We start from the raw sequence: 72,089 nt of genomic DNA, 5'->3' as shown, positions 1-72,089 counted from the left end.
CGATATATATTCAGGAAATAAAGACATTGACATGTGCAGCAGATGATCATCCTACTCAAAGGATGATAATTTCAGCAGAGAATTATCAGTCTACCATCAGACGATTGTCTGTTCTATGTACAGAAAAATGTATTTATAAAGCTGAGCATGGGAATGCCCGCCTCAGCTAGATCATGAAAGCAGTATGAAAAATAATGTATTGTATTGTATCTTATTACAGGTCACCTCTCAGCGATTGAATGAACTTCGGATCCTCCTGATAAAGCATTTCACCCGATAAACGACCTCATACTTTAGGGGGCAACTGTTATAGACATTTTTGTGCCTTACAGCATGAAGCATGAAATGTCCATAATCTAAGGGATCCAAAGTCCCTAAACATGTTGTTCCTACCCCTAGGGGAACAAGGTCAGCAAACCACAGCAATCCAAACAAGTTCTCCACTGAAAATTACTCAAAAACAAGGCAATTCTGGATCATGTCAACTGCTCCACTGAGCATCTGCGCTGAATGTCAACTGCTCCATGGACCACCTGCATTGAATGTCAACTCCAACAAAGGCTACCTGCGCTGAGCGAGTTTTGACATGTGGAAGTCTCATTCCTCAATGAGTCAATGCCCAGGAAGCTTCCAAAATGACACTTGGATCAAGGAATTCGACTGGTGATGAGTAAGAGGTTCTAGATCTCCAAGTGGAAGCAAGAACCTCCAAGTGGACTCAAGAACTGAAGAAGAACTGGAGTGGGAGAGGACACTAGTCACATCCCAGGCTAACTCATCCTCTCTCCAAACTCCTATATATGGATCTCTCTCCCATGAGATCCAGAGGCTGGAATCTTGTGAATGTAAAGAATTGCTGTTGGTTTGAGTTTAGAACTATTGGGTGATTTGCTTTGAAGGAGGTGAAGAGGAGATTTCTTTCTGCTGGGAAGGTGATGCTGGATTGGGCCTCTTATGGTTGTATCACTTCCTGAACCTTACTTCTTCCATTAATAAAGCATTTGAGGTTCTTCTATATGCATGTGTCTCAATGATGTATTGTTATACTTGTGTATTTGATTTATTCTAATCCTTGAATCAATTATGAATGTATGCTTCTTGTAGTTTCCCTCTCTTGCCATTTTGCAGGATCTTGGTGTAGCTGGGCCAGTGAAAGAGCAAGGAGCTGGGGGCAAGCAGCAAAGAGAGAAGATTGGATCAACCATTAGCGAAAGACATCGGTTAGTGGATCTCTTTCTCCCCTCTTTTACATCTCATAAAGAAGTAATCTTAGATAGCTTTGCTTTGATTGTTGCTAAGGAACTATCACCCTTAGAGTGGGATAGGGTCATTCTGTATTGGATACGTTTCCCAACAACACCTTCCAAGCCTCCACACACTCAGCTGCAGAGCCTTTCCTTCACTTACTGATAGGAATAGACCTTCCTGTCTATCAAAACCCCTTACACATCATTCATTCATCTATCTATTCCTATCTATCAAAGTTATATCTAAGACTCACTATGACTCAACTATTCATAGCTTTTCTAATATAATACCATGGCCCCTGGCTCATGGGTGAATCTTCAAAACCACCTATCACTTACCCAAACAAGGGGTGAAGACCCCTGTGACTCTTGACTAGCTACACGCTTTGCATCCATATTTTGTGGAGACTTTACATTATTTACAAAATTCTTTATAAAAATGACTAAATCAATTCAATTCTACCCTTGGGGACACCATCCCAACAGGCCCCCAACAAATATCGTGACTCGCCCTCGAGTCACCCAGCTAGTTATTCCACTTTCTGGTGGAGTTCCCTTAATGCCTTGGTCAATGTTTGAAGCTCTACAGTACTCTGTTCTGCTGCTTATTGTACCTTCTGGACCAATTTCTCTGTGGTTGGCATGTTACAGATCCATTTGGGCACATCAACCTTGACCTATAGATTAGTACTATTAGGGCCCATCAAACCCTAATTCAGTTGTTACATGCCCTAATGAAGTCAACCATCAGAATGCCTCCTTCCCAAGAGATTCCATGATTGGAATCATCCAAAAACTGCCTCTAAGAAGATCACTGCAGGAAAGCCTTTATCAGGGTGCATTACAGTGCAGCCAAGTACACTGCCAGGGTGCATTGCAGTGCACTTGAGCCCTCTTTGGCTTGTGCTGGGCAAATTTAAGCGAAATATGCATTGGGGTTTGGATTATTCTAGTCCATAGGATGATGGGCTCGAAATTGGATGAGGGAGGAAGTTAAGGAACATCAATCCCTTTATCCCTTCCTCCATGGAACTAAATCCTAAGTTTGGGAGGGCATTCATTATCACCATTTATGGCATAACTTCCTTCGTTCACCTATAAAAATACCACTCATCTAAGTGATCAGGGGCCGAAATCATTGAATTATAGGGAGATGTTGTTAGTATGAGACTTGAGTTGGTTTCAAGTATTGTAATGATATCAAAATGTCTTGCTTGTCACGAGGAGAGGATGGGATTGAACTGGAGGAGTGGCACTGAATCAAGCAAATTGGGTTGTAACTCTTCCTTTTACTAATAAAGTGTTCAAATCTTTTTCCATATGTTTGTATTTCTTACTGATACTTTCATATGTGTATTATTCACTTGATTCCATTTTATGTTTAATCAATAGATCATTATCATATGGTTTGATCGCTTTTTGTCTTCTGTCTATGTGCAGGTACTTTTCAAGCAGATTAAGTACAGAAAGGAGCGACAGAATTGGTTAAGGGAGATAAGGAGTAAGCAAAAGCTTCAGGTAGGCTTCTTTACTGTCTTATTTAATCTATTGGTTATAGAAAAAGTAGAGAATGCTTTGTACTATTGTTCTAGACTTAGCTACTAGTCTAGGAGTTTAGGCGTTTATCCATAGACACTAAAACTTCCCAAACAAATAGGTGACTCCACTAGGGATCGATTATTCATCTTAGTAGCTTATCAGCCTCTTAAGATATTTTTACATACTATACTTGTGGTCGTTTATTGAATTTCAGTCTTATTTCATTGAAAATTGAGTCAAAACTGTGTCAAATTGCCTTCAGAAATAGCTTAACGTCACCAGCGCAGCCCAGTGAAGGACACAGTGCACTGCAATGCACTTCCCACATAGAGCTAGTGCACTGAAGCACACTGTCTCTCACTGCCGCCTGTGCTAATCCCTTGAGGGTCAGTTTCCCATATAGGAGCCAAAGTTTTTTTCTAATTTTCTCCTGTTTGAATGATTTCCTGAATGTCAATGATTTCTTCTCTCTGAAAATAGTTTTTCATCTCCTTAGCTAGCCCTACTTAGACTAGGATTGATAAATGTTTCTTATGTATTTACTTTGTCATTTTCAATCTATAGTCAAAAGTTAGTTTTTTTGTCAATTGATCTTTTTCGAAAGAAAGTGTCATAAAATTGTCTTTTCCTTTGAAAATTGAATTGTCGTAAAGTCTTGATTCATGAAAGATCGATTGATTGATGTGTGCATATGATTAGTCTTTTCATTTAAAGTGTCGTAATTCCTCATTTCTTTGAAAACGAAAGTGTCGTAAAGTCTTCCTTTCCTTGAAAAGAAATTGTCGCAAAATCGTCATTTTTATGAAAAGAGTTTATTGATCGATTGTGCATTAGTTTTCCTTTTTGTTCATTCACATTAAGGGAAATCGAAAAGAAATACATGCATGTTGCATTGAAAAGGTTTGTGTGTGCTCTTTGGTCAAAAGGAATCTGATTGCTCTATCCCTAAGTAGCTAGGATTTTCATTGTTAAATTGAATAGAAAAAATGCTTATCATGATAGTTTCATTCCTATGGATTTCAAAATACATCATGTGGTGAACTTGAAAGGAAAATTCCTAAAGAAGATCAGCTTAAAATTTATCTGAATTTACCTAATGGAGCATTGTCACCTAACGAAAAACATTTAGAGGTCTAAGCTAGAGACGTGCTCCGGCATCATAAAACAAATCAGTTGTCACAAACTTGTCTGCAATACATCTCGAGTGTGATACCTCATTCCACGTACGTGAGTATATCGTAGCTTGTCCACGTACCTTCAGGTATATAGGGCGGTGTTACAATATGTAAAGTATATGGGAATGTTCTCACTGTGCGGTTTTGCATTAAACAACGCTTATATGAATTGGGCCTCCACATACTTTCGGGTATATATGGGAGGACAACACTAGGTTGCTATCCATCCTTAGGTAACCGAGTTGGTTGCCTTGTACACTGTGATAAACTGAACACAACATTCAGGGAGATTTTTTTCCCGTACTTCTCAGTTCACCAAGAGGTATTCTACAGTTCACAGTTACTTGGTAAACCTTTTACCTAGATTATCCCTCTTTTGTTTTGCTATGTTACTTTGATTCAAATAAATTTAATTGACCGTGGATAACATCCTCCATGCTTGTTCCTTAGTTGATCTTAGGTTGAAACATATGGCGACAAATCCAGAGTCCACGGATCAAGGAATTTCTTTTGATGGGAATCCTAGTCCTTTTCCTCCTTTCGAAAATATTTGTGCTCCTTATATGGCTACATTGTCCCTTCCAGGATTTCCCATTGGCTTGCCAGTATGGTTGTTTTCAACCTCCTTGGTTCAAAATGTCATGATTTCTCAGCAATCTAGTACTCCTCCAACTGGACAAAATTAACCTCCAGTTGATCCTAAAGTTGACCCTTTGCCTTCTTCCTCGGTTGTTTCTTCCTCCCCTTCTTCCTCTTCGCCTGGTGAAAGTATTGGTACTAGTAACCAAGTGGCTAAGAAGAAGAAGAAAGGGGAGAAGAAGAAGAAGAAAAATCAAATTCAACAGAGGGGAAACCAAGCAACCATTGCTTTGAATGCAACATCTAATGAGAAACTGTCCATCAAGCCTCGCAAAGTCTGATATCCATGCAAAATTTGTGCAGGAGACCATCTTCTTCGAAATTGTCCTGATATTCCTCAGATCTTAGAAGAATGTTCTTCCCGTTCACAACATCCTGTGTCATCAACTTCTAGAGATCATGCTAGTGACACACCATCAACTAGTGGTAGTAAAGTTCATGGAAAGAAGGGTAAAGTTAAGTTTCCATGTAGGTTATGTGAAGGGAATCACCCCATTCACCTTTGTCACTATCTGGATGAAGCCAAAAGAGTGTTGGATAACCGTCCTGCTTCACCGCGCCGACTTCCATTTGGTTACAGGAAACTCTCCCTAAATCCTTCACTAGTTGATCAATTGACCGACAAAAATGAACCATCAATCAAAACCACTCTCTCTGAAAGTGAATCCTATGAGTCTATATTTGACCCAAATCAACAGGTCGAGGTAATAGTTGACCCAATTTCACCTTTAGTAAATTGTACCTTTCCCAAAGAGATTGAATATGATACCACTCAAGTTCTTTCTATTTCTTTAGATTCTAATGAGCTTGGGGGCATTCCTCCTGTTACATCAAGACGGGAGGAAAACCCTCCAATTATCATAACTCAAGGGGTTAATTCTCCCATTTCTACGATACTCCCTCCAAGTAGTCTAGTCACTTCCTTTGATTGGATTCGACTAGTAGGATTTCGTCTTCCTTCTTATGTGTCTTTCCATATCATAGTACAAGTTTGTAATATGATTGTATCTGGCACTATTATAGATGAAGGTGCATCAATGAGCATCCTTTCCTCAACTACTTTGCAAGCGCTCGGTTCGCCGCTGCTTGTGCCAATTACCCAGAATCTGTTGGCTTTTAACAGAGGAACTAGTCAACCATTAGGGATCCTCCCTCGGTTATCCATTACTTTGGGAGGAAAAATCATTTATCTGAACGTGATGGTAGTCCTAGGCCCTTTAGATTATAATTTACTTCTTGGGCGCGACTATCTTTATGACATGGGAGCTATTGTTTCAACACTCTTTCGAGTGATTTGTTTCCCGCATGAAGGCAGAATTGTCACCGTTAACCAGTTTTCATTTCCAGGTCCAAATATGGCTTTGAGTCAACCATCTTCCCTAAGTGTTCCTTTTGTACCAATGGTATCATCACCACCACAGGTTAATTATGTGGAAACCCATTCCATACCTACATCAACTAATGATCAATTCAGTGATGTTGTACGTCATGTATTGGGGGCATTGGAACCAAATCTCTCCTTCATGATGGCTTATGAGTTGTGATCGAAAGGATAATGAGGATAGTTCCTTGTCTTGTGTCAACCTCATTAACAAATGAAACCAGAGATATGAGGATGGTTCTTTTACTGTGTCAACCTTGGTAAAAAGTGAAACAGGTCCATGAGGATGGTTCTTTTACTGTGTCAACCTCGGTAAAAAATGAAACAAGTCCATGAGGATGGTTCTTTTACTGTGTCAACCTTGGTAAAAAATGAAACAGGTCCATGAGGATAGTTCTTTTACTGTGTCAACCTCATTAAAAAATGAAACAGGCCCATGAGGATAGTTCCTAGTCTTATGTCAACCTCGTTAAAAAATGAAACAAGGAGTATCAGCATAGTTCCTTATCTTGTTTCAACCTCGTTAAAAAATGAAACAAGGAATCTGAGTAGAGTTCCTTGTCTTGTGTCAAGCTCATTAAAAAATGAAACAAGGTCCCAAGTTCCAAGTCGAGTCTTTGATTAGATCTTGTAAAATCCCAGTCGAGTCTTTCACTTGATCTCGTAAAAGAACCTTCATTACATCCACCTGATAGCCACGAGTAGTCTACTTAGGAGAATGTAATGAAGCTTGGGAGGCATGCACCTAGTGGTAAAGCTAAGTTTCCCTATAGGTTATGTGAATGGAATCACCCCATTCACCTTTGTCCCTATCTGGATGAAGCCAAAAATGTGTTGGATAACCGTCCTGCTTCACTGCAGCGACTTCCATCTGGTTACGGAAGACTCTCCCTTTCATCATGCTGGGGGAATGTAAATCAATATCAAGCATAGTTTTTCATTTCAAGCTTGTGTAAACATGAAACTGAATCCAAGCATAATTCCCTATGGTTCAAACTTGTGTAAAAATGAACCCATTTCCATTTTTAACCCTCATGATTATCATTTTATCAGCCTATTTCATTAGATGAGCCTTGGTTGTTTTCATCCCATCGCCACCATCCCCTTGGCTGATCATACACTTTCACTTGGTTGTTTTACCCTTTTTGAGGAACAGTTGCAATGAGTGGTCTTATTAGCCAGCCTCTTCACATAAATCAACATGTTTTTAGAAGTTCCAACATCACCGGAACTAGTTGCTATCTTAGACACCACTCGTTCCTCAAAATGGAGTCCTCCTTAAGCTCTTTTCAGACTCTAAATATGAAAAGATTTTCAAGCACTTGTCCTTTCCATCTCGTTAATGGATTGGAAAAGATATCTACTCATTATAAGTTTAACCGTTTTTCGGGCTGAGATAGATTAACTATGAAAAAGGAATACGTTGATCGAACATCGTCAATAGGTTCTCTCTTGTATTGTTTTATGCTTTTTCGGACTTGAGAGACAAATCTATGAAAAAGAACTTTTCGAGTTTCCTTTTCGTCCCTTTTCAAACTCTCTAAATATGAAAAGGATCGAGTTATCTTTTTCGTTAAACTCGTTAAAAACATCAAATTGCGAAAAACTTGTCCATCTAGACAAGATCGAGTTTCCTCTTCGCTAGACTCATTAAAGCATCAAATAGCGATGGATTCACCCGAAGGGTGGAATTAGACAACAAGCATATGTTATCCTCCTCAAGCTTGATAAAAATAAAGAGGTATTGGTCAGAAATGACTGGGGAAAATGGGAAAAGGGGAGAACACTTTATGGTAGCAAGTCGCTCTTGAACATGACACTCTCACGTCATCACCGTGACTATGTAGGTTGGGTCATTCAACTTGATGGTTATCACATCATTGGTCTATCATACCATCCATTACTTTGTTTTGGGTCAATGTTACCATTTCATTTTAGTGTCGCCGACGTGTTAAAGAGAAGTCATTCAGTTCAAACTTCATCCTTTGCAATACCGTAAACCTTCATTTTCATGACCGCCATTCCTGAACCTTCTGTCGTTAGTCGATTTTCATCTCCAAAATCATTTACCTCATTTCATGTCATTGATGTGGGATATATCAAGGCCCTCCTACAATGATACGCTTCTTGTCTATTGGGTTGTGTTATATTCTTTCCATGTAGTTAACAGGGGGTTTGAGCTGTACCCATAACCCCACTTTATGGGGTCTGAGGCAGCGCGCCGGAAAATTTTGGTTTTGGACCCTATGTTAGGTCGGGTAGACCCACCTATGGTTTTGTGCATGATTTTTCACACATGTTTTTGGATGCAATGGTTTTCGGTCCATGGTTTTGGACGCGATGGTTTTTGGTCCATGGTATTAGATGCTTCGGCATGTATAAATATGTATTGTAACATTGAAAGGAACATAATGAAAAATCAAGCTGGTAGTCCCAGTTTTGGGATCCAGTGGGAAAATCTCTGTGTATATGTGTTTTATGTGTTATGCTCTCCCATTGTTTATTTTCTGTGTTTTAGAATTCGCATGCAAGTGATGTTTATACGGGGCTAAAACCTACATTTTGTATCAAAGCAGTTTTGGCTTCAAGGGGACGCTTTTGTTGCTGAGGGGTTTCGCTCGGGCCTGTGGTAGACATTGTTCAGTGGGATACCTATGAGATCGATTCTAGTGGTAAAAGAAGATGGTGAGCAGTGGAAAGATAGATATCGAGAAATTTAATGGTCAAATTTTTTATTTGTGGAAACTCAATATGGAGGATCTGTTGGTGGATAAAGATCAGTGGATCGTGGTAAATCCAGGTACTAAACCAACGGGAGCGACCGATGAAGAATGTAAGAAGTTGGATCAGAAGGAAAAGAGCACAATGTGATTGTGTATCTCAAATTCAATATTGTTGAATGTATCAGGGGAAGCTACGGCAAAGGCTTTGTGGGAAAAGTTAGGGACTTTTCACCAATCTAAGTCTCTGGTGAGTAAACTATTCCTGCGAAAAAAAGTTGTATAACCTGAGGATGAAAGATGGAGACTCGGTGACAGAGCATCTGAATGCATTTAATATTGTGGTAAGTTAGTTAGCATCTATTGATGTTAAAATTTCAGATGAAGATAAGTGCATAAGTTTGTTGTGTTCTCTACCAGATTCGTGGGATAGTCTAGTTATTGCAATAGGTAGCAATGCAACTGCCTTGCAGTTTGATGAAATAGTCTCAGCCTTGCTGACGAAGGAGATGAGATGGAGAAATATGGAGAGCCAAAATGGTGATTCCTTGTTTGTACGAGGATGGTCCCAGAACATAAACAAAAATAAGTCATTGAGTGGGAGATCTAAATCTCCAGGAAAACCTGTAAAGGTGGTTGTTGGCCCTCGATTTTGGTCTTGTTTTTGCTCTAGGAAACTTACTAATCCATCTATTTTCCATCCATTTTTCACCTTATCCATCCCATTTTGATGTATTTCATATCCATTCAGGTATTTAATTTTAATTTTTCAAATTCTAAAGTTTTTATGAAAATTTAATTTTAAGTGCAAAAATTGACAGATTCAGAAATTCCCGTAATAGCTATATGGTTGATATGGTTGCAGGACACTTGGGCACGAATTGGATGCATGGATGGACAACTTGGGAACTAGGACTAATCCATCTATGCTTAGTTTGAACAGAACAAGCTTTATTAGGCCCATTTAGTGCTAGTCAATCATGACTAGTCACTCAGAAATCGCATAGAAATAGGGTAGTTTTGAGATTCTGTGGGATTGACCATATCTCTTGGGATGGGATTGATGAATTTGACTTAGATAGATGGATATGAGTAGATGTTCTTTTTGGAATGATTATAGATCAGTTTGTTTCATAAGACTTCTATTTAAAAGCCAAGACTTTGATGGCTTATGTATTGACTTTTTATAATTTCATGTTGAGACACTTTTGGATTGGAGAGCTAATTTGAAGACTTGTTCTATTACTATTTTGCTGTTCAATAATATGGATGTGTGACTGAATTTGAGCTTCTGATATCAATCTTCAAAGTGTGCAAACCAAGGGTGGAGGGCCCCCATTCCAAGCTAAGTACACTTCCTTGTTTAAACTAGTTTTATTTCCTGTAATCTGGTTATTGTAGAACTAGTTTTCATGCTTTATTTCAGATTGATTTATGGTTAATGTATGGTGATTGATTTCATTATATCTTAGCTTATTCATCATTTTAGTAATTTGTAAAAACAAAGTGTTCAAGTTGAGCACTCCTTCTGTTAATTTGGTGAATTGTAACTAGTTTCCTTTGATTGCATGCAAGTAGTTTTCTTATGTATTTTTGGCATTAAGGTGAATGAATTATGATGAAACATATCAAGTGTCTCTTAAGTTAGGAGCCTTCTTTCATTAATTATTTGTCCATCTTAAGTTATTAGTTTTCAATTTCTGTTCATTAAGTAATAATTGAGGAAGAATTGGACTTCTTAAGTTAAGAACCATTTCAGCTTTTCCTCTTTTCAAACAAATTGAATTGGAATTGTGATATGTATTTCTTTAGTTTTTGAAAAACTCATCTTTCAAAGTTTGATTACATCTGATATTCACATATAGTGAACTTGCCTCTAAGTATTACCAACCTGGATTGATAAGAAATATTTGTGTTAATTTCTGTAAATAAATTAGCTCAACATTTTGGCGCCATTGCCAGGGAGGCAAATATCGGCATAATCAATAGGAAGATAACTTTCAAACTTTTCTAAAAAAACAAAAATATTAGTTACACTCCTTTTAGTTATGTTTCTTTATGCCTAGATATAGAGATCCTCAAGGTAGATTTGTTAAAAACCCCCCACAAGTAGAGATAGGATCATCAAAAACACCAGTTACTGGTAATCCAACAATTGAGGAATTGGAAGAAAAACAAAGAACTGGACAAAGGTTAACTTTAATTGAGAGGAAAACTTTGTTAGCTTGGGAAGCAAAATGAAAACAGCTATCAACTTCAGGAAAACAAAATGAAACTACTAAAGAAAAACAACATGTCTTTGCATCTATAAATCAACCTGTCTTTGAACAACCTAAATCTCCAATTAAAATTGAAACAACTAAACTAATGGCAGAAGAGGGACATGGATCTGTTATTCTTTCTCCTGAACAACAAATTGAATATGAGAGACAACAAAGAGAATGGAGAAGACAAAGAGAGGAAGAGGCAAAACGAGAAAATGATAGAAAGACAAAAAATGATCGGAAAAGACAAGAAGATGGTGGTGATCAAGAAACTACCTTTGGCTTTCCAATAGTAGATACAAGTGCAATATTAGGAGAAGAGGTGAAAATGAAAAATATTCCACCTTCTGTATTGCCAAATTTTTATGGAATGTCAACGGAAGATCCTGATGCTTTCATGTTTGAATTTTATATTCTATGTAGAACATATGGATACACTGATGACATACACAAACTTCGTCTTTTTCCTGCTACATTAAAAGCAGCAGCTTTAAAATGGTTCATGGGTTTAGGAGAGAAAACAATAGCTTCTTGGGATGATATGAGATCAGTCTTCCTTAAAAAATATCAATCTTATTGTAGATCTAGGGACTCAAAGGAAGATGTTTTCATAATGACACAACAAGAAGATGAAAGTTTAGAAGAATACTTAGAAAGATTTGCATATAATCTACAAAAATCTAAACAACACTCTCTCAATCAGGAAACCATTCAAACAATATTTCTCAAGGGTGTAAGAGATGAATACCTTGACATTCTGAATGTGATGGGTAAAGGATATATTTCAAACCTGCTATTCGAAGAAATTGTTGAACTATGTCAAAAATATTCTAGAGGAAGATCAAAAACTGGAAAGAGAGAAGGGAGTTCAAAAGCAGCAAAAAATCAGCAGCAGGAGGGATAACAAGAGCGGAAATAGGAAGCTTATTGGAAAACTTCAAAACTGACCTCCTAAGTACATTAGGAACACAGGTAGATGTTATAAAGGCGAATAAGAAGAAAGAAGAAAAAGAACAAGCTCTAGCAATCTTTTGTTCCAAATGTAGAAAGAAACATCCATTAAGAGAATGTCCTTTGGATAGTATTCAATTATGTGGTCTTTGTACAGAAAATCATTCAACGGAAAACTGTCTAAGATTGAAATAATTTCAGATGAACTCAATGGATGAAGTGCAAGGAATAGAAGGTTTCTATTATGTGGCACCACGAAGACCATGGCAACCTAGGATGCCTCAACAAAATCTGCAACAGTTCCCTCAACAAAACTATCCCTATCCGCCTCAAAATCCTTGGAATCCTCCAATGCCATGGAAAGCTTGACCTCCACAACGATATCCACCAACCTGCACAAGGATGGAGAGGATATGGTTATGGAAACTAGCCACCTCAACAGTATCAACAACACTACTAGCAAAAATATCAACAGCCATTTCCATATCCACAATATCCACAGTCCATGCCATTTCCGCAACAAAATTCTGCATATCCACAATCCATGCCATTTCCGTAGTAGAATCCTCCACCATTGTTGACACAACCACAACAGTTACAGCTACCCTCAAACCAACCCAGACCAACTCAATTACCAGCCCAACCAGTGGCAAATACGAACAATAAAGTGGATAAGTCTGCATACATTGTAGAGGAAGCAGCATATTTTCCAACATATTCTATTATTCCTATAAATGATGTCCATTTAAGGTCTCGAAAGGTGCTTACAAAGGATTCTCCACCAATCATAGAAGAGCCAATTGAACAAGGGGAACCACCTGAAACATCACAATCTGAAACACAAATTCAGAAAGGAAAAACCATTATAACTCAAACACCACCTTATCCTGAGAGGTTAGTAGAGCAACAAAAAGAAATGACCCTTCCTGAATTTGATATTTTAGATGAATTGAAAAATGCTTATGTAAAAATTCCTTTATTGAAGGCAAATATATGCTAAAACAATAAAGGAATTATGCATTAAGAAAACTGGTAAAAAGAAGAAGGATCCTACTACAATCCAAGTCATTGGAAAATTAGCAAGCCTCATGTCAACACAAACCGTTGTAGAGAAATATATTGATCCTGGTATCCCTATGGTTACTATCTCAACAAATAATTTCTCAGTACCAAATACATTGATATACTTGGGAGCAGCTATAAATGTAATGACTATGGAGACAATGAAAAATCTGCATCTAAACAACATTAGATCAACTTTTACAATTCTAGAATTAGCAGATAGATCTAAAGTTGTCCCAGAAGGAATACTAGAAGATATCATAGTCTCTTTGGATTCATGGGAGTATCCTGTTGACTTTCTTATCTTGCAAACAAAAACAAATTTTGGAGGACATCCTCTAATCTTAGGCAGACCATGGCTGGCCACAGCTGATGCCTTTATAGGATGCAGATCAGGAAGCATGATTATTTCACATGGAGATGAAAGGAAACACATTGCTCTTTATTCACCTGCACAATCATCTTCTTTAGAATCAATACTTGAAACTCAAGAACAACAACAAACTAAATCAGTTTTAAGCATAAATCAATTCTTTGATCTTAGAGAAGAGGAAGAGAATGAAGATTTAATGGATTTTTTCATCTCAGAACCAAAAATTTCAGAGCAGCTTAGAGAGGTTCAATATGAAGCTGCAACTAATCTTTTGAATCAATGTTTTCAGGAAACTTGTACTGTTCAAACTTTGCAAAATTCTTTTATAGACATCTTTCCTGTAAACACAATCTCCAATCCAACAACAAAAACAATTGAGATATATCCTGGAAAACATTTGAACATTGGAAACCAGTTGCAATCATCATAAGAACAAGAGGTAATTGCATTATTACAAAAAAAATTCAAAAGCTTTTTCCTGGGATTATACTGACATGCAAGGAATCCATCCCAACACATGTATCCACCACATCTATACAGATGATCAAATAAAACCAGTAAGGCAACCTCAAAGATGAATGAATCCCATGATGAAAGAAATAGTGAAAGAAGAACTGCAAAAATTACTTAACGTTGGGTTCATCTATCCTATTTCAGATAGTCAATGGGTTTCTCCATTGGTAATAGTACCAAAGAAAAATGGAAAGTGGAGGGTATGTGTAGACTATCGGGAATTAAACAAAGCCACATTAAAAGATCATTTTCCGCTACCATTCATTGACCAGGTTCTAGACTCATTAGCTGGAAAGAAATTTTTCTCCTTCCTGGATGGGTTTAGTGGGTATAATCAGATTAGAATAGCAACAGAAGACCAAGACAGAACAACATTCACTTGCCCATGGGGAACCTATGCATATAATGTCTTGCCATTTGGTTTATGCAATGCACCTGCAACTTTCCAAAGATCAGTGCTTGCAATATTTGCTGATCTAATCCACGAATGTGTAGAGGTTTATATGGATGACTTCACAATTTATGGAAACACATATAATGATTGCCTCAACAATCTTGAGAAAGTTTTGAAACGATGTATAGAAACAAATTTGTCATTGAGCAATGAAAAATGCTATATGAGGTTAACAGAGGGCATAGTTTTGGGACACCATATTTCCGCTTTAGGAATTAAGGTGGATCCAACAAAAATCCAAGTCCTCGTTAACTTAATGCCACCTACAACACAAAAAGAGGTAAGAAGTTTCTTGGGCTATGCAGGCTACTATAGACGATTCATTGAAAACTTTAGTAAAATAGCCCAACCTCTGTTCAAACTATTAGCAAGAGATGTTGAATTTCAATGGACAAATCACTGTCAAAATGCATTTCAAATATTAAAATAAAAACTATCAGTTGCACCCATTCTCCGTGGGCCAAACTGGTCTTTGCCATTTCATATTTCAACTGATGCATCTGATACCGCGATAGGTGCCTCACTTGGGCAGAAAGAGAATCTGTTCAATTATGAAATATACTTCATAAGCAAGAACTAACACCTGCAGAGTTGAACTATACAGTCACAGAAAAAGAAATGTTAGCTGTAGTACATGCAGTAAACAAATTCAGGCACTATATAACAGGATACCAAGTTTTTATTCATACAAATCATTCAGCAATAAAATATTTGATGAATAAACCCATCACCAATGGGAGAATAACAAGATGGTTACTGTTAATGCAAGAATTTAACAATACGATACAAGACCGGCCAGGTAAAGAAAATCAAGTGGCTGACTATCTGTCCCGCATACATTCACCCAACGATCCAAATCCAGTTGTAGACAACTTTCCAGACGAACATCTGTTTGCAATAGCAGTAAAAACACCATGGTTTGCAGACATAGCAAATTATTTATCTTCTGGAAAATTTCCAACACAATTCTCCAAGAAACAAAAACGGAAAATTGTTAGAGAAAGCTCTAGATATAGTTGGGTAAATGGTGATTTGTTTTATACTGGTTCAGATTTGATAATCTAAAAATGTGTAAGAGAAGATGAAATATTAGACATCCTGAAAGCATGTCATGATGAACCATGTGGTGGTCATTTTGCAGACAAACGAACAACCTACAAGGTGCTGCAATTAGACTACTACTGGCTAGCAATATTCAAATACTCCAAGGCATATGTCAAGCAATGCGACAATTGCCAAAGAATAGGAAGACCAATAGTATCAGATGAGATGCCACTCAAACCACAGGTTCTAATAGAACCATTTGAGCAATGGGCTCTCGATTTTGTCGGACCTATCAATCCACCATCCAATGGCAAGAGGTATATCTTAGTATGTACAGATTATGTCACCAAATAGGTGGAGGCAAAGGCAACCACCAAAGCAACAGAAAATACAGTGGTCACCTTTCTCTTTGAAGAAATATTTGTAAGATACGGAGTACCCAGACAAATTGTAACAGATCAGGGAGCACAGTTTACTTCAAAGCTTGTACGAGATCTTACAGAGAAATACAAGATCAAGCACAGGAAGTATACACCATATCATCCTCAAGCAAACGGGCAGGTCGAATCAACAAATAAATTCCTAGAAAATATCATGACCAAAACAGTACAGATGAATAGAAAGGACTGGTCTGAAAAACTAAGGGATGCACTATGGGCCTATAAAATTACATGGAAAAATACAACTGGCTTTAGCCCATACCAGTTAGTATATGGAAAAGAGGTCTTACTGCCCATAGAGTTTCAGATACACACATACAAACTGGTAGCCGAACTAGGACTGGCCCTGTCTGAAGCACAATAGCAGCGGATAATGGAATTAAATCAACTAGATGAGCATCGTCAGCAGACCATAGAACATACCACATTGGTACAGCAGCAAAGAATGAAGTGGCACGCCAGATTCATCAAAAACAAGACATTTCACAAAGGAGACTAGACACTACTGTTCGACTCCAAATTCAAAGATTTCAAAGCCAAATTCACAACACACTGGCTAGGCCTATATGAGATCGAAGAAATCTTTGACAATGGAGCAGTCAATATCAGGACAATTGACCAGGAATCCACATCGCTTTTGGTAAACATACATAGGCTCAAAGTTTATAACAGGCCTATTAGCAAAGAAGCATTTATGAAACAACTGGTAGAAGAAACAGAACTAGAACTAATGGCACAACAAACTCAGCCATCTTCCAGTGTTGTAGCAGAATGAAAAAATAAAAAATATAATAAGAAAATAAAATTGTTTGCTAGTGAAAACCAGGAAACTGGCGCCAAGCAAACACGAATTCATAGGGGAAAACCAAGGCGACTTGGACTCTATGAATTCACTTTCTTGTTCTACTTTTCTCACAACATTCATTGCAGGATATCCTCCACATACATCTGACTTGTGGACAAGTCAAATCTCAAGCAAGGGGGAGGATTGCACAAGAACTTTAGTTGTTCAGCTGAAGTAAAGATGGAACTTGTAATGTTAACAGTTGGGACCTGAACAAACATAGCAGAGGGACCTGAAATATCAGCAGCAAAATGTACATATTACATAAACATGTGCATAACAGTTGGGACCTGAATCATGAAGTCATTGCAGAGGGACCTGAACAACAGTCAGCAATTCAAGAACCAGAGCATGAAGAACAAGAAGCAGCAATAAACTCTACTTTTCAATCTATCTACAACATTTGATCAACTAATTTCATCCCGCTTGTACATACATCATCCAGGGAAGTATAAGTATAGTCATTTTGCTCTTGAAAATTCAAATTTTTCTTAGAAATTTTTAGTCTTTGTTAAGTTGAAGTTAGTACCTGAAGATATATATCATTACCCCCATTCTTCTAAATATCATACCCTATAACCCTTGTACATCCTATCTCATTCCATGTTCATAACCATTAACCCCTAAGTATTTTTCTTTAGAAGCAAAAAGGGACCAAACGAGGACAACATGTTGAAACCTGCACATACAATTCAACTATTAGATATGGAAATAATTTTAAATATGACCAAGGTGGTCATTTTAAAATTATAAGTGTAAACAATCATACATGTGAAGGTGTGCATATAACTTTGAATACATATGCGCAATATGGAAATACTTTGAATATATATGCAATATGGAACGTGCATGCAATATGGAACGCGGCACTATGGAAGCATACGAAACTATATGAAACAAATTAAAAGTTTATGAGGCAAAAGTTTCACAAGTTTTATTGCATATGCGCGCTATGGTCAATGAAAAGCACATCCTTTATATGGAGCAGAGCGGTAGGTGGGTTTGTAGTAATATATGCCATCATACGACACTAATGTAAAATAATAGCATGGTAAGGAAGGCGGAGGTGGTTATCATTGAAACGAATGTCCAGCCAGCATGCAAGTCCAAACCAAATGCATAGGCCTTCACGCGCATATGAGGTTTGAAAAACGTGGCATGGAGATACATGTAAACCGTCAAACGTTTGCATGGTAGGTGCGCCGTGAACTGCATAGGAGGGCAGCCACGACCTGCATGGATGGAAGGCTTGCATTTAAATCATAAGAACATATAGGCCATCCTAATGACGCAGTTAGGCGACTGGTCAACAGGACTACCATGACTTGCACGGCATGCCTACGTGCCCATAATAGCCAATAAGAATGTTATGGCCCAACTCAGCCCAGTGCACGGTACAAACACGTAAATGGTCATGAAACGACTGACGGTCTCCTGCACTTGTTTAAACAACTCCATCATCGCTTGAACCAGCTTAGAACATTATTGAAGCACCGTATAGTTGAAAGCCAAAGCAAGGGAAATTGTAAGCAAATCCGTGGAGGAATAAGAAGGAAAACTTCCCGAACGCAACGTGAGTTGATTGCTGGAATCTCGGGATAACTCAGGTAACAATACGATTTGATTTTCTCACAAATGTGTTTCAAACACTGCCTGTCATTTAATGATCAACACACCTGTTCTTGCCACCATTCAGCAAAACAAAGCTACAGGGATTTGGAGCACCATTTAACAATCCTCAGAACTCGCCAATAGCCAGGTAAACGTCGAAACTACACCATTGATTCCAGAAACTAATAAATCTAAGGGTTAGATGAATAGCAGTGTATTAATGAAGTTGTGATAAGGAAACACGATTCGGTGTAGTTGCATAAATCAAGGTGCTGAGTAAGGCACGCAAATTATGCAAAACCATGCAGTATTTCCACCACATTCTGCATGCAAAACACATCATTAACATATCTATAGGATCATATGCGTATTTTTTATAGTTCAAACAGGGCTTTTGTAAACAATGACGTTATATAGCAAAGGAGGCAGAGTGTTATTGTTTAGAGCCGAGGATGCGTTTTTGAGTGTTGTTTGTATGGGCGATATGTTTTTTCATTGTTACACAAGGATATATATTGCATGCTTTTGATTAAGAGCGGACTGTAATGTGTAACAAAAACGTATATTGTGTACATGAATAAATTTTGGTTGCTGCAGGGGATTGGATTGTATTATCAAGGTAGTATATTGTGCATTGTATAGCAGGGGTTGTAAGGCCGAGTCATTTGAGTCTTTGTAGGAAATGCGTTGATTGTTTGAAGAGCTATTAACGATGAAAATCCTTTCGTTTTTTTATATAGTGCAGGGTGTTAGACCTGTATGAAGAATTATGAGAATTTTGCCTCAAAATACATTAAGAAAAACAAAATTCTATCATGAATATGTTGTTTTCTTATGTATTTCATTTTCCAAACAGAGTTTAGTGTGTTGACAGAGATATATAAGGGTGTTTAACTATTTGGGCAGGGGATTAAAAACTGTGTCGCTGCAGAGAAAGGATAAACAGAGGCCAAGTAAATTGAATTAAAATTGTTGCAGAAGGCAGGTAAGCTTCTCTGATTTCGGAATTTTATTTTGAAAAAAGAGCAGTAGTTGTAAATTTTCATTGTTAAGATGAAATTAATGACAGCAGAAGCATATATCCAATGGTTTTTAGACACAATGTCAGCAAGAGTAGAGCCCAAATTTCAAATAGAGAGCTGGAAAAAAGAAACCATAGAGAAGCTTTACCAGGTAGGATTGATAGGATTCTTGCAAAAGTTTGATGGCCACAGTGAGGAGATAACCAGGGAATTCATAAACAACTACAGCCAGGACCAAACAAGGGTAGGAGGTTATCATTCCTGTGACTCAGGAATACCTTTCCCAAGCTCTAGATCTCCCAATGATAGGTGAAAAATATCATAAAGGCCTGCATTTCAAGGAGAAAGCATGGATTTTCTTCCTTGAAAAGAAACAGAAAGGGACTTTTGACAAAACCAAGGGGATACCAAGGGAATGGTTCAATGAACCATGGGCTGAGTTGGTTCTAGTTATACAGAAGTTTCTTACATGTGATAGAGGATATAGTGTTGCCCACCTATATCATATCCGACTTTTACAACATATTAAGGGAGAAGATAGGATTAACTTGCCATACTTTCTCTTTAGAAGCCTCTTGAGGATGATTGAGACAGTGAGACATGAACACAAGCCCAAAGCAGTGCAAATTTACCACCAAGGATTGATAAAAATCCTGGTTGAATATCAAGTAAGGTCACAAGGCATAGTTTGGAGGGAGTTCATGACTAGAAACCAGTTTAATGAAAAGGTTAATGAAGTGCAGAATAAAATAGAGCAAGAAAATAGAGGACTGATGAGTTCACCCTTGTATCCCAGGACTAGAGCTAAATAGCAAAGTAACATAGCCATACAGGAAAATGAAGTGTCTATTATGTCTGTTCCTAGGAGATTTAGGAATAAAAGTCCCATTCACACAGAAAAGGAAGTAGACACATATTCCACAAGAAAACAGGTAGAGGATGACATTGCACAGGAAGTATTTGAGATAGATTCTTCTTATGATGATGCAGCAACAGCATCATTAATCAAAACCACACAAGATTTTGAAAAATAAATAAACTTGGGCAGAATCAGGGAATTAACTGACCAACTAGAAATTAGTAAAATCATGGAAAAATTGAAAGAGGAAAACAAGGCAAGTAAGCAGGATAATACTAGATTGGTCAAGGCAAATGAAAGGTTAAATGAAGAGATAGGGAGATTAAAATGGAAGAATGATCTACTTTCTAAACAGGCATTTAAATGGTTAAAAGAAAAGAATATGTGGCAGGCTAAGTATGAGAAGCAAAAAGTAAAGGCAGCTTTGTTCAGGGAAGGACATGATTCAGGTTTGGATTGTTTGGTCAGGGTAGCACAAGAAGAAGCATCTACAGGAACTGCATCTACTACAGGGAAAAGAAGATCAAAGAAGAATAAGCAAGCATGGGGACATGCTTGATAATCAACAAGGGGGAGATGTTGGCCCTCGATTTTGGTCTTGTTTTTGCTCTAGGAAACTTACTAATCCATCTATTTTCCATCCATTTTTCACCTTATCCATCCCATTTTGATGTATTTCATATCCATTCTGGTATTTAATTTTAATTTTTCAAATTCTAAAGTTTTTATGAAAATTTGGTTTTAAGTGCAAAAATTAACAAATTCAGAAATTCCCGTAATAGCTATATGGTTGATATGGTTGCAGGACACTTGGGCATGAATTGGATGCATGGATGGACAACTTGGGAACTAGGACTAAGCCAGCTATGCTTAGTTCGAACAGAACAAGCTTTATTAGGCCCATTTAGTGCTAGTCAATCATGACTAGTCACTCAGAAATCGCATAGAAATAGAGTAGTTTTGAGATTCTATGGGATTGACCATATCTCTTGGGATGGGATATGAGTAGATTTGTTTGTTGGAATGATTATAGATCAGTTTGTTTCATAAGACTTCTATTTAAAAGCCAAGGCTTTGATGGCTTATGTATTGACTTTTTATAATTTCATGCTGAGACACTTTTGGATTGGAGAGCTAATTTGAAGACTTGTTCTATTACTATTTTGTTGTTCAATAATATGGATGTGTGACTGAATTTGAACTTCTGATATCAATCTTCAAAGTGTGCAAAGCAAGGGTGGAGGGTCCCCATTCCAAGCTAAGTACACTTCCTTGTTTAAACTAGTTTTATTTCCTATAATCTGGTTATTGTAGCACTAGTTTTCATGCTTTATTTCAGATTGATTTATGGTTAATGTATGGTGATTGATTTCATTAGATCTTAGCTTATTCATCATTTTAGTAAGTTGGAAAAATAAAGTGTTCAAGTTGAGCACTCCTTCTGTTAATTTGGTGAATTATAACTAGTTTCCTTTGATTGCATGCAAGTAGTTTTCTTATGTATTTTTGGCATTAAGGTGAATGAATTATGATGAAACATATCAAGTGTCTCTTAAGTTAGGAGCCTTCTTTTATTAATGATTTTTCCATCTTAAGTTATTAGTTTTCAATTTCTGTTCATTAAGTAATAATTGAGGAAGAGTTGGACTTCTTAAGTTAAGAACCATTTCAACTTTTCCTCTTTTCAAACAAATTGAATTGGAATTGTGATATGTATTTCTTTAGTTTTTTGAAAAACTTATCTTTCAAAGTTTGATTACATCTGATATTCACATATAGTGAACTTGCCTCTAAGTATTACCAACCCAGATTGATAAGAAATATTTGTGTTAATTTCTGTAAATAAATTAGCTCAACAGTGGTGTGCTGGAAATGCAGAAAGGAAGGGCACTACAAAAGGGACTGTAAATCTAAATCTCCTGATAAAGGAAAGGGATCTGATGATTCTCCTTTTGCAGAGGAGAAAACCACCTCAGACGAAGGTGGGGATGTGTACTTGGCTTCTTCAAGTACACATGTAGATCATGAGGCATGGTTGATTGACTCAGGTGCAACCTTTCACTTCACTCCCCATAGAGAGTGGTTCTGCGAGTATGAGAAATACAATGGTGGTGATGTCTTCTTAGGGGATGATAGAAAGGCTAGAATTATTGGTCATGAAAAAGTGAAGTTGAAGTTGCAAGGTGGAAGGGTTAGAACACTTCCAGTTGTTCTGCATATTCCTGCATTGGCCAAAAATCTGATTTTTGTAAGCAAGCTGGATGATGCAAGTGTAAAAACACTGTTCGAGAAAGATACCTACAAGATGATTAGAGGGGAATTGGTATTGATGTGGGGAGTTCGAATTGGAACTCTGTATAAGCTGGAAGGTAGCACTGTTGTTGATGGGTGCAACAGTTCTGTGGTTCCCGAAAGTGGAGCAAAAAATCTAGTGACCTCTGGAGAGAAGACCATGTTGTGGCATCAAAGGCTTGGACATATTAGAGAGAAGGGCCTTCGAATACTTCATGGTAAAGGTATGGTAGAAGGTATGAGTAATAGCTCTCTGGATTTTGATTTCTGTGAAAATTGTGTATATGGGAAGCAGAATCGGGTGAGTTTTCTCTCTGGTGGTAAGAGGGCGAAACAGATATTAGAGCTTGTGCATAGTGATGTGTTTGGACCTGTGAAGGTTCCATTACTGGGTAAGTCTGTGTACTATTTATCATTTATAGATGACTTCTCAAGGAATATATGGATATATTTCCTTAGGAATAAATCTGAAGCCTTTGACAGGTTTAAAGAATTTAAGTCTCTCGTGGAAAATCAGACAGAGAAGAAGATAAAGGTGTTAAGGATAGATAATGGTGGAGAGTTTTGCAGCAAGGAATTTGAAGAGTTATGTAAGAAGTGTGGTATAGCACGACAGAAGACTACTCCATATACACCTTAGCAAAATGGAGTTGTAGAAAGAATGAATAAGACATTGATGGAAAGGGCAATAAGTATGCTCAGTGGTGCCGGGTTAGGATAGGAATTATGGGCAGAGGCGGTGGATACTGCATGTTACCTAGTCAACAGGTCACCTTCATCAGCGTTGGATGATAAGACTCCACAATAGGTATGGACTGGTAAGAAACCCTCTCTTTCACATCTGAGGGTATTTGGATGTGATGCATATGTACATGTTCCAAAGGAGAAATGAACCAAGTTGGATAGTAAATATGAAAAGTGCATCTTTATTGGGTATAAGGATGGTTTAAAAGGTTATAAGCTTTGGAACCCAGTCACACGGAAGGTTGTGTACAGTCGAGATGTGGTGTTCAGAGAGGTAAAAGATGTTATTAAACATGAAGTCCAACCAAAGGAACCTGAGAAGATAGAGTTTGAGCTAAAGGAGGAAGAATCGGACTCTACAGCAGAGGAGGAATCAGAAGATGAAGAGCCACAAACTCTGGCTGTGAGAAGATTAGTTCGAGAAAGAAGGCAGCCAGAAAGGTATAGTCCATCTGCTTTCTGTTCAAATTTTTATTTGTCTGTTACTGATGATGATCCCAAAACTGTGAAGGAAGCAGTGGATTCAGAGAATGGAAAACTCTAGAAAGAGGCCATGGTTGATGAAATGGCATCTTTGCACAAAAATGAGGCTTGGGATCTGGTGGAGTTACCGGCTGGAAGGAAACCCATAGGCAGCAAATGGGTGTTCAAGAAGAAGACAAATGCAAAAGGAAAGGTGGAGAAATAAAAAGCTCGGTTGGTAGCAAAAGGTTATTCCCAAGTGCCAGGAATTGATTTTGGTGATATTTTTTCTCCTGTTGCCAAGGTAACTTCTATTAGATTACTTTTATCTGTTGTTGTTGCTTTTGATTTTGAGGTAGAACAGATGGATGTGAAGACAACATTTCTTCACGAGGATCTGGAAGATTAAATATACATGAAGAAACATGAAGGCTTTGCGGTGAAGGGTAAGAAAGAACTGGTATGCAAGTTAAAGAAGTCTCTATATGGATTAAAACAGTCACCAAGGATGTGGTATCAAAAATTTGATACATTTATACAGGGACTCAGCTTCACTAGAAGCAAAGCAGATCACTGTGTGTATTTTAAATTAATTGGTGACCGTGTTATTTATCTAGTCTTGTATGTGGATGATATGTTGCTGGTTGGAAATGACAAAGAAATTATCCAGGATTTGAAGACCTTATTGTCCTCCAAATTCGACATGAAATATCTTGTTGCTGCAAACTATATTTTGGGCATGGAAATTAAAAGAGATCAGGTGAAGAGGAAGCTCTAGTTAAACCAGAGGAAGTATGTCGAGACAATACTGCAGAGGTTTAATATGTAGGATAGTAAACCGGTGAAGGTTCCTATTCCTGTAGGTGTGAGGTTATCTGTTGAACAGTGTCCCAAGACACAAGAAGAGGAAGAGGACATGTCCCGTGTTCCATATGCAAGTGTAGTTGGTAGCCTGATGTATGCAATGGTCTGTACTAGACCAGACATTGCACATGCAATGGGAGTATTGAGCAGGTTTATGTCAAAACCAGGAAAGGAGCATTGGACAGCAATGAAGTGGGTTTTCAGGTATTTGTGTGGCATTAGTGATTATGGTTTGTGCTACCAAGGAATACCAAGATTGGATATAGTGTTAGATATTCGTGGCTTTGTTGATGCAGACTGGGCTGGAGATCTGGATCAGAGAATATCTACAAGTGGGTATGTGTTTAACCTATTTGGAGGTGCAGTCAGTTGGATGAGTAAGAAACAATCTATAGTGGCACTATCAACTACAGAGGCAGAATACATGGCAGCCACTCATGCAAGCAAGGAAGTAGTTTGGTTGCAGAGATTGTGTTCAAGTATGGGGTTAGTACAGGAAGCTATAAGGATAGACTGTGACAGCCAAAGTGCAATTTTCTTGGCAAAGAACCCTGCATATCATTCAAAGACAAAGCACATTGATGTTCAGTATCACTTTGTGAGGGATATGATAGAAGACAAAAAGGTGTTGCTGGTAAAGGTGGACACTTTGAAGAATACTGCAGATGCATTGACAAAATCTGTGAGCTCTGAGAAGTTCTCTTGGTGTAGAGAGACAATGGGCGTTTCAGGCCTCGAAAGATGACTAAGCTCTCTTATGGCCCCTTGTGGAAAGAAAACAACAAGTGGGACAATATTGGGTTATGTTATATTCTTTCCATGTAGTTAACAGGGGGTTTGAGGTGTACCCATACCCCACTTTATGGGGTCCGGGGCAGCGCCCTGGAAAATTTTGGTTTTGGACCCTATGTTAGGTCGGGCGGACCCACCTATGGTTTTGTGCATGATTTTTCGCACATGTTTTTGGACGCGATGGTTTTCGGTCCATGGTATTGGATGCTTCGGCATGTATAAATATGTATTGTAACATTGAAAGGAACATAATGAAAAATCAAGCTGGTAGTCCCGGTTTTGGAATCCAGTGGGAAATCTTTGTGTATATGTGTTTTATGTGTTATGTTCTTGCATTGTTTATTTTTTGTGTTTTAGAATTCGTATGCAGGTAATTTCTGTATAGGGTTAAAACCTACATTGTCGACATCCTCACATTATCCAAGAATTGACTTAGAAACACCCCTTCAGTACCTTGAGGCTTACATACATCAATGGCAGGTTTCTCGCTTTCGGCGATAGGTTGACATCACTGGCCTTCAACCAAAAGACTTTGTATGGTGTTCGACATCAAATCATTTATTCACACCATACGAAATGTACTATAGTACCTTGAGGATCATTATCATTATCGGCGATTCCTCTCGTATCAACGGCTTACATCATTGGCTGGTAATCAGACAATGTCTTGCCATGTTCGACTTCAGATCATCTATTCACATGGTTAGACTTGTACTTGAGCAAAAGATTGAACCAGATTGGAACCCCAGATCTAGTTTCATCCATCCAGGTTGCGATATTTTCATGAGTACCAAATCAAATGTACAATGGCCTTACATTCATGGTCATCCATTCATGGGTCTATATCTGTAGATGACTATATTTGTACATGTAATGAAATTTTATAAGTTAAGCATGGGTATGCCTTCCCTCAGCAAGTTCATGAGAAAAAATCAAATTGTCATGATATATGTATTGTAATTGATGCAGGTCACCTTCCACTTCGAAACCTCCTCTCCACATAGTAAATTATTTCACTTGACATACGTATTTACGACTTCATGCTTTAGGGGGCAATTGTTACAGATCCATTTGGGCACATCAACCCTGACTTATAGATCAATACTAGTAGGGCCCATCAAACCCTAATTCAGTTGTTACATTCCCTAATGAAGTCAACCATCAGAATGCCTCCTTCCCAAGAGCTTCCATGATTGAAATCATCCAAAAACTACCTCTAAGAAGATCAACACATGCAGGCCTTTATCAGGGTGCACTGCAGTGCAGACCAATACACTTTCAGAGTGCATTGCAGTGCAATTTAGCCCTCTTTGGCCTACGCTGGGCAAATTTGAGCGAAATATGCATTGGGGTTTGGAATATTCGTATCCATAGGATGCTTCTAGAAGTTTCCCAAGGCTATCCACTCCTTTCGGCTCGAAATTGGATGATGGAGGAAGTTAAGGAACATCAATCCCTTTATCCCTTCCTCCATGGAACTAAATCCTAAGTTTTGGATGGCATTCATTGTCACCATTTATGGCATAAATTCCTTCATTCACTTATAAAAACACCACTCATCTAAGTGATCAGGGGCTGGAAATCATTGAATTATAGGGAGATGCTGTTAGTATGAGACTTGAGTTGGTTTCAAGTATTGTAATGATGTCAAAATGTCTTTCTTGTCGTGAGGAGAGAATGGGATTGAACTGGAGGAGTGGCACTGAATCAAGCAAATTGGGTTGTAACTCTTCCTTTTACTAATAAGGTGTTCAAAGCTTTTTCCATATGTTTGTATTGTTTACTGATACTTTCATATGTGTATTATGCAATTGATTCCATTTTATGTTTAATCAATAGATCATTATCATATGCTTTGATCAGTTTTTTTCTTCTGTCTGTGTGCAGGTACTTTTCAAGAGGATTAAGTACGGAAAGGAGCGAAAGAATTGGTCAAGGGAGATAAGGAGTAAGGGAAAGCTTCAGGTAGGCTTCTTTACTGTCTTATTTAATCTATTGGTTATATAAAAAGTAGAGAATGCTTTGTTGTTGTTTTAGACTTAGCTACTAGTCTAGGGGTTTAGGCGTTTATCCATAGACACTAAAACTTTCCAAAACATGGCCCCTCCATTGCGAGTTGTGTGTTCCACTGCATTTGTTGTGTGGTCTTCAACTTTTCATGAATTTTCTATGAAAGTTGGATGGCTTCCTCTGTCCAAGGCTGAAGTCGATATCTTAGTAGGGACTCCTTTTTCTGTAACTCCTAGATTTGCATCTAAATCGCCTTGCCTTCTTGCAAGCGCGCGAAGCGCTGGACTGGCGCCAACGTTTGCGCAATTGTACTGATTTCATCATGTTTTTGTTGCGCTTCCTTTATTTCTATGTTCAACTGTTGCAGCTTAGGGTCCTCTTGCAATGTATCCCATATGCCCATTGCTTGATAAAGTAGTTGGTCGCAACCATGAACTACGACATCTAGTTGACCAATTGATTCTTTTATAGTTACACATCTTTGTTCCCGAACTTCTGGTAGTGTGGTTCGTTGAAGCTTGAGTTGGAGTTCAGATATCTTCATCTGTAACTCAAAAGTGAAGCGCCCAACCTCATCTTTGGTGTCACACACCGTAACAACTAATTTCCTGACTTTCATCTCGGCATGTGCATCGTTTGGGATATGCAATTCTAGAACTGTTTGACAAGCTTGTTCAATTACTAACTCTAGCTTGGTGCTTTGTGCTTGCATTTCCTCTTTCTCCTTTTGTGCCTGTGTCTTCTCCTCATACATCGGTGCATTGTTAACTTTACATTCACTGAGGACCACAAGGGTGTGTTTCTCCCTGATCTGCAACTCATCTGAGACCCCCTGATGTATTGCGTGGAGGGCCTGGAGCAATAGTGCAGCCACATTGATCCCAATATCCTTGATCTTTTCTAGCGTGTTGTAGTATTCCTAGTTATCTACTCACAAGGATCCTTCTCGTAAAGGAATGGTCCTTAGGTCTATTGTCTGTTACACTTCTAGAACACTCATGCTCGCTTGAGTCACTCTCTCTTGTACTGCGCTTTCTTTCCCAACACTCGCTTGGATCCTACTAGCCTGGATCTGAAGCTCGCGTAGATCCTTCTAGACCCTCCTCGGTGTCTGCATATATTTTTGTTCAAAGTGCAACCATAGCTTGGATGTGGTATCTTGAATCTTGTTTCCAATCTCATCTAAATCGTGCTTTGTGAGTACAAGGGGGTCCATCGGCGAATGTTATCTAATTTCCACTGCTTTCACGGACCTGTTGTTGTCTCTTTGGTGTGCTTCTGGAATTTAAAGGGGGTGGACACCTCCTTACCCCCATCATTGCCCTGTGAAGATATCTCCTGCTCATTAGTGTGTTGCGAAGCTGATTTGTTGCTTGCTTCAGTATCTTGTTTTTCCTTCTCAGCCTGCTCTTTAGCAGTGCACTCCTTCACAGCCCGCTCTTCCTATGAATATGTTGTTTATTCTTTTTTCTTCTGTTGGGTAGCCTTCTCCCACATGAATTTCTATTCTTGTTCTTTCTTCTTTTTCGTAACAAAGGTCTGAGTGGAGGAGAATTCTCCTACTTTGCTTGTCCCAACATTAAACAAGGTAGGACCACACCACTCCGTTGGCCATCCACCCACAACTCCCTATACATCTGTGTCAACCACTAAGTAAGGTAGCTTGTGCCATACCTCTTGAGGGTCTTTCCTTTTGCGCATCCAGACATTGTGAAATTATGCCTTGAATTCCTCAAAGGCTCTCAGCTGCTTGAACAAAGTAGGAGATAACCTTGGCCTCTAGTTGATAGCCATGCGGATGTCCATCTCCATGGATACCCAAAAAACCTTGGATTTTGTAACCCGTTCTCCAGCTTTTTTCTGCCACAGCGAAGCAAACTTCGTTGCCTCTAGGAGGGTCTCATTCAGCAGAGGGAACTGATTGTCCTCCAGAATCCTCCATGCCACCAAAACTATTAGCAATAAGAGCCAAGCATAGTGGAACGACTTTCTCTCTTCTTGCACCTCACGACGGTTTTCCAAAAATTTTCTACAGAGATACTGGGCCCAGTTATACTGGACCCCGTTTGCACAATGTACTGCTAATAAACTGACTAGTGTGGGCACTTCATCTGCGTGACACTTCCACATTTATCTTTCCTACTAGGATCTGCGCTGCACACTACACCCCCTAGTCTATTATGGAGTGGATAGAATATCCACGCTTTCTCTTTACAAGCCCAAACTCAATCTTCATGTGTTCTACGAGTTGTTTTTCCTTGGTTTTTCCCGTAAATTCTTTTTTGGGTCCACTCCTTTATAGGGTAGCTTAGCAATATGATGGATTAACATATCTATGATGGGGATATGCTCACCTAGCCATAAACACCCATCATACACTAATGTTAGCAACTCGCACACACATGTCGTATTGATGTTGGAGTGTTGAAAATCGGGTTCGAATAGCATGTGTAATAGTCCCACCAATTGAACTCCTCTAACCCATTTCATTGGTTCCAACTTCGTGACCCCTATTTCTTCATAGTATATGCAAGACATATACTGATTTGTCGCTAAACGTGGGAATTTTTCCTGGTCAATGAGGTCCCAGTCTTCCATCTTTAACGCTGGTATGCGCGCTAATAGAGTTCCCCCAAATGGAACTTTAGTTGGGAGTAGTGGTGTAGCAATAGAAAATTTGTTGGCATCAGGGTTTTTGGTCACCTTCTTTTGTCCTCTTCATGGAGGCACATATGTCAGAAGAATAGTGATTGGTTCAACATCCTCGGCATCCAACTCCTCAATCCCCTGGCGGAGTTCCTCTTCCTCTAGATCGAGGGGAATAAAAGGTTGCTTTTGCTTGTCCATTTTGCCCTTCTGCCGCAACTCCTGCGGATGCTTTCTAGGCGAGTGGTGCACTGGTTCTATGACCAACTTCTTTTTCTTTGGCTTAGAAGCATACTTCTTTGGCCTAGGTGACCTTAGCGTCGTAGGTACTACCGGTGTAGCTTCTATGTCCGTAGATTCCGGAGTTGGGGCTTCAAACACCGTGGCCTCAGAACTCATACACACATAAATCCTCTCCAAAGAAACTCGGCGCAATCTATCAAGATAATGAGCTAGCCTTGTGTTGGCACAAAAGAGTCATCGGGGGGGAAATACCCTCGATTCGAGCGCAGAGGGCCAACAATGGTTCGCTATAGTCTAGGACAACGCCAGCATTTTCACCTTACCCAAGGAGTAAGGAGTCTCACCCGAGGCGTGCCGCGATCGGAAGTAAGAAGGGTTCGTCATGGAGTCAAGGGAGCACCAACCGACACATCATCTGATAACAAAGATATAAATTACACACATAACAGAGATAACAACATAAAATCTAATACACGAGAACTACTAAGTGCATGCATCAAACATGACAATTCAAAATTCTAAAAGAGCCTTCATACCATGTATATTCATACATATCCTAATCCGCAACCAGTCTGGACTTTCCTTTCTATTAGTTTAACAGTAAAACAGTACAATACATCTTAGAATTTGCCACAAGAAAATACAACGAATACCCATTTATAGACTCATGGGCTTGGTCTCAGTCTCAAGGGTCTTGCTCATCCAAACTCATGCCTTCTAAAATTGAACTGCCACAACCATCCATCCTCTCTTCATTGCCAACTAAAACATCCTCGCCAACTAACCCCTCTCCCTTACTGGCCCTTTCATTTTATATTCCTCTTTTCCACCTAGACTACCAGTTCTTGCTCGGCTACTCTTGTACCTTCCCACCTGCTCGATTTTCTTTGTCTTCCGCTGCCACCATGCTGCAATTCTTTTGCAACTGCCTGTTCCTGCCTTGCTTTACAGCTGACCCCTCCACAAGCTGGCCGTTGCTACCACCTGTTTCCTCCTCATCCTTCGGTCAGCGAAAATTGATCAAAACCTTTCCAAAATTAAACGAAGGCCCCAATAGGCCCCGACCACAATTCTTTGACTCGTCCCCGAGAAATTCATTTCAACCTTAGTAAGTCCTATTAGTATTTCAATGGGCTCTACGGGTGGTTGTTTTATTGTCAACTGCACTGGTTCTACTGACTATTGGGTTGGCGAGTATTTTGCCTCGGCCGTTGCTCACAAAGTAGTATCTATTTCTACTGCACTTTCCTCCCTCTCAGGTTCCCCCATTCCAAATGAAGGCTCCAACTCTGGAACAGTGGCCATGGTTTGTTTCCTAAATTCTCGGTACCTCTAATGGCACTATCCCATCCAGCGAGGATTGTGTCATTGCGTTGAGTGAATTCTTCAGCTGAATTTGACGTTAACTCTATTAGCCTCTGGCTTTGTAGGTCACTCCATTGTTGTCTGCTTGAGTCACATACCTCCTTTAGAGTCAAAACTTGCATTCGGACTGGTGGTCACAGGTCTCTAATCAACTTATTCGTCTTTGCGGACTCTTCCTCAATTTGATCAACTTGGGCCTGGATGGCATCAATTTGGTCGTTGATCTGCTGCAGGTGGGCAGGGTCTATACAGTCCTTTGTACTGGTGAATAAGGTCTGTATTCACTCTCTCATTAGGTAGACCAAGTGATTTTTCAGCGCCAGGCTTCCTGGCCAGTCATGGACTTTATTCATTAGAGCATAGTCGTACACGAGGGCATCGGCTAGTGCCTTCTTCTTCGCTTCCACTTCAGTGATTTTTCCCTCAACATTCCTCGTGTAGATCTCTACTCACTACAACAAAACCAGCGATTAGCATCCCTTTTTACTTCTTTTTTTGCATCTAGAGCCCATTTTTTGTGCTATTTACATCCATTTATCAAATATGGTGCAAAACTTGACACAAAATTTGCATCAAGTTTTGCACCAAATCTTACACCAAGTTTAGCACCAGGTATTGCAATAGGTTTTGCACCACGTTTTGCACCAAATTTTATGCCAAGTTTTGTGTCATCCTTTACACCAGGTTTTGTTCCAGGTTTTGCATCAAGTTTGGCACCTAATTTTGTTTGACATACTTTTGCATCCTCATTTGCATCCACTTTTTGCACCTACACTTGCATCAACTTTTGCATCTTTTGCACTTTTGCATCCTTTTTTGCATCCATTTTTTCATCCATTTGTGCATCCCTTTTGCGCCAAGTTTTACATCAAGTTTTGTGTCTAGTTTTGCATATAATTTTGCATCCACTTTTCCATCTTGTTTGGCATCCATATTTACATCCTCTTTTGCATCTATTATTGTACCCACTATTGCATCTAATATTTTTGTGCCACAATTAGCGCCTAGTTTGGCACCTCCTTTTGCACCCACTTTTGATTATAATTTTGCATCCATGTTTGCATCCTCATTTGCGTCTAGGTTTTCATCAACTACTACATCTATTTTTGCATCCCTTTTTGTATCCAATTTTGGACCAGGATTTGCATCGGGTTTTGTGTCTCGTTTTGCATCTACTTTTGCATCGACTTCTATTGCATCCACTTTTGCACACAATTTTGCATCCACTGTTGCACCCATTTTAAATTTCACTTTTTGCATCCCTTTTTACATCTTCATTTGCATCATACTTTGATTATTTTTTTGCATCTATCATTACATCCACTTTTGTTATGCCACAATTTGCACCATGTTTTGCACTCACTGTTGTATCCACGTTTGCTTCCAATTTTGCATCCATGTTCACATCCTCTTTTGCATCAAATATTGCATCTATTTTTGCATCCACTTTTGTGTCAGGTTTATGCATTGGGTTTTGCATCTCGTTTTGTATCTACTTACATTGTACCCATTTTTTGCATCCAATTTTGTTTTGCCTATTGCATCAATGTTTGCTTCCACTTTTACATCCATTTTTGCATCTTATTTTGCATATTTTTTGTCTATTGTTACATCCACTTTTGTTGCACCATATCTTGCGCCTACCATTGCAACCACATTTGCTTCCACGTTTGCATCCCCTATTGCATCCACTTTTGTTTCATCCATTTTTGCATCTGCTTTTGTGTCCGTTGTTGCATCCACATTTGTTTCACCACAATTTGTGCCAAGTTTTACACCTACCATTGGACCCATGTTTGCTTCCACTTTTGCCTTCATGTTTGCATCCAAGTTTGCATTGACAACTGCATCTACTTTTGCATCCACTTTTGTGTCAGGTTTTTCATGTTGTTGTGCATCTACTTATGTTGTATCCACTTTTCATCCAATTTTACTTCTATTGTTGCCCCCATTTCTATGTTCGCTTTTGCATCCCTTTTCCAACACTCATCATATTTTCTGCATTGATGATATTCCTTATGGCATTGACAATTATGAACAATTGATGACAATGTCAATAATATTGACAATGATGAAAATGAATATGATGGCGATGACATGAATTGTGATTATGATGATAAAGACGATAGTGGTTACAATGACAATGATGATGATGGCAATGATTATGATGATGACGATGCTAATGACGTTGGCGAATCTTCCCAATTTTAGATGTTGTCATTGTCATAATCATAAGCATTATCTTTGGTGTCATCATCATCATTTTCATCTAGGTCATCATCAAAAACTATAATGGCATGAATGATGATGATGATTACAACAATGTCGATAGAAATTACATTAATGATGATGATGGGGATGATAAAAATGACAATGACGATGATAATGGTGGTGATGATGATCATCATCGATCATCTCTCAAAAATAGAGTTGTTATTTCTCTTACGTATATCAATGTGTCCTAAACAACCCTTTTCTAGCACTGATCACATTTTTTGGGTTGATGATATTTCTTACAACATCTACAATTATGAACAATTGCAAACAATGTCCATAATGATGATGATGATGGCATGAATGGTGATTATGATGATAATGTAATGATGGCAATAACAATGACAAGGATGTGATGATGATGACAATGATTATGATAATGAGAATGACCTTACAATCTTATGGATTCGTGAACAATTACTAGTTTCAATACCATCTTCTGGATACGTATTACTATCATACTTTTTAGATTTTCTGTCTCTCTTGAGGTATCTTACTATAATGGTGTTGTCAACACTAGAAAGATATCTTGTTGTAATGGTGGTTCTAATGTTAGCACTAGCAAAGTTTTTGTTAAATTTTGGTTAAAAAAAACCGATTTATGCAATTATTTTGACAATCTATGTAAAAAAGTAAATAACATCCAATTATTTTGACTGTAGTCCCATTGATTATCATGAATTCACCAGTCTGAAGACCATCTTCTACATACATATTATTATTAAACTTTTTGCATTATATCCCTCTTATATCTTGTTGTAATGGCAGTATTAGCACTAGAAAAATATCTTGTTGTAATGGTGATGTTAGTATTAGCACCAAAAAAATCACTAAATTTTGGTAAAAAAAAGTTTATCATTTATTTATTTTTAATTTGGGAAATTTTTGTTTTTATATTTTTTGTTTTTAATTCTATTTTTATGCAGTAATATTTTTTTTGGTTGAATTTTGGTAGTAACTAGTTTTTGGTCTAATCATATGTATTAACCATGTTCTTTATGCTACAAGTCTAATTGTTGGGACAAAATTGCTCTTTCAAATAAGTTGCAAAAAGCATATAAATGGAAGAATAGCGATGACAACTATTTTCATTGTCCAACTGTTCAGTATATCATGTATGAAAATATTCAACATTTTTATAAACAATGGATTAGAGGTGAGTCTGTAATTGTACATAATGTTTGGATGATACATAAAAACAAAGTTTGTTTCATTGATGTGGTTAGGATCTACTTTGGATACGAAACCCTAGGTTTGGAAGTATGCAAATAATGAATTTGGTTTACCTTTGATAACAAATGAAATTTTATTTCTTTTTCCTCGTAAAACCAAGGAAGATATGGCAATAATTCTCGTTAGAAAACTACTTCTTGTTGAAGGTTTATAATTGGTTGCAAAAGTTCAACAACTGGGTATAGAAGTTTTTAGTTGCTATTAGGGAAACAATGTGATTATAGGTTTTAGCAGACATAGATCATTCTTGGTATTTGATTCACTTTGAGAATATAAGTACACCAAAGTGGATTAGGTTATGAGTGGATTGGCAAAGCAACCCTTATTTGTTCCTTTTAGTTTTTGAGATATCTCAAGTTCAACTAGTGCTAGTAAATGGTTTCAAAGATGTTTGCTAGGGTTTTTCAACAAGGTCACTAGGTCCCAATGTAACATAGATACTTCATATTTGTTGAAAAGTAAAACCCCCACATAGCACTGAATAGATCATTAATGACTACCTAGAGAACTTAGACTAAATTAATCGTGGAAGTAAAAATTACAACCAAATTAATCATGAAAGTAAGAACTACAATTGAAAAAAACACACTTGGTAATATACTAGAATTCATCCTCGCCAAATCCAAAGTTGATGAATAATATGTTAAATCTTTAATGAAACTCATGAAAAATAATAAGCATGTTATCGATATAAGAGTGCATGAACTTGCTTAATGTATATTTGTTAATTGGAGATGATGAATATCTAAATAAAGTTGATGAATAATATGTTAAATATTTGATGAAACTCATGAAAGATAATAAGCATGTTTATCCATATAGGAGTGCACAAACTTTCTTAATGTGTAGTTTACGAGAAATTTTTCCAGCGTAAATCACAAGATATATCATTTGTTTAGGCGTTTCGAACCAACCAGTGTGGTTCATCGTCAGGACAAGTTGAAGAATCAGATCCAACTTTGCATGTTAAATAGTTTGAGCAGAGGGGATATTTGCACCTTAGCCTTAACAACCCTTGCCCAAGATGAATCTATTTAATGGACTAGCTTGGATATGTTAGGTCTTGGATTTCCAGAGTACCCAATCAATGCTTAACTCCCTAGTCCTAGCCAAAATTCACTCCTATTGAAGAGACAACTTGAACAATCTTGCTAATAAGATTAACAAGTTCGTTCCTTTTGATTGATTTACAACAAACCTTAATGCCTCTCTTTTCTTATCCTCCTCTTCCATTCTCCAACAAAAACTTATTAATCTTATATCATAAACACTTTATATAGGTAAGCATTGTAATCATTTTCCTCAACTCACACGGTACCTTTACACCTCAACCCATATAAGTGGACCTAAGTCCATGGCACAACCCATCACACTCTAAGATGGTTCTAATTGTCTCCTCAAAACTAGGACATAACACACCTTAAATGCCAAATGGTTAAGTCATCCCAAATTTGTGGGATTTTTTCCTTCATGGAACACATTCTAGCTAGTGTTGATCAAACACAATGCACTAACACCACTAACACACACTAAAAGTCCTAGATACCCTTACGCTGTGGCACGCACCCAAGCACTTCGACTGCACCTCCATAAAATGCACCTTCAACTTTGGATGTCCCAAAATAGTAATATCCTAACCCAATATGGCCTACTTGTTAGATTTGTGTAGTTCCCTCCTTATCAGATCCTTGCACCTCCTTGCACTCCATGGTAAATCTACTCTAATGGTCACCTTCCAAGTTCCAACACTTCCTTTCACATCATGACATAACCACCGATATACATTACAACAACCTTCAACTTCTTTAGTGGGTTGCACATCTATTTCACATTTCTTCTCCATCTTACAAAGTGGTAGTGCCAAGGAGAGAGTATCAAGTTGAATCAAGGATTGCTCACTTAGTACCACTACTAAGTTGCCTTCGTGCAACTTGTCAAATCCCTTAATTTTGTTTCACAACTTCTCATAGGGCTTAACTTGCTTGTATACACTTCTAAGTGAGACTACAATCCCCCAACCTCTCCTCTGCAACCCTTGTTAGAGTCTTCTTAGACGTGCAATCATGCCTCACGCTGAATATAACACTAGCATCCCAAATGTGCATGCTCATTCCATCTTTTAATGCTTCGCTGAAACCACATTATGACACTGCTTAAAATGAAATGTTTACATCTTAAGACAATGTACCTACTTTGCTTATGACAATCTAAACTATGCAAGTGGCTAAGAGAGGACTATATTTTCCCAGGATGAAAATATAGGGTCTTACAACCCCATTCACACAATAATTTTAATATATTTCACCCGAAAAAAGATACATACCCTACTCCTTTCAAATTTATCATATAATTTTAAGAAATTAACACTTGTTATTAACTATTAAATAGACTTACTATATATTCTCCTTTGTTTGCACCCACCTTATATGTAAAAACATATAAATATTTTCAATACAACCAAATTAAAATCATATTTTTCCATTTAAAAATTATTAAATTGAAATTAAAAAAAATTACACCTAATAAACTTAAACAACAACCATAAAATTATATTATTATTATTATAAATATTTTATAACCTAACCAATAACCAAAAACATTATATAGTTACTTCTTTAGTGATGTGAAAATAAAAAAAATGTATTTATTGTTTTAATAACACCTAATAAACTTAAACAACAACCATAAAATTATATTATTATAAATATTTTCCAACCTAACCAAGAACCAAAAACATTATATAGCTACTTAACTAGTGATGTGAAAATAAAAAAATGTATTTACCGTTTTTCACTATGAAATTAGCATTTTTGAAAAAGGTAAAGCTTTACTTTTCTTTACAAAACCCCTCCCAACCCAAACTTCATTTACGTTCTAGAACAAGAAGGAGGATCTGTTCGCTTTTCGCAGGGCGGGAGCGAAAACGAGATTGCAGAGATTTGCGAATTAGGGTTTACCAGTAGCAGACACTCGAACCCCACGATCGGTTCTTCAGTCCATTGACGGCGCCAAGGTATGTTCCATTTTTAACTTCAATGGATTTCCACCCGCACATTCAGTCTTCCACACAGAGAGGAGTACACGCATTTCAGGTTTCTGGTTCAAAATCCAGTGTGTTTTTAGCAGCCACTCTTGTATGTTTAGGTTTTAATCTCTGTGTTGCAATCTGTTACTGTTTGCAAGGATGGCGCTGGCATTTGATGAGTACGGGAGGCCATTTATCATAATAAAGGAGCAGGAGCAGAAGACCCGAATCAGAGGCTTAGATGCTCAGAAGGCCAACATTGCGGCCGCCAGGTCCGTTGCGAGAATCCTCCGCACCTCACTCGGCCCCAAGGGAATGGACAAGATGCTCCAGAGCCCCGACGGCGATGTCACCATCAGTAAGCTTCTCTTCCATTTATTGAATCTCTATTTCTGGGTCGGTAAAACCCCTTAAAAATCTAAAAATCTGAAACTAAGTAGAATTTATTTTAAAAAACTTATGATTCGTAAGTAGCAGTTACTTTAAAAAATTTATAGGTTTTCCGAAAGGAGTGAAATAAGCAAATACTCTGCGATCTGCTTACTCTTCCTCACAAACTATGAGGCCCGCCGAGCTAGATGCTCTACATACGACGCTGACTGCCTACGAAAGCTCCCGAATGGGTGAATGCGTTGAGATGTCACTAACATTGAGAGATAGACACTTTCCAGGGATCTACTTGCCGTAGAGGTACTTTTGGCGGGCTTTTCACTAACCAAGAAACTTCGTTTACAAATTATTTTGCTCAAAATAACACCAATTGCTCGACAGCAGAAGGTTCATAAAGAAATGGAAATAATAATTTTAAGAAGAATTTCGGAATAAAGAAATAAATTATATAAATGTCCACAAATCATGAAAGGACATTAGGTTAATGGGACTAAAACTATATATTGATGCTGGAGTGCTTAAAGGTATTCGCTGAAAAGGAGAGACTACAAATAAGATTTCAGATTTAACAGAATGACGAATGATAAAATAACAAAGGGGTGATTATCTCAATTGTTTTTAGCCAATGTTGTTGAGCATCTGGCTGGTTCTGGTTACGTGTTAGTAGGTAACCAGTTTAAATCCCCCAGATTTAGGTGCACTAGTCTATGTCAACAGTTTTACGAAGAATGCCATTCACAAATATGGAGAAGCATCTCTTGGATTTCCTTATCAGATTTTCAAGGGTTATAATAACAGATAAACCTGATACAATGAAGACGAGCATCTGGCTGGTTCTAGTTACGTGTTAGTAGGTAACCAGTTTAAATCCCCCAGATTTAGGTGCACTAGTCTATGTCAACAGTTTTACGAAGAATGCCATTCGCAAATATGGAGAAGCATCTCTTGGATTTCCTTATCAGATTTTCAAGGGTTATAATAACAGATAAACCTGATACAATGAAGACGAGACTAATAGCAGAAGCCTAGAAAATAAATAAGTCCTAATTTATCTAAGCGTCAAAGGAGAGGTATGCAGGGCCATAAACCAGGCTGGATTCTATCCTGGCAAACTTTATTGAAGCTCATCGGACTGCAAAGTTTGACGGGTTACGTGTGGAAGGGAGAACCCTGGTGATGGGTGTCTGTCTAGTGTCTACAAGATATAAGCTGAGAATTATAGCTTTTGTAAGATAGCATACCTAGATGGCCTTGTGGATTATCTGGATGATCTCAACTGTGCTTGGTAAGGGTGCTTCTGAATCACTGATCATCTGTTATTTTTGCTCATGACTGGTGCATCTACCGGGTCATCGATGCTTCATCCAGCTGAAAAAATGATGCAATCAATCTAGTGGATCTGGGTCTGGAGGACTCATGCATGTCCTGCTCTTAGAGTATTTGGTTCGCTTTACTTTGTTCTTGAATAATGAACTCTGCTTTCACTGTTGTGGGGAGATTCCGGTCTTAATGGATTTTTTGTTGTCATTTCAAAATTTGTAGTGGAGATAGTGGATAAAAGCCATGCACTGCAACAATGCTCCCAGGCAGATAATTTCATTAAATTTTGGAATCTAATAAGAAAAATCGAAATCGAGTAATAGTTTGTGTGGGAAGAAAAGAAAGTGAGAAAAAAAATCTCTTAGCTTTGAGCTTCATTTATGTGTACTTTGTATAACGGCTACTTGGTTAACTTAGTAGGTCAGTCTTTATTATCTAAAATATGCATATTGAAGATTGGATATCACGGCAGTTTCTCCCTCTCATCGCCATTGTCAACATGGTCGTCAGTGAGCATCTCTACATGAACAAAGGATCTATTTGCCCTTTTAATGTTAACAAATTTATAGTTAATTATATAATAAATATTTTGATGTACATGTACATGAGGACTGATTGGCGCCGTGAGCAAATCCAGGCAAGGGTAGGGGGTTCAAGAATTTTAAGGAAGGTTACCTCTTGTTCATAATTGTTGTGACAATTTTTCTGATTACTGGAGGTTCAAGAATTTCAAGGAAGGTTGCCTCTTGTTCATAATTGTTGTGACAATTTATCTGATTACCTTGACCTCCCTGATTTCAGCATACGTGTAACTAGGAATGGCTATAAACCATAGTAGCAAAATTTGAATCCGAATATGTATTCAAATACAACTCAGTATGGAAAATACCTAATAAAGAAATGCAGCATGGTTCCAATATGGAAATCTATATTTATCAGTATGAAAATAAGCGTTTTGTTCCATATTTTAGAAGAATTTCATCCTCAGAACACACTAAAACCAGAAAAAGCAATTTATTCTTTGAAAATTTTGCAATGTAGTTTATTTTTAAGTGTTTTCTTACTGTTATTTTTATTTTTTTGAGGTTTTTGCTCTGTTTTTTTGGGGCTTATATGTTGATGGGTATCAAAGACATTATAAGGTAAGTGAACTGTTCTGTATCTGCATTGCAGTGAAAACATACTGAATTTTGTACTATTGCCAAATTTCCATATAATAAAGAGCAATATGACCAAATCTTGCTACTATGCTATAAACTAGATTTCCAGCATTGAAATCCCCTTGTGTATTCAGCTATGGGTCCTGTGGGTCATCTCGACTCCCTCCATGATAGTCCTTAGAACATATTCAGGTTTGTATTTGTTCAATAGAAATGTAGGGAAACAAATATTCCTTTCAAAGGTGTAAGACTCTGTCACCAAGCAATATCTAATGTGCCTAAACATGGTTCTATCAACCCTATGGTTGTCTTGTGGTATTTTTTCTTGCTTCTCTGTTCTACACTACTTGGACACTCCATAACATTTTTCTACATTTTAATCATGCTAATTATAGAATGATTGTTAATTTTAGATAACAATGGTATGTTCTTATGCTTTAGAGCAATTTACGTCAATTTTCCTTATTAGCCCAATATAAATTTCCAGATTAGCAATCACATAAATATTGAGAGTATTTGCAGATAGAACATAAACAATAAGAATAAGACAAGTCAAGACAAGAGGGCACAATATTTGGCGGATGCTAGAGAAAAACCCCAATGTGGGGAAAACCCTTTGATCAAATCTTCTTATTATTCTTCAAAAGTTCAGCACAGAGAGAGAGAGAGAGAGAGAGTACATCATACAAAATTACTTGCCCAATCACTGTCAAAACAGTCCAGCCAAACAACAGTTAACAAGATGTTGTAACCAGAAAGTTAATGCTAGTCAAACCAACAAAAATCTCCTCCAAATGAGCTCAGCCAAACCCAGTCAATTCGGCCTCATAATAAGATCTTCATCTTCCAAATTTAGTTGAGATTTAATTTCTACACAGCTCAGCTTCGTAGCTTCATTGAACAGCAATAGCAGAGCTGCTTGGTATGTTGTTACTGCCAAATCTATTACCGATGGCTCTTGGCTCTACACAGTTCATATGGCTCACGATGTATAAGACTTTGTTCCTCTGCATTATGTATAACATTAACACACAGGTCGACTGACACGTTCCTCTACAACAAAGTCAGTTTGACTGAATGGCATCAATCTGCATTGCTTCTCTGCGACATATTTTGGCATTGATGCATAGTTAATATGGAATCGATACTCCATATATATGTAATCTAACCAATAGCGTCAAAATGGCATCATCTTATATGACCATGGAAATAACTCCTAATGAAGACTGTAATCTTACAGAGACCAGCATAAATAAACATGTTGAGTTTAAGATACATAAGGCACCGTTGAGTATTTTTTAAGTGACAAGACACCATTGTTGAGAATTCGATGTTTATATGTAATCTAACCAATAGCATCAAATGGCATCATCTTATATGACCATGGAAAGAACCCCTAATGAAGACTGTAATCTTACAGAGACCAGCATAAATAAACTTGTTGAATTTAAGATCCACAAGGCACTGTTGAGTTTTTTTTTTAAGTTACAAGACACCATTGTTGACAATTCGCTGTTTAGATTCAAGTCTAGGGCATATAGTTGGCATAGTAAGAAAAGATATGTTGCTCCCTCAGAACTCACTGATACTTCTCACTGGCACTAGCTAGTAAGGTGACTATCAAGAAGTGAAAGGAACAAATCTCTATGATACCAAAGATCATCTGACTTCACTTCTAAGGAATGTCAGACTTTTGTTGTGTCTTCAATCTCCATAATAAGTCCAGGAGTATCCACCGATCTTCATTCTCTGAAGCATTGATCTATCTCATTGGTATAATTTCCTTTGCCTATCTTCAATATCATAATCAAGGAAGAGCATATGCATGGGCAGATTGTTCTGGCAGTCAGTGATATTGTTGACATCCACTGTCAATACTATTAGCATTTCAAAATCAAAACTATCTTCTACACTTGGGGTTTCAGACGAAGCAGGGTTTCAAATCATAACCAGTGTGAAAAACCATTGGAGTTGGGGGCTCTTTGACTAGGTTCTGAAAGTGCATGCTATTTGTAAGATTGGTGTAATGAAAGGAAGGGTAAAGAGGGTATAGCCAAAGTAATTGATAGGTTTCTGGTGGACACCAAAATTAGGCTATACCTACCTTCAGTGACAATGGAATTCACAACCACCAAACCCAAATTTTATATTTTTTAGGCACTAGCTGGAGTAGTGGATAAAACCACCACTCCTTTAGATCCAAATAATTTTAACTTCTATATCGATCCATCGCCACTTTATGTTATTTCCTTGTAGACGAAGGGATGGAACTCCCTGTCTGAAACATAAAACAAAATTTAAGGAACAGTAGCATGAGTCGAGCAGTGTTCTCTCCTCTGATGAGTTGTGGCACAAAAACCGTGCATTATCTAAGTCCCTCCTCTTTAAGGTAGAACTGGGTGACTGATTAGCTGACCTGGAAAACTTCTTCATCCTCTATTGCAAAACAGAGTATTTCTATGTTAGTCAGTCGAACTCACATGGAAAATCCAATCTGTGATATGTTTTATTTCTCTAAAATAAAACAAAATTAACCATATGTTGCATTACAGATTTGTTTTCGACTTGCATCTCAATCAGCGATATTAGGCTATATATCTCAATAAATTACTGTTTTCATTGTCACGTTCCAGGTACTCCTTTGAGATCAAGTCCTGAATTCTGGATTTTATTGCTTTAAGTTCGGGCTTGAATGTGCTTTGGAATTGTTCAACACACTCACTCAATAGTTGTTGCTGAGGTAAGATTTTTCTAGCCTTCATGATGAGAACTATTGTTGAATCTATTCAGAAATGTCTGTCTTCTTTTACATTTTCAATCACTCTATTCCTCTCATTTGCATTCATATCTGTAAGTGGAATCTTAATATTTTTCAACTTGTGCGAAAAGGGAGGATTGAATTCAAAATTATCACTTGTAGATATTGTTGCAGTGCTAGGTTCCTTTAGAAGAATCTCGATCTTGCCACATGAAACTAAATACAGAAGTTGAATAAGATCTTCATCTTCCAAATTTAGTTGAGATTTAATTTCTACACAGCTCATCTTCGTAGCTTCATTGAACAGCAGTAGCAGAGCTGCTTGGTATGTTGTTACTGCCAATTCTATTACCGATGGCTCTTGGCTCTACACAGTTCATATGGCTCACGATGTATAAGACTTTGTTCCTCTGCATTATGTATAACATTAACACATAGGTCGACTGGCACATTCTTATACAACAAAGTCAGTTTGAATGAATGGCATCAATCTACATTGCTTCTCTGCGACATATTTTGGCACTGATGCATAGTTAATATGGAATCGATACTCCATATATATGTAATCTAACCAATAGCATCAAATGGCGTCATCCTATATGACCATGGAAATAACTCCTAATGAAGACTGTAATCTTACAGAGACCAGCATAAATAAACATGTTGAGTTTAAGATCCATAAGGCACCGTTGAGTATTTTTTAAGTGATAAGACACCATTGTTGAGAATTCGATGTTTATATGTAATCTAACCAATAGCATCAAATGGCATCATCTTATATGACCATGGAAAGAACTCCTAATGAAGACTGTAATCTTACAGAGATCAGCATAAATAAACTTGTTGAATTTAAGATACACAAGGCACTGTTGAGTTTTTTTTTTAAGTGACAAGACACCATTGTTGACAATTCGCTGTTTAGATTCAAGTCTAGGGCATATAGTTGGAATAGTAAGAAAATATATGTTGCTCCCTCAGAACTCACTGATACTTCTCACTGGCACTAGCTAGTAAGGTGCCTATGAAGAAGTGAAAGGAACAAATATCGATGATACCAAAGATCATCTGACTTCACTTCTAAGGAATGTCAGACTTTTACTGTGTCTTCAATCTCCATAACAAGTCCAGGAGTATCCACCGATCTTCATTCTCTGAAGCATTGATCTATCTCATTGGTATTACCTCCTTTGCCTATCTTCAATATCATAATCAAGGAAGAGTGTATGCATGGGCAGATTGTTCTGGCAGTCAGTGATATTGTTGACATCCACTGTCTGTACTATTAGCATTTCAAAATCAAAACTATCTTCTACACTTGGGGTTTCAGTCGAAGCAGGGTTTCAAATCATAACCCTGCAAAAAGTTTTGAATAACAGTAAGAAGATCTTCATCAAGTTTGAGCTTTATCTAGCAGCGGGGCTGCTCCATTTCAGTAGTATGAATGACTTGTTTCAAGTATGGTAGTAAGGATGACCAGGAAGAACAATCTGTACAGAATGGAGCTGAAGAGACACAAGAATTCAAAGTTGGAGAAAATATACAACTTGTGAAAGTAGACACAGTGGCTAGCAACCAGGAACCTTCTAACATGGGTGCTCCATTGAAGATGCCTATGCTTACAGAAGGCCTTGATATGTCTTCTTGCTTGAATTCTTTGTTTGGTACTGGACTTTAGTGATCCATTAGATAAGCCAAATCTTATGGAGAGTAATGATGCATTATTTTGTTCAGGTATTGATGATTCTCTTCCAGAAAATATCTCAGAGATTTAATTTAATTTCTACACAGCTCATCTTCGTAGCTTCATTGAACAGCAGTAGCAGAGCTGCTTGGTATGTTGTTACTGCCAATTCTATTACCGATGGCTCTTGGCTCTACACAGTTCATATGGCTCACGATGTATAAGACTTTGTTCCTCTGCAATATGTATAACATTAACACACAGGTTGACTGACACGTTCCTCTACAACAAAGTCGGTTTGAATGAATGGCATCAACCTACATTGCTTCTCTGCGACATATTTTGGCACTGATGCGAGGAGAGATACATTATAGAGCTACTTAGAGGGCTAGAGGTGGATTATTGTATAACACATATGCTAGGGAGTCACACCACAATCCAAGCTTTCTCTTTTAGTAGGCTTTAGTGTGTTACTGCTGTGGCATGCATTATGGCGATACCATCCCTACAGGAGCTATGGTCATTATTAGAAAGATTTCTGGTGAGCTTAGTATGCATTGATACAGTGGTTTTAGGAGATGGTTTATAAGGAGTGCAATGCAGATGTTGAGTGTAGAAACATACAGATCACATATGGAAATTTCATTATGGCTTTCTAGTGGGAGTGATTAGCTTGTTGGAGACCAGAACTTCAGATGCTACCGAATACAGAAAACACTCTGATTTTCTTTTTTGCCTGCCTTTCTCGAAACCTCGTTCTGGATAATCCACTCATCGGAGGTATGAAAGTGAAGGACTTGAAATACCAACCTTCATCTCCCAGATGCTGGGAACTTGGGAGAGAATGCTGGATGGTTTCAAGATCTCACTTCTGTGGAATATGGTTTCAATATTTTCATGCTGATCCTGAGACCCCGGGTGAGCAATCTGTCATTAGCAGATCCCAGTCTTTAAGCAGTTAGTCCTGTTTGGACACTAGGAGATCCCTCTTTAGCTCCTTTTACTGCTTTCATGAACCCCACCCATCTTAGTTACTGGTTCCTTAGCTCCTTTCGGTCGCAAGAGAGAGGATACGTTACGTAACGAGTCTTTATGTGCAAGATTGGTCAAGCGAGATTCTTATTCCCGGTCAAAAGATCTGAATTCCGGGATGAATGGGGAACTGGTATTAACGTCCTCCTTTTATATCTAATTTGGCCAGTAGGTGGAGCACCGGTGTGCTGGCTGATTGCTCCTGGAGCGGTAGGGCCCCTCACTTTCTTTTGTTCGGCTTTCCCAGGTGATTGGAAGATCTGGCCATAGCTATAGGAATAAGCTGGGGGCGCTCTTGCCAGCCATTGTGGATTCGGTAATTGCTTGCCATTGTGAAAAGGTTGGAAGAGCTCAAATAAGAATAGGGGTCGCCTAATAATAGTAAGTAGGGCGACGCACTAATCTGAACCTATGGATGGAATCAGCCCAATCTATCTATCCTGTTGGCCCCGATTGGAATCCTGTAGGAAAAAACTGGCTTAGTCAATCAATGCTTGAGCAGAAACATCCCTCATCTCACCGCCCATCCGATATAGCTGGGCATCCGATCTAGGTCAGACCTCATCAAGGTGTCGAGCATCCATAAGGTAATCCGATCAATAAGCGAGAACGAGCGCATGAATGAACCCTTTATAAGTCAGGGGCCTGCCTGTCACTTCAAACATAAAATTGAGATTGATGTGCCTGGATGGATGATTTGGACTAGCTAGATGCCGGCCCACCTCCCCGCTGGCACTACTCCCGATATAGGGATTCGATCCAGCCAAAGCAGGTGCAGGGAAGAATCCAACCGGGCGATTAGTCTTTGTGTTATGAGCTTTCTTGGTGGAAACATGTACACTGGTCTATGTGCCTCACTGATTAGTAATGTTATACCATCCTGTAATAAAGAGACTATAGATATGAAACCTACTCACTATCCATGGTACTTGTTGGCTCTCTCCCTCTTTCACACTGATCTAGCCTCTAAGATCTTTATAGAAATTTCTAAGATCTTTATAGATCTTTATATGAAACCAATTCTCAGACAGAGAAGAATGGATATCATGAAGAAAACCTAAATTTTATGGCTATAGAGGATGCAATTCCCAGAGGCTAGGCCAACAAGCCCTTCTGGGCTCATGGGGTTGACTTATTGGGATATTCTTTGGGGTCCAGGAGGCATGCCAATTTGCCATTTGAAGATCCTAATTCTCCTCGCCATTCGCAAATCGTTCGTCTGTGCTTATGCTCAGAGAGGACAGCTCAGCTTGAGAATGTAAGTTGATAATCTGTACTGATAGATTTATAGATAGTTTTGTAGCATTGCTGCAAGTCAATATCCAATACTGTGTACTGTTTGATTTAGTAGTGTCAGAGAAGTCATATGGGGAGGATAGGAATTATGTTATGCGGATATGAAGTCCATAAGGTTTATTTCCTAGTATCTAGGTCAATGAAGAGGATAGGAATTGTTTTGTAACTGTGGATAGGAAGTCCATAAGGTCTATAGCCTAGTGATAGCTAGGCCATAAAGTCTATTATCTTCCATGTGAATAGAGTTTATTGTCCACAAAGAGTTTATAGTCCATGAGGTCTTACATTTGTGCATTGTTAATGCCAGTAAATGCACACTAGGTTTTGTTCTCTACGTTATATCATTATAAATTAATGAACTATAAGTTCTATGATTTCATGAGTATCAATTTTGATGTTGATGGATTGCCATCACAGGTTTGCAAGACAGAAAGAACAACAATGTGTGGAGCTTTAACAGCAGCTGGGCTTAAAGCCACTTCCGTTCTCAAGGAGCTTGGCAATCGCTGGGAGCATTACTCTGTCATAACTCTGGTTGACTGCAGAAGCCTCGTTGGCAGCAGCCTATCTGATCATAGTGTTGGTAAGGTTTTGCCAATTCCATATTTGCACATTGCTTTATTTTATTTTGAATTACCATTGCTGCTTCAAAGTTTTGTCTAGTTTTCACAGTATGTTTTTGTATTTATTTACAGTTATCGGTTTCTGTAGGTTTAATTTATTTATGGCATGATTTCTTGCACTCTATGAACTGGGTTTTTCTAGTGTGAGCAGTCATGTTGTTCATGGTATATATGTTGTACAGATACACTTGTATTCAGTAAGAAAGCAATTGTGTGTGGTTCTATCAGCTACAAACAGTATTAGTATATCTCAATTTGTATACCCTTTATTTTTTTATTAATTTTCTTCTGATCAGTTGTGTGAATATTTGTATTGCTTCCCTTGACCCTTATTTTGGTTTCTTGTGGGCACGAAGGTTTCTACCATTCTTCTATTATGAATACCCATCATATCAATGAAACAGGGGACTTTTGAGAGCTGGCCAGACAATACTCAAATGCACTTGATACATCTATGAGGAATCGAAAACATTTCACAGACATGAGTGATGTCAACTTCCTTATGTGCCAAGCAATTCAACATCCTTATTTAACTCCATCATCTTCACTTCGCACTTCACTTATTGTTGTATTTGAAGGTCCCATGGTGGACGAAATGGATGAATTGAAAAGGGCAATAGGTTTAGAGGATTATATGGGATGCTCTTCTGTTCATGGAGTAGGACCTTCTCTTGCAGTTTTTGATACAGTCAGAAATGGAGCTTTGGATTGTGCATGTGTATATCCCGCATCTTTGCATTCCAGAAAACAAATGCAAACTTTAATTAACTGTATGAAGAGTATCCTCATTGGTGCTGCTAAGCTCTGAGAGAAAGTGTCAGGTGCAGACCTTGACAGAAACCTGACTGTGCAAATGGGATAAAGGATATCATCTAGGAAAATCTTATGTAGCCATTGTTTTCGTTCATGCAAAGCAGTGTTTTTTTGTAGCACAGACTTTTATCATTAAATACTACCATATGATAAACAACGATCTTATCTATCAATTTGCAAGTATTGTTTATATTTTTCCCTCATATCTTTTCAGAGTGAGAATCCCAATTTCAATTTATTGAAAATAAAAATACACAAGTGTGGCCAAGCTCGGAATCCTATTGAGACAATAAGATGCAAGAGAATACACTGAGTCCTTATGTCCTTGGAGCACCTACTACATGAGAAAATAAAAAAAAAAATCACCTAGTTAATTCAAGGAAAATGATATAGCCTAAATCCAAAGAAATGCAGAGGTTCCATCTTTCCATAGGCGCATAATAATATTGTATGCATAAGAGATAACATATACATAACACAAATATTCTCTGCTTTCTTTTATCTGTTGTCACCCAGATGGCCCTGGTTAGTTTTGTAGTCAAAAGTGGTCAAATCTTGTAGTCAATGGCTACAGAATTATTTGATGTTGTTGTCTGACATAAGGTTGTTTGCTTGTGCTGTAGTTGATCTATAAACTGAAGTATAACTAGAGGTGTTCTAGTTTTCAGCGGATATTTTATAGTATCTGAGAATTCATATGTATAGCACAAAGAAGTTCAATGCAATTCTTCACTATTAAGAAATATGTTAATAGATAGTAACCTTGTTTTCCTATTAGTGAACAAACATTTACATTCAGTCGGTATACATATTACAGGATTTCAAAACAAAAGGCTCAGAGTCTTTATAGAAATTTCACATATGGAAATTTCATTATGGCTTTCTAGTGGGAGTGATTAGCTTGTTGGAGACCAGAACTTCAGATGCTACCGAATACAAAAAACACTCTGATTTTCTTTTTTGCCTGCCTTTCTCGAAACCTCGTTCTGGATAATCCACTCATCGGAGGTATGAAAGTGAAGGACTTGAAATACCAACCTTCATCTCCCAGATGCTGGGAACTTGGGAGAGAATGCTGGATGGTTTCAAGATCTCACTTCTGTGGAATATGGTTTCAATATTTTCATGCTGATCCTGAGACCCCGGGTGAGCAATCTGTCATTAGCAGATCCCAGTCTTTAAGCAGTTAGTCCTGTTTGGACACTAGGAGATCCCTCTTTAGCTCCTTTTACTGCTTTCATGAACCCCACCCATCTACTCCTGAACCTGGACCACCTGTAACTCCTGCTACTGATCTTTAGTCAAATCCATGAAGGGAGCATGCCAGGAAAGCATTTTTATTGTTGATGGCATAACTGCTGCAGGTCCAATTAGAGAAAAATTGTTTGATATGGACAGCAACAGAAAACATGAGGGATTCATTGACCCTGCCAAAATTGAGGGAAACAATGGCCAGGAAGCTGGAGAGAACCAAAATTTCGAAGTTGGAGAAAATATACAGATTGTGGTGAGCAAGTAGGAACCTTCCCAACTGGATACTCCGTTGAGGATCCATGAGGTTACGCCGGGATATAATATATCAACCTGTTTAAGCACCTTATTTGGCCTGGACTCTAGTATTCGATCCAAAAATTCAGAACTTAGAAAAAGTTACAATATATCCCCTTGTTTAAGTATGAATGAATCTCTTCTAGAAGACACAAAGAAAAGTCGGCAATGAGAGCATTCAGGTATTGAATTTTTCATTAAACATTATTTAGAATGTATTAATACTTATAAGTATCTTAAACATGTATTTGTGTGAAAATAAATTGAATTGGTTTATGTTTAAGGACAAGGCATCCAAGGCGAGGTTAACCAAGACAAAAGTCACTCATCGTAGTGGCCAGAAAGGTTTAAAAGCACTAATAACAACCTTTGTAAGTATATTAAACATGTGATATTTTTTTAATAAATTTTGTACTAGAAGAAAGTCATTGTTATCTAATTTCTCCCTATTTACTGATTGATAGGAACTAAAATATGGAAGACCTCCAAATCATTTGGAAAAGGAGGTGCTGCAGGAAAAGAGATGGGTTGAATTTGTTGTTTGGATGGACTCCATGGTATGTAATCTTAGTTGGATTTCCAATATACTTTTAAACCATATTTTCATTTTATTTTTTAGTACTATTAGATATTATATCTTACTTCATTTTATGGTTAACATTGTATAACAAAAACATGCGTTGTGTTATGTAATTAATACTAACATGTAATATTGATTTTTTTTGTCAGAATGCTATAGGTAATGATTGCCAAGACGATGATCCAAATTATGTTCAACATATATTAGGAGATGATGAGGATGAGGATGAGGATGATGGTGGTGAAGGAGGAGATGATGATGATAGTTGCGGTGTTGGTGATGATGTGGATCAGAGTAATGAGGATGGTCAAGATGATCATGAGGATGATCTTGGTGGTGGTAGCTAGGCATGCACATGCATTGTTTTTTATGAAGAAATTATTGTGTAGAATGACATTGTTATGTTTAGATGGGTGTTGTGAATTTACCCTATATCAATGAGACATTTTGATTTTGTAATCATACGATGAGTTTGATTTATGTATGTTGTTAATTTATCGTAGAATAACGATATTCATGAAATATTTTGATTTGTTAATCATATTTGAATTTTACTTGTTTTGATTAAAAATAATACTGATTTTATTAGTATTATGTTGCTATTTTATACATGTTTTGAAAGTTGTTAATGACACATTGTTATTTTTTTGGATGGATGTTGTCAATTTCTCTTAAATTTCTTTACAAATGATTTTGAATTGTGATATCTGCTTTAATGATATTTAGAAACTATCATATATTTCACTATGAATCTATAAAGGGGGTCATATATGTAAAGAAAAATATACTCTATATAAGAAGTCAAATGCGGATGTAACCATGGATGCAAAATTGAAAGTAAAATTGGATGTTAAACTAGGAATTAATACAAAATGCAGACAATTGACATACAAAGTGTTTTAAATTAGAAGTGAAAAATTGTGCAATAGTTGACACAGAAGGGAACAAAACATGGCATACAAAAGGATATCAAATTGGGCAAAAACAAGGACACATAAATGGGCACCAAATTAGATGCAAAAAAAGACAACAACTAGATGTAAAATAAGATGCAAAGTTGAACATTAAAAAAAAGCAAAAAACGTTACAAATTAATATGCCAAATGATGATGCAAATAATGGTGTAAATTTGGGATGCAAACTTGGGTGAAAAAAAGGAAAAAAAAAAGAAGAAAAGACATAAAACAAGATGCAAAATGGGGCTGAAAAAAGGTGAAACCAAGGATGCCATATTGGATGTAAAAAATGATTCCTAATCACATGCAAATTTAGGCTCGAACTCAGACACAAAATTATATGCAAATGTGGACACAAAATGAGGCAAAAAAAGATGCAAATTTGGATGGTGAAAACGATGTAAAACTAGACACCAAAAAAATGCAAAATTGGATGAAAAAGTCGGTGTAAATAATGGTGCAACATTGGACACAAGTAGACACAAAAAAATGGTGCAAAAAGGGGCATAAAATAGCTTAAAATTGGATGCAAAACTTGGTGCAAAAACAAATACAAAAGTAGACGTAAAAAATGGCTCTAAATTGAATGTACCATTAGACACAAAATAAGATGCAAAGGTGGACACAACACATGACTCAACATAAGATGCAAATATAAATGCAAATTTGGATGCTCAAAATGATGTAACATTAGATGCAAGAGATGGTGTTAAAAATGATGCAAAATTGGATGAAACAAATGACGCAAAATATGGTGCAAAATGAGATGGGAAAAATGGAGACAAATCAAACATAAATGTGGATGTAAAAAATGGTCCAAAAAAAGATGCAAAAATGGGCACAAAAATGGATGCAAAATTTGGTGCTAAATCAAATTCAACACATGGTGCAAAGATAGGCACCAAAGCTGGTGCAAAAATAGAAGCAAAAACTAGTGTAAGACTAGATACAAAACCTGGCGTAAGACTAGATGCAAAAACTGACACAAAATGGATGCATAAAAAGACGTTAAATTGGATTCAAAATACAGTGTAAACTTGATGCAAATGATGGTGCAAAAATGGAAGCAAAGAATGACACAAAATAGGAAGCAAAAGAGAATGAAAAATAGATGCAAAAAATGACACAAAACTAGAAGCAAAACCTGTCATAAAATAAGATGCAAATCTTGGTTCAAAATTTGACGCAAAAAATGATGCATAGTTTGGTGTAAAAAATGATGCAAAATCTAGCGTGAAAAAGGATGCAAAATCAGGTGCAAAAAAGGACGCTTTAAAAATTGTACAATAGAGCCAGATTTAGCGCCAGGTTGCTCATCACAATTACAAAAAAAATGCACTAAAATCTGGCGCTAAATCTGGCGCAAATCGCTGGTTTTGTTGTAGTGACTGGGTCTAGTAGTGTTGATCTCAGCATCTTCAGCTTTCTTTTCATGTCGGCATTGCTAGCTACCAAGTTTGAGCATGCTGCCTCGATGTGGTCACAACAGGCTAGTAGCGTGTAGGTCATGATGTCCGCCAGCACCTCTGTGTTTGCATCAATGATTGTTGGCCATAATGCCCTGAATCGATGTGTGACTTGATCAACCTGGGCTTGCAACTCTATATTTTCTTTCTTCAGGTGATCACGCTCTTCTGTTACCTCCTGCAACTGCTTTGTTTGCTGCTCATGTTCCTTGGCCAGATTCTCATGGATATTTTTGGCCCTATGCGATGCTTGTTGTATAAATGTAAATAATTGTGCCGACGACCAGTGTTGGAGTGTGTCAGCATGCATTGTACTAGGTTAGTGGAAATGTTGTTTTATGGGTAGGCCGCTAGCGATGGACTTTTTGGAGTGGGAGGTGTGTGAATGAGCTTGTTGTGACTATGGAGTGAATTGTGAAGTGGGGGAAAGATGCTAGGGTTCGGGACCGCTATGAGCTTTATCGAAAAAATTGGCCGGTACAGCTCAATCCTTTCTCCCTACATAATAGTTTCTAGGATTCCTCCTTGTGGTGGGTCTGACCCATGCATTAGTGATGCAAGTGATGTTGGTTGTGTACCATTGACAGAATTGGTGCCCTGTTCCTGCTCAGCTAACTCAACTTCTATTTCCACAGTAGTTTTTCGTCGACCTAACAGGGGGTTTTTGACAGGGTCGTGGAGGTGGAGGCTACGTGCGGGCATGATTCTCACGACTGATGTAAAGCAGTGGAAGTGATGGTGGGAATCTCTTCAATTATGGGAGATGTAGAATTGAGGGCTCGACCTCGTAAGTAAGGTCAAAAATCGGGGTTGGTGGAGAATTTTTTAGCTTTTTGATGACCAGTCTGTGGACAACTCGTTTCTTCTTTGGCTTGGGGACCATTGGTTGAGAGGGAGAGTGGGCTACTCCCGTGGGTAGTTGCATGGCCGGCGGGGTTGTGATAATGGGTGAGAACATGGTAGAACCTTGAAATTGAGTAGGGTAATTGCTCTCACCTGATTGTCCTTCAAAGCTGGTAATTGTTCGCCTTAGCTCGAACATTTTCTCCTCCATTTGGAGCACCATGGGGTGGAGGACATCTTCTGTTGGGTGCTTCCTGATGCTTTCCTCCACATCTCCCCCTTGCGCCTGCTACTTCAAGGCCCTGAATAGGTAGTTGTATTTCTTGTCTGTGATTTCACATGCCACTCCGAGCCATGATCCCACCTCCTTGTATAGCGCTACTGCCATTAGAACGAACCTCTGTGGCCTCATCTTAAAGGTCTCTGGGTGGAAATACCGTGGTCTAAGATAGGTGTGTGCATGTGAGGCTCCCAACCAAACCTCTTCTGAGAATTCGTCTAGCAGAGCCTTTGGTATCCTCTCCGTTGACCTGATGGTGTCTAGCATCTACTCATACCAATCCTTGAAAGTTATCTCATTTATCTCTTTCGTGTTGGGGTCTCCCGATGCCCTCCATGGGTCATAGCGAAGTGCTATCGGTTGTCCTTCGACAATGGTCACCATTTCACTTTCCTTCAATGGCCTCCACTCCCACATTTCCAAAGACATCAAAATGTACCTGAACCTGAAACTAGTACCCCCCTGTACACATCTTCACAAGCTTCAAACAGCTCATTAAGAACAAACACGGACCAGTTAAGTACCTCTCCCTGGCAGCAATGTTCCGCAACCGAAATTGTGTCCAGTGTGCATTCATTCTTCGTATAATGTCTCATGGTTTTGCCTGCTATGATGTAGCAGAAAAATCTGTTGTTGACCTTGTTGATCAAATCGAGATTCACTCCTCTTCCACCCCGCTCAGTCCCATATCTTTCATAGATGTTATCTTCAGTCTGTTTCTTAGCTCTCTTAGTCCCTATTGAAATGGTGTGCTCACTGCCTTCCCTCCTACTGAAAACCCTGTTAGATGATTAATATCATCCACATGAATTGGATACTCCTTGTCCAGCCATAGTGATCCTCCGTGCATCCTGCTTGGCAAAATTTTGGTACACTGCATTGCGGAAAATTGAGTGTCGAACACAGGTAAGCTTCTCAAATGGAGTAAATTCGACCTTTGTATCCCTTTGAAATCCTCCTTGATACTAGAGGTCTTGGTTTCATCCTCCCTTTGGATGTCCTCGGCATAAATTTCCCTTTTTAGAGCTAGGAACTGGAAGCAGTGCATAAGATCATTGTCGACCAGATTCGCCTTATCATATTTTCCATACAAATTATCAACCACTTTAATTCGTTCGTCTAATGAGTCCTGTGGAACTGATACAATTCCCTTCGCCATATCCCTTCACCTTTGGTAAATGATCTATACCTGAGGTTTCTTACTTCTATGTCTCTGCAACTATTCTTCAGAGTGGACCTGTAATTCTCCTGCTATCTGCAATTGAAATTCTGGAGTTTCCTTCATTATCTTACGAGTTAAGTAGTTGGACTTGACACGACGTTTCCTGACTGACTGGACCTTAGCAACTAATTACTCTGGGAACCTTCCCCATGTGTTTTAGTTATACCTTTCTATCGTCGGCCGACCTAGACCTGACAACCATGACGTGGACTGGGAAAGTATAGAGTGGGCTGCATGGCATATTTATTTTTCCGTGATGGGGTTATTTATTAACTAAATTCATGCTTAATGGGAAAATATTTTGTGGTTCCTACTTTGACAGTTGCATTATTGGTTACTTAATATGAAAATGACTACCGGTACGGCGGACAGGACAGGTACAACATGTGATCATAAAGACTGCCAAAAGTGCATGCCTACATGTACCTTGTGTACTGGGACTACATGTGTGACTATTAATTCTACTTTTCTTCCCCCCCCCCGACCACAAATAGCTTGCAAAGTGTTGAAGTTGTTGCCGCAACCTTATTGTCCTTCTGCTTATTTCTCTGAAAAAACCCATGACTCTACCTAGTAGCTTATTATAACTGGCAGACTTTTTTCTTTCTTTTCTTTTTTCTTTTTTCTTTTTTTTTCTACCTACTTGCGGGATCTACCTGTTGTTTCATTCTATTCTGTTCCAACACGGGGTTATCATTTAAGAGTTGGAGAACTTATTGTTGATGGTCGATGTGATGTTCCATTGCTTGAACCTTAGAATTTTCTCTTAAATATAATGTGATGGATGGTGGCTGATATCCATAAAGTGCCATAAATGGGGTCATTTTTGTTGCAGTATGGAAGGAAGTGTTATACCACCATTCAGCCAGAGGCAACCATTTGACCCATTGTGTCTATTTATCAAATACAAAGCAATGAATATATCCTTCCAAACATTTGTTTACTATCTCAGTTTACCCATCAGATTGAGGATGATAAGATGAGATATGAGCTAACTGAGTACCAAGATAAGAAAATAATTTTATCCAAAAATTTCCAGTGAAAATGGGATCTCTGTCACTTACAATAATCTTTGGGTTTCCATGTAGCTTGTGAATTATTTCCATAAATGCAGTAGAAACTGTACTGGCTTTAAATGGATGTGATAATGCAAAAAAGTGTGCATACTTGGTAATTCTATCAACTACCACCATGATGACACTCTTTCCTTTAGACTTGGGTAAACCTGTGATAAAATCCATTCAAACCTCCTCCCAACTTTGGCTTGGAATGGATAAAGGTTGTAATAGGCTTGGGGTATTAATTGTTTCAACTTTATTTTGTTGGCAAACCAAACATTCCGCCACAAACTTTTAAATATCCGATTTAAGGCCATCCCAAAAAAAATCCTTCTTAACCCTGTGGTAAGTTTTTAAAAATCCTGAGTGCCCTCCTAAGGGAGAAGTGTGCAATTCCATAAGAATATTTTGTTTGAGTTGGGAATTTTTACATAGGTATAAGCGATATTTGTACCATAACGAATCATTTTTCCAACTAAATGTATCGGATGTACTGGAATCTTGTTGTAACTTTCGAATACGTGCCCACACTTCTTCGTCATTCTTCCATTCCTCTGTTGCCTTGTTTATCCAATCTAGTTGGATAATAGAAATGGCGCACAACAATGCTTCCACATCATCATCCTTTTTTGAGAGTGAATCTACCACAACATTTTGCTTCCCTTTTTTGTAGATGATTTCAAAGTCATAACCCAACATCTTTGTGACCCATTTTTGTTGCTCTTCAGAGGATAATCTTTGTTCTAAAAAGCATTTAAGGCTATCATGATCCATTTTTACCTTGAAGTGTCTTCCCATTAGGTAGGGTCGTCATTTCTTAAGTGCATGTAGTATTGCCAACATTTCCTTCTCATAAATAGCTTTGTGTAAATACTTTCCCTTGATTGGATGACTTACGAAAGCACCGGGTCTTTCATATTGCATTAAAACAGCACTAATTCCATTTCCTAAAGCATCATATTCCACAATAAAGGTTTTTGTGAAGTCCGGTGTAGCTAAGACCGGTGCTTGGCACATTTCCTCTTTAAGATGTTCGAAGGCCTTTGTTACTTCTGGAGTCCATGAAAATGCATCTTTCTTCAATAATGTTGTTAGAGGTGCTGCTATTCTCCCATAATTCTTAACAAACTTGTGATAATACCCTGTCAACTCAAGAAATCCTCGCAGATGCTTTATGGATGTGGGGATTTTCCATTCCTTAATGGCTTTAATTTTTCTAGGGTCTACCTTAACACCTTCATGAGATACAATATGACCCAGATATTCCACCTCTTGTACTCCAAAGAAACATTTGGAGCTTTTTGTATATAATTGTTTCTCCTCCAATAGTTGTAACACCCTATCAACATGTTCAATGTGATCCTTCCAAGACTTGTTGTAGATTAGTATATCATCAAAAAATACTAACACAAATTTTCTAAGGAAGGGTTTGAAAATGGAATTCATCAAACCTTGAAATGTAGAAGATGCATTGGTAAGGCCAAAAGGCATGACCAAAAATTCATAATGACCCTCATGAGTTCTAAATGTTGTTTTTGGAATGTCTTCAGTGTTCATTCTAATTTGATGATATCCTGGATGAAGATCCAACTTGGTGAAGTAAATTGGTCCATGCAATTCATCCAATAATTCATCAATGACCGGAATGGGAAATTTATCTTTAATAGTGAGCTTGTTTAGCTCCCTATTGTTGGAAATAATACTGAGAGGGGGGCTGAATCAATATTATCAGGTTAATAATTTAATTTTCAACATTGATTTGTATACGCTACTTCAGCTTATTGAACTAATGTGTATACGCGACTGTACCTAATGCAACCAGCGTATATGCAGATATCTGTTAATTTACCCAAATTATCAGGCATTGAAATTTAACCAGTATATTAGGAATTTGTTAGACAGTGCAGTGAAACAGAGTAAAGCATGAAACACACATGAACACCAAGATATAAGGTGGAAACCCAATGTGGGTGAAAACCACCTGTTGCAATCGTCTCTATCTTCTTTTAATAATAAGAAATTTCTATTTACAATTTTTGTACTAGTGCAGTCTTATACCAGTACGCAGGCTTCTACCTACAGAAGGCTACAACCTTCTCTCATTCTCTAGATTCTACTGGAAGGGAGCTACAACTCCCTAGCTCTTGTACTAGATGATATGATTACTAGTACGTAGGTTCCGGCCTACAAAAGGCTACAACCTTCTCTTTTCTTCCAGGGACCATGTTTCATAAATTTTCAGACTGGATCCATCAACAACATCATTCAATCATTAAATATATCTGCATCAACCAATCTCCTTTTGAACCAAACACAACCGAATCGTTCAACCACTTTGACAACCCATTAATCTAATTATTCAGAATGTGGTCACCAGAATACAGTCACCAGAACCCAAGCTAGAACCCAGAACACTGCAACAACAAACAAGAGCAACTAAAACATATTTTATAAGGTATACGCTACTTCCATGTGTCGAACCTGCGTTCATACGTGCTTTCCTCAAGGCGAACCAGCATACAGATCTGCAAATCAAATTTATGATGTATACGCTGCTTGGATATGCATAACCAATGTGTATACACTTCTTTTCTAAAGTTGCGTAAAGATCTATAAATGATGATTTAAACATTACAACTATTCCAGACTTCAGTCATACCTAGATCATCATATTTACAGACTACAACATGCGTCAGTTATTCAGATACATGATCAAACCACATAAAAATAATTCACTTCAAGACTTAAGATCTTGATACATCATTAGATCTTATCCTTCATCAAATGCTAAGGTTCAGATCAAGCAGCACCATAAGCCAATAACCTGCATATTAGATCTCACTCTTCATCAGATATTCGATACTTGCACGCTTTGGCCTAATGATCATATCCTCCTTTTATAGTCTTAGGCCTTTCTCAATAACATGGACCAAAACCACTTAGGACCAATTGGACAAAATACCTAGGGTTAATGCCTCGTACCAGATACCTTGGACCAATACCATGGATCAAAATACCATGGACCAAATGCTTCGAACTAAAAATTTAGTTTTCCAAGGTATACGCACTTTTCCTTCCGTGAAAGTGCATGTGTACATAGACATGGCTTGTATACAGTGAACCTGCGTGTATACGTAGCTTGGTCAATGGTGAACCTGCGTATACCTCTCTTTCTTCATTCTGTGAAGACTGATATGTAATTATTTGTTGTTTACCTGCTATAATTTCATCTGAGTGAGTTGCCTTCTGAACTAATTCCTTGAAGCTGCCCTGCAATTCATCACATCTGTAAACACTACTGTCATGCATTCTGTCACATCTGATATCTCTTCTGTTGATCATCTAGTTACCATATACTGGTGAGTTGTTATGCTACAAGTGGGTTGCCATCAAGTACAACACATACATCATAATTCCAACAATCTCCCCCTTTGAACTTGATGGAAACAACCACACCAAGTCACTCTCCCCCTTTGACATCAAGGGAAAAGGGTCATGCTCCCCCTGAGTGCATGTTGAATTCTCTGATATGTTGATGTGTGTTGATTGAGCTGCCTCGATCAAGTCCATGCTCCCCCTAAGCATAAGCCAAGTCTGCAAAAAAATGTTCTAAAAGAAGAACATGACTCCATACATACATCACAAATGGCCTTCTTATCACCAATGACTCATACATACATCCATCTCCCAACCAAGTGGGGATATACCAAATTTGACTCATCCACCCAACCAAGTGGGGATATATCAATTATTTATACATGTCAAAAACAAGAAACATTACATCATCCATCCCATGCATAGTGGGGTTACAAATTAGGTCTTTTCATGACCGTTACATTAAAAGATATACATGACATATATAACAAAGACCAAATATCTAACAAGACCATGATAGTCATCAACAACTATCATATGGTCTGCACCATCACCAGCATCTGCCAACAACACACAAACTAGCAACCTGTATATGTCCATCATTAGTTCCCAAAATATCATCAACCATGTTCTCCCCCTGAGCCTGTTCCACCTGTTCACTGTCAGATCTTATCATTGCATATGTCAGTAAGAGATATCAAAGCATCATCATCAATGAAATATACATCAAGTTATCAACAACTTTATGAGGACCAATATATTTCCACATGTTATCAGCAGATTGAAACCATCATCAAACAGAGTAGATAATTGACAGAACCATAGCAGACCCCTTTTTTTTGAGTCTGGCCTACTGCTTTTCTTTAAACCAACATATATGTGACTCTGCCCAGAGAAACTTGCGTATGTATGCGACTACACTTCATGAAAATCGCGTATAACCACCTTTCTCTGAAAACAAAAAATAAGATTTAACAACGGGATGATGCAGAAACTACTCCCAGCTTTTTTCTGAGATATTCAAATATCTCTTTGGGTAGTGGTTTAGTGAATATATCAACAACCTATTCTTTGGAGGGAACATACTCCAATTTGACCTTTTGTTCAAGCACTTATTCACGTAGGAAATGATATTTGATGGGCATGTGCCTAGTTTTGGAGTGCATGATTAGATTCTTTGAAATACTAATGGCACTTGTATTATCACATAGAATGGAGATGGGTGGAGTACATGTGATCTAAATGTCTTGCAAGGTTTGCATCATCCAAAGTAGTTGTGTGCAACAAGATGCAGCAGCCACATATTCTGCTTCACTTGTAGATAATGCAATTAAGCTTTGTTTCTTGTTGAATCAAGACACTAACCTGGAACCCATATAGAATGCACCACCACTAGTGCTTTTTCTGTCATCAACACTTCCTGCCCAATTTGCATCTGTATATACATGAAGTGTAAGATCTGTATCTGATCCAGATTTAAGCAGGAACGCAACAAATTACAGAGATAACCATAAATACAGAGATGCGATAACCATAAAAATAGAGATGCAGCGGAAATAATACTTCATTTCATTACTGTAAAATATTGAAATATGCTTACAAACAGAAATGGAAAGAAACCAGCTAGGGCGATGGTAGCTTATCTCTGAGAAGAGATGTGGCGGCTACATGCCTCTGAACTGTTCCGAACTGTATTACAATGAGGCTCGAAGGCCTATTTATTGTTGAGAAACAATGGAAAACCCTTCACATACCGAAACCTAACCCTAGAAGATGAAACGCCAAATTGTGGGCCCCGTTTGGGTAAATTGGTACATCAATTTCCCGGGGTCGTAACTTTGGCATACGATCTCCGTTTGACGCGTACGATAGCTCGTTAGAAAGATCTATCCGAGTACTACCACTTTGGGGGGCAACATAAGGCTCGGTCGCCCCAGAATTCCAAAAAAACGTCGTTTAGGGCCTCAAAACGGCTCCGGAAGTTCAGGACCCGAAAAACTGCTAAAAATAGTAAACTGTGCTACAATTAAGGAAACTGAAAATGCTGAGAAAGACAATGGTGGGGGTCCAGGTGGGCCTGGCAGGTGGCCACCAATATCCACCTGGATCATTCCTCCCCCCTTAGGAAGCAATGGTCCCCATTGCGTTGAGTTCCTCCATCTGCTGAACTTGTCCTGCAATCTCTGATGTGTCCAGTGATGGTGGGAAGCATGGTCGACGATGGTCCACATTGAACATTTGGTGTAGGCGAAGGAATGGAGGAATGATGTGCTCCAAAGCATTGTTCCCCATAGCCTTGGTACTGTTGTAAGGACCATGTCGGTGTGGTCTGAGCTTCTGATGGGTTCTGGTAAGGCGTTCTTTCTGTCGATGCCACCAGACATTGTTGCCCACCTGAAACTTGTGTGGTACCCCTTTGGGTGAGGAGAAGTTGTTCCTGTGTTCTGTCATGACCGTATCCCTTTTCTGCTGCTGCTGCGTGGAGGAACCCTTTGCAGTGGTCATAGATGTAGCAACGATCTTCCCCTTATTTTGGGAGTGAACCAGACAGATGAATTTCCTGGTCTGTGATATGAGCTTGCTGCCTTTCTTGGTAGTGATCAAGGATGTGGCAGTAGGTGGGGCTACCTCTGGTATCCTGTATAATCAATTATTCAAAGAAATAATGACAGCACGAGGCCTTGACTCATACACAGCATGTCGCCTCCATAAGTATGGCTGGCCTAATAGTACATCACAAACATCCAGAGGTGTAACATCACACAATACCTCGTCTGTGAAGGGTTTGATGCTGTAGGGAAGGCGACACTGCTGGCGAACTTTCAGATCTCGTCCTTCATGAAGCCACCCGATACTGTATGGCTGTGGGTGTGGTGTAGTCGGTAGGCCCAACCGCTTCACGACCTCTGCTGAAACCGGGTTCTTTTGGCTACCACTGTCGACAATGAATTGCAGCGGTGAACCCTTCACCCACATCTGTGAGTGGAAAAGACGCTCCCCCTCCTCTGGATCTTCGGGCTCGTTTTTCTTGATCTTGGCAGTGGCAACAGTGGCGCTGGGATCCGCATCAATGATCTGCTTCCCTTTGCCATTCCCCTTGTCGGGTTCTGGCTCAGGGTCAGAATATGCATCTGATTCGGAAGCCTTCAACTCGGCCACCAACGACTGCTTGGTCCGACACTCACTTGTGTTATGAGTGGGACTCTTGTGGAACTCACACCACTTTCCTGTGTCCTTCTTCGGTTTCGTGGTGTTGTTCTCTTCTTGTGGCTTCGACGGGTTATCTTGGGTCACCCCGCCTTGGCTTTGTCCTTTGGGCTTCGGATTTGTAGATCCAAAGTCTCGCTTCTTCTGTTTGAACTTTTGCTCGATTTTGACAGCGTATCGGTATGCTGTGCCGAGTGAGGAGATGTTCAAGAACACCATCTCTTCTTGGATGTATTTGTGCAGGCAGCCGCGGTATTTGAGTACCAGATGCAGCTCAGAATCTTTGATACCCAACCGTGTGCGAAGGGTATGAAAAATGTTTGTGAACTCCGGCACATCTTGGTCTCGTCCCTGTCGCAGTGTGGTCCATTTGATGTATTTGTCCTCATAGCTCTGATACCACTGATCCAGATTTAAGCAGGAACGCAACAAATTACAGAGATAACCATAAATACAGAGATGCGATAACCATAAAAATAGAGATGCAGCGGAAATAATACTTCATTTCATTACTGTAAAATATTGAAATATGCTTACAAACAGAAATGGAAAGAAACCAGCTAGGGCGATGGTAGCTTATCTCTGAGAAGAGATGTGGCGGCTACATGCCTCTGAACTGTTCTGAACTGTATTACAATGAGGCTCGAAGCCCTATTTATTGTTGAGAAACAATGGAAAACCCTTCACATACCGAAACCTAACCCTAGAAGATGAAACGCCAAATTGTGGGCCCCGTTTGGGTAAATTGGTACATCAATTTCCCGGGGTCGTAACTTTGGCATACGATCTCCGTTTGACGCGTACGATAGCTCGTTAGAAAGATTTATCCGAGTACTACCACTTTGGGGGGCAACATAGGGTTCGGTCGCCCCAGAATTCCAAAAAAACGTCGTTTAGGGCCTCAAAACGGCTCCGGAAGTTCAGGACCCGAAAAACTGCTAAAAATAGTAAACTGTGCTACAATTAAGGAAACTGAAAATGCTGAGAAAGACAATGGTGGGGGTCCAGGTGGGCCTGGCAGGTGGCCACCAATATCCACCTGGATCAGTATCTCTAGGATACCATAAGCCAAAGTTTTGTTTTCCTTGAAGATATTTGAAAATTCTTTTGACTTCCTGAAGGTTTGATTCCTTTGGATTTGCTTGGAATCTTCCAACTATTCCCACTGCATGCATGATGTTCGGTCGAGTACCTGTTAGATAAAGCAGACTGCCAATCATGGATCTGTCAGTTGGTTGATGTGCTGTTGTTGATTCATCATTTGAACTAAGGCTACATCCTATTACCATTGGAGTACATACAGGTTTAGAATCTTCCATGCCATACTTTTTCAGGATCTGTTTGAGATATCTGATTTGTGAGAGAAAAATACCATCTTTATTTTGTTGAACTTGTAGACCAAGAAAATAGGTAAGCTCACCAAGCAAGGACATTTCAAATTCTTGCTGCATTATTGAAGCAAAATTCTGACTCATGGGTTCTTCGTTGCTACCAAAAATGATATCATCAACATACACAACATTTATTAGCAATTTACCAGTGTCCATCTTTGTATATAGATTGTTATCTGTTGACCCCTTTGAAAAACCCTGTTGGTGGAGATATTTGTCAAGATGGTAATACCATGCCCTTGGAGCCTGTTTTAGACCATAGAGAGCTTTTCTGAGTTTGCATACAAGTTTTGCATCATTTCCAAGAATGAATCCTTCTGGTTGTTCAATATAGACTTCTTCTAACTCTCCATTAAGAAAGGCAGATTTTACATCCATTTGGTATACTTTGAATTTCTTAAAACTAGAAAGAGCAAGAAATATTCTTATGGCTTCAAGTCTAGCAACAAGTGCAAAAGTTTCTTCCAAATCTATACCTTCTTGTTGAGCATGTTATCACTCAGGTTGTCCCTTAGCTCCTTGAGGGATACGGCCAAGGTAACCACAAACCAATCTTTGGACTGCAAGTGCTAGCCCACCAGCAGTCAGAGAGGGCTCTCTCTTTAGGATTTAGCTTTTGTTGATGATGATTTTAGGCTAGTTATTGAGTACAAGGGGTTTTGTTTTAGTTTTGGTGGGATGGATGATGCTTTCAAGTAAAGAGGCAGGGATAGCATGAAAGTTTTAGAACCATTGGGCGTGGAGTCAAGGAGTAGGACTGCTGGTGCGTTTTCTTGGTCACAAGAGGGAATGTGGAGCAAGCTAGCTGCACATGAAACAATCATTCAAGCTAAAGGATGGAGTGAAGGCTAGGAATGAGAGGCAGTTAAGAATCTCTCATTCAGATTAGCAGAGGGAAGGTGAATGAGCTCTATCTAGGAGCAGTAAAGAATCCCTAGATAACTATCAAACATGAGTGAATTAGGGGAAATATGAGCCACAAGGAATTCATATTCATTTCTAATTCAGATGAAAACATATAGAAACAACAGAAATTGAGCATAGAGGGCAATTAAACCAATTCTAAACTATTCATTCTTTTTGCTATTTTGGATGGTATATCAATGGAAAACAAAGGTAAGAAACACTTATTGAGTCATGTTGCAGCACAAGAATTCCACATTCAATTCTTCAAAACATTCATACATAGCACACAGTCATTCCTCCAAGCTTTTCAGTAGTCTTTGATTAAGTAAAACATCAGGTATACAGAGTGAGTCTCTCTTGGAGCTATACAACCAACCAACCCTTTAAACAGTGATTTAGGGTGGTTTTTATAAGTAAAACATCTATAAAGATCAGATCTCAGACAGATCTGCTGTAATAAGTGTCTTTAACCTAATACATGTCTGAAATAAATGCGGGAAAATATCCTCAAGCTGTGTTGGGGCAGCTGTACCAAAAGGAGTTTAATGTGTTGTCTTTATGGCTCTGTGCTAATCACTTACCCATAACTGTGCTTTGGGTTTTGATCCATGCTCTTGAGTGGTTCTGAGGAGTATTAACTGTGATGGGAGAGCCTTGATTGGCCTTTACTGCTTTCTTTGACTTTGTTGGAGGTCATTCAATGTCCACCTGCATTGGGAATAAAGGTTTTCATTTAAAACATTCGACTGATACTCTTTGTCGCTTCCTTGATAGGCTTTGGTACTGAATGTGTGCCTTTCTCACTTTTGATACTCTTTAAACTGTTGCATCGACCTTTCATGGCTACTGTTCGGCCCTCTGTTTGCTTTTAAAACCGTGTTTGCCCCTGTCTGGATGCTATGCAAAGAAATTCATGTCATTCTGCGCCTTTCGGGCCTGCTGAAGCCGAGCCACGAAAGGGATTTCCATTTTGGCCTATTTCTCGTAGCCATGAAAAATTGCCTCAGATTTTGATTTCGGGCTTCCTAGGCTGTGATTTGCGCCTTTCGCGCTTTTTGACGATGACGTCAGCATGACATCAGCGGTGGGTCCTAGTACGGCGGTGACGTGGCAGGGGACGTCAGCAGTATGGCGGGTGACATGGCAGTACGGTGGAGGAGGTGACGTGGTAGTGATATGGCAAGGACACGGAGGCAAGAGGCCGACGCGGCACGGTGATGTCAGCATGACGTGGCGCTGACGCAGGAGAGGGGAAGGCGGTATCCGGTTTCGGGCGCGCCACTTTTGTGCGCAAGTGGTTTCGGAGGAGGGGGCTCCACCACAGCTGAGAGGGTGATGCGTGGCGGGAGTACGACGGGAAAACCACCCATCTCCCGGGCGTTAACCCTCGGCACATCGGCGTATGGGAAGACCCGTCCACCGTTGATCTGTGGCGCGCCAGATCTGACGGCCGACGGGAGAGACAAGGCGGCGGAGGGTTAAAAACGGGGCGCGTGCATATTTTATTATGTGTTTTATTCATACGGCGGGGGGGGAACTTTAGGAGAGTGGGTTTTTGGGTTAATGCGGCATGGGTTTGATTTGAACCAACTTTATCACAAAATATGAATGCGGATGGGTTAAATATAGGTCCTAGAAGGACTTAATATTTCCCCAGACTTGATAAATGTGGCTAAAAAATGCCAAGGGGTGGGAATATGTACGTAGGGGAGTTATTAACACATTTTTAGTAGGGGAAGGGGAGATAGATAGGGAGCTATATAGTAAAATTAGTAGTTAATATGACAAGTGATCAGAAAGCACTAAGTATGTGAATATTAGGCTATTTATGGGGAAAAATGATTCATAGAGGAAGTATGAACATGCCTTGAGCAAAGCAGATCTTTATCAAGGAAAATGATATGGAAAATGATGAAAGTAAGAGGTATCAAGCAGATCTTGACCCCTTCAGGGAAGTTAGTGAGTGATTTGGGAAATGAGAAGAAGGGGGAGTTAGACATGCCTCACTTGAGCTCCTCCGAATGGAAAACTGCATCATAACTGTGATCTGTGAATATATAACACCTGAAAACATGAAATGGATTATAGAGCATGATTCTGCAACCACAAAACTACCTACCCAGCCTACTTACCTAGCATTTTTTCTTCTTTTTGCATAGGTGCACTTGGACTTGCAGACCCAGATTATCCTTTTCTCTTTTTGTTGTCCCTCTATCTAAGTCTACACTTATTTCTTCCAAGGGCCCAGATTAAGCAATTGGGCTCCTTTGTTTCTCTACCTATATATAAATCTGCCAAGATTGAACTGTTTGGACAGATAATGACTCTCTATATTCTAAAACAAGAAATTGAAACCTAGGGAAGCCAAGATTAGGCTGTTTGGACTTCCCTTAACAGAAACTTCTTCAAAAATGGATAGCTCATCAAAATTGGGATACAGTAGTGGCATTTAGACTGGCACACTTTCATGGCCTCTTTTCAGGAAATATGGAGCATTGCAGCATGCAAAGTATGACATATTTGGCATGTAAAAATGTCAATCATGAAAGATGAACACCTGTTGCAACAGGAGGCTAACAGTGGCTCCACTTGGGGATGGCTTCTCCTTGTGAAAAGCCAAGAACAGTAGGTCAGACTGCCTTGATCTTCTATTGTTGTTGTGGACTGAAGAATTTCCTTGTGCTGGCTGCTAAAAATGTGAAACTCTGAAATAGGAGCAGCCATCTCCTTCATTAAAATATTGTGAAATACATAGCACTGCCTGCTTTCTTCTGCATGCTTGCTATTATATACCATATTGCTTGAGCATTGCCTTTGAAATAGAACCAAACATGGATCCAAACTGATGTATTTCCCTTAGCTTCTGGTCTAGAAACAGTTGCTGATGTGAAACTAAACAATGCTCCTCTCTTATTGATACTTTTTGATTGGATACTGCAAACTGCAACCAATTTTATTTTATCATGAATTGTTGTGATATGACAGCGCTACTCCTACTGTTTTGCTAAGACTAATGCAGAGATAGAGCCTTAAGAATGGAGTACTTGCACTAGCTGTGTCTTAGCAAACTTTGTTGCTGCTCCTCTAACACTCAGACTGCTAAAAAAATAAAACAAAGTGCTAATATATACAAATATTAATGTACAAAGAGATATGTACAGAGCTGCATTGTACCCCTTAATAGGGATCATGGTAATGTTTTAGCATTTGACCGTTAACAGGGCCTTCTTCAACAGTTCTGCCCTCTACAGACTTGAGGAAATATGTGTTATTTCCCTGAACAACAGAAATAACAAATGGCCCTTTCCATAAAAAATCAAATTTTGCATGTTTGCCCTTGTCTTCTCTTCGTGAGTCCCACCTTAGAACTTTGTTGCCAATGTAGAAATCCTCAGCCTTAGCTCTTTTATCAAACATATTTTTGAGTTTCTCTTGCAATATTTGAGCTCTGTTATAAACTTGCTCTCTGGTTTGCTAAAGATGAATGGTCTGATTGATTCTTCTTTGAATATCATTTGGTTCTGCTTGGATCTCTTGCAACATTTTCATGATAGGAGTGCCCAAGGAGGATGGAAACGTGGCCTCCATGCCATACACCAGCTCATAAGGGCTCATCCCAATGGATTTTTTTGTTGAAAGTCTATCTGCCCATAGGGCATTTGTGAGCTTTTTATGCCAGTTCTTCTTGTTTTCTTCTAAGACCTTCTTGATAATATTAATCAAGCTCTTGTTAGATGACTCGGCCAAGCCATTTCCTTGGGGGTAATAGGTTGTGCAGTGGCCCAAGGTAATGTGAAATTTATGGCAAAAACTAATCATCTTTTTGGATTTGAAAGCAGCGGCGTTTTCAGTGATGATCTTCTCAGGGCAGCCAAATCTAGAAAGGATATTGCACTCAAGGAACTGGATAATGATGGAGTTATTGGCCTGTCTGCATGGGATGGCTTCAATCCATTTAGTGAAATAGTCGGTGGCTGTTAAAATCCACTTGTGCTGGCCTGAGGAAGAGGGGTGGATCTCTCCAATGAAATCAAGACCCCATTGTTGAAAAGGTTTCTCGGTTGAGATGGGCTTAAGGGGCAAGGGTAACAGCTTTCTTTTGCCCTCAAAGATTTGGAATTTATGACATGAGATAGCAAACTTCTTTATATCTGCAAATAGAGAGGGCCAATAGAAACCAGCCCTTAAAATTTTATCAGCAGTGGACTTCCAATATAGATGTCCTCCACATTCCCCTGCATGGAATTCTTTCATGACTATCATGCGGAAAGAGTCAATTTTGCGGACAAAACCGACCTCCCTAGAAGCTAAGGCTTTCTAGTGACAAACAAGAAAATTAAACACTATCTTTCCCTAAATATGCATTTAGAATACAAGTAATCGGGTGTTTATAACATACCTTTAGTCCAACGCTTTGTAGCAGTCCAGGCTCATCGATCCGGATGAGCTCCTCCTTCTCTTCGAAACCTGCATTCACTAACAAGCAAACGATTACATAGCACCTGAATAACTCATAAAATAAAACATATTCATCATACAGACCAAGGAGTATATGAAACAAATCATGTATAACAACCTGTTGAGAAAAATGATCTTAATTGTATTAAGTGGAAACAAAAGAAACCATTACAACCTGTGCCTTGGTGTTGTGCAGGTCCCTCCCAGGGTCCAGCAAGAGTTCTCCTTTACTTTGATCAGCTCACCCACTTCCAAATGAAGCTAAGAAAGGATGGGAATCTCTCCTCTCAAGCTCTATAAGGGAGTCCTAATTCCAGCAGCATCTACCCTTAGGAATGTTCAGCTTTCAACCTCCCCTCCCTCCGGCCCAATACCTGTATTTATAGTGCTTTGGAGGAAGTTAATCAGGTCCACCATCAATGGGATAAGCCCCTCTTTGAGTGGGATAGCTCCCCTCTTGATGGGATAAGTTCCTCTTTCATAGGGATACATGAACCATCTAGAGGCGCTCAATACACGTCAAACAAACTTCTAGAATGCTCTAGAATCGACCACAAGTAACTTTTTTGAAGTAAAACTCGTGCCTTTTGACCTTTACAGGGGTACGCACCCACCCCTTTACAGACAGAGCGTACAAGTACGCAGGTATTTTGAACTTGAGGTGCATACATGCAGGTAAGGCTAAGAGAAACTGCGTACCCAGAGTTATATAGATTTTTAAAGACTTTCCCTCTTTCTTGGAGTTTGACATGAAGAGCAGAGGTATAAGACTAGCCAAGGAGGATAGTATGACAGTTGATGGAGCCATACTAACTGCAAATAGTCATGGTGACAAATTTTAGTGTAACAGATTGCCCCCTAAAGTGCGAAGCTTGTAGTAGATTAGGGTTTCATATCATCTAGGAAGGGTGAAGTACTTTATCATTTCAAGGATTATCTTGTGGAGAGCCCAGTCAGAACCTGCAAGTATTCAACACAAAATACATATGTAAGATCATATCATCACTGAGGTAGGCATTCCCATACTCAGATTGAAAACTTTAACTAACAAACTAATTACTGCTCTGATATAGGAATGATTTCGCAATACATCATAATCATAGACTCTTGTAGACACAGTATGGACGCAACCACCTGTTTATGATTAGTCTACTGTACAATGAATACAAAACTCCTCGCAGCCTGGATGGTGGAAACTAGATCCAGGGTCTTCATTTCTACTTCCCGAAAAGGTATGATTCTATCCATGCAAATAAATGAGTTGATGTTGAACATGGTAGAAACCACTTGATTACCAGTCGATGATGTAAACTGTTAACAAGTGTGAGAGAGACCACCAGTGATGTCAATGGTTCTCAAATTACCCAGTACAATCCATGAGATGTGAATGAATGAGTTGATGTCAAACATTTCACGAAATCCTTCGATCGAAAGTCAATGATGTAAACCGTCGTCAAAGGCGAGAAACCTGCCATTGAGGCATGCAGATCTCAAGGTACTGACGATTTCTAGATCATCTTTCTAGATAATGTGCTGATGTCGATAGAAAGTGATCCGTTGCAGGCAAGCCCACAACACGAAATCATAGATCAAGTTGAAGAAATGTAGCTGTAAGGACTGACTCAGGGATGGTCAAGA

General features: G+C 38.6%; 1 protein-coding gene across 6 annotated transcripts; it reads left to right on the top strand.

Moving 5' to 3' along the window:
- Positions 1–37,928: 37,928 nt before the first annotated feature.
- LOC149146068 (uncharacterized) lies at positions 37,929–51,847 on the top strand. 6 transcript variants are annotated; one of them, XM_089453159.1, is made up of 5 exons: positions 37,929–38,155; positions 38,247–38,484; positions 48,143–48,308; positions 51,174–51,266; positions 51,449–51,578. In XM_089453159.1, exons 2-4 carry the CDS (start codon positions 38,248–38,250, stop codon positions 51,239–51,241), a joined length of 471 nt encoding a protein of 156 aa, XP_089309285.1. In that variant the 5' UTR covers positions 37,929–38,155; position 38,247; the 3' UTR covers positions 51,242–51,266; positions 51,449–51,578. The 6 variants fall into 6 exon arrangements, with proteins under 6 accessions (XP_089309285.1, XP_089309283.1, XP_089309284.1 ...); XM_089453157.1 differs by having other exon boundaries at positions 37,930–38,155; positions 51,439–51,578; XM_089453158.1 differs by having other exon boundaries at positions 37,933–38,076; positions 51,439–51,578.
- Positions 51,848–72,089: the final 20,242 nt, after the last annotated feature.

This window comes from Pinus tabuliformis, chromosome X, assembly GCF_031772625.1.
Source record: "Pinus tabuliformis cultivar Carrire ecotype Pingquan chromosome X, CPIR1, whole genome shotgun sequence".
Classification (NCBI taxonomy): Eukaryota; Viridiplantae; Streptophyta; class Pinopsida; order Pinales; family Pinaceae; genus Pinus; species Pinus tabuliformis.
This window is presented reverse-complemented; position numbering and strand designations above follow the sequence as displayed.

Excerpts from the sequence above, each read along its gene's own strand:
- LOC149146068 (XM_089453156.1), top strand. The coding sequence starts at position 38,330 with ATGCTCAGAAGGCCAACATTGCGGCCGCCAGGTCCGTTGCGAGAATCC. Across the intron at positions 51,081-51,173 it reads AAGCACTAATAACAACCTTT|GAACTAAAATATGGAAGACC; the intron begins GTAAGTATATTA and ends ACTGATTGATAG. Across the intron at positions 51,267-51,438 it reads TTGTTTGGATGGACTCCATG|AATGCTATAGGTAATGATTG; the intron begins GTATGTAATCTT and ends TTTTTTTGTCAG.